This window comes from Gymnogyps californianus, chromosome 4 (assembly GCF_018139145.2).
Source record: "Gymnogyps californianus isolate 813 chromosome 4, ASM1813914v2, whole genome shotgun sequence".
In the NCBI taxonomy this organism is placed as follows: domain Eukaryota; kingdom Metazoa; phylum Chordata; class Aves; order Accipitriformes; family Cathartidae; genus Gymnogyps; species Gymnogyps californianus.
The window spans coordinates 3040760-3101707 of record NC_059474.1 but is presented as its reverse complement, the minus strand read 5'-3'; the positions used below and the strand labels follow the sequence as shown (position 1 = coordinate 3101707).

General features: G+C 52.2%; 3 protein-coding genes across 3 annotated transcripts; all 3 read right to left on the bottom strand.

Moving 5' to 3' along the window:
* Nucleotides 1-477: 477 nt before the first annotated feature.
* Nucleotides 478-20173, bottom strand: UBOX5 (U-box domain containing 5). Its single transcript, XM_050895974.1, is given in 6 exon segments — nt 478-849; nt 2341-2502; nt 5497-6429; nt 6432-6678; nt 8595-8691; nt 20144-20173. Coding segments are annotated over 5 exon segments (1608 nt in total). The 5' UTR covers nt 8649-8691; nt 20144-20173; the 3' UTR covers nt 478-637.
* FASTKD5 (FAST kinase domains 5) lies at nt 12953-19552 on the bottom strand. The gene is made up of 2 exons (XM_050895973.1): nt 19505-19552; nt 12953-15703 (listed from the first exon to the last, which is right to left on the bottom strand). The coding sequence occupies exon 2, from the start codon at nt 15663-15665 to the stop codon at nt 13191-13193; it is 2475 nt and encodes an 824-aa protein (XP_050751930.1). The 5' UTR covers nt 15666-15703; nt 19505-19552; the 3' UTR covers nt 12953-13190.
* An 11272-nt stretch (nt 20174-31445) lies between the features above and the next one.
* LZTS3 (leucine zipper tumor suppressor family member 3) lies at nt 31446-38074 on the bottom strand. Its single transcript, XM_050896497.1, has 3 exons — nt 37625-38074; nt 35111-35941; nt 31446-32156 (listed from the first exon to the last, which is right to left on the bottom strand). Exons 1-3 carry the CDS (start codon nt 38072-38074, stop codon nt 31446-31448), a joined length of 1992 nt encoding a protein of 663 aa, XP_050752454.1.
* Between the last annotated feature and the right edge of the window lie 22874 nt (nt 38075-60948).

The following is a 60948-nucleotide window of genomic DNA, read 5'->3' as shown; positions in this document are numbered from 1 at the left end:
AGTGACGTTTGGTGTAACGCGATGGCTTTTCTACAAGAGTTCGTACGAGCAGGATGAGATCGCTGCCGGTTACTCACGCGTTCACCACGGCCTCTCTTCATGACTTGCCGGACTCCAGGATGAACGACGTGCTCCCGCAGCACAGCGAGGGCACCGCGGGGAGGGGGGGAGTGAGGCGGGGAAGGGGAGAAGTCAGGTAGCTTGCACGTTGTCAATCACAAGGACTTCGCCTGGTCCACGACCGAATGGCTGCTCGTCAAATATGTAAATGGTTTTAACTCACAGGGAAGCTAAACTCACAGTCCAAAAGGCACCTATGCTAAACCACTGAGCCACTGGGATGGTGGTAAGAGGGCGGGTGCGACAGGCGGAAATCAGTTCTGTATAAATACATATTCCTTGTTAAAGAAGCTATGGCTTTTATTATCCTCAGATCGCTTTGCTCTGGCGCGATGCTCTAACCCCCCACCCCCCCACTACTCTGTAAGCACAAGAAGACCAAGTCCTCTCCGCCATTACGGGCGCCCATCTGGCAAGCTCTCCAAAGGCCTTCGTCCTCCTACGGATCAATACAGACACAGGGAACAGCAGCGGCTCCTTGTTCTCGTCCTCCCGGCAGGCTCCGGCAGCCGAGGGGTCAGAAGTGAACCCTCCTGACGTCGTGCGTGGCAGCCGACCTTTTGCAGCTCCCGCACAGTATCGACGACAGAGACTTCTGCTTCTCGGCCAAGCAGGGGCGACACATGAGGTGGCCGCAGGGAAGCTGGTAAACGGGCTCCGTTTTGAAATAAGAGGAGAAGGTTTTGCCGCAGGAAGCGCATCCTTGGGTCTGGCTGCTCCTGCCGTGCTCTGCAAAGGCGACAGGAGAAGCGGCTCGGTCAGGGCCGGGGGTGACAAGTGCCCCAGCCCTTACGTGCCCCATCCCGCCTACGAGCCGAGGGCCCCGCTTTCTGCGGACGTACGGCACCGCTGTAGGCGCTCGTGGCTCAGGACCGTGGCCCGTTTTCTCTGTCACTACCGTAAGGAAAGGGAACGGTCTAGCTTCTGGGGCAGGTTGTGCTCAGAAGGGGCTGGATCACGTCAGCATTTGCACCATCAGGCTTTTAATTGAGGACAGATGACCGTAAAGGGCTTTTCACTTTTAGCGAGACTAAATCGGCTTCCCTTCCGCTTTTCCAACGCTCGGATTAAAACCACTGATTCCCAAGTGAAACGCTTTAGGTATTGCTTTGCATTCCTGTCACACACTGCCTATCAAGGGCTACTCAGTCAACTCTTAAACAGCAGCAATTTTAAAGGGGACAGGAAAAAGCTTAATACCTTAATGTCGCTGCGAAACAGCGAAAGCTATTGAGAGAGAGCGAGCCAGCCACTGGGAGCTGCACAGCCCCGGCCCTTTCTCAGGGTCACTTGGTCCCTCTGAACCCTCTTCTCTGCCACGAGCAGGCAGATCCTCGCTCAGGGGAAGAAGAGGAGCAAGCCAGCAGTCAGGGCATCGGCCAGGGGAGGGACATAGGAAGGTTCAATGCTTCCCTGCACCCCGAAGAAATAATTTTGGGAATGCATACAGAGCTGGATTAGCATGTCTGGTTAGCAGGTGGGATGAAAACTGCGAGGACTCAACAGCCTGGCCTATACATATTCAAACCTGATGGGATTCTGGGCACACGCTTGGCTGGTCAGCGTGTGACGTTGCTGCCGTTACCTGTTCCTGTGAAGGGTCAGCATGCTACATGGTATTTGCTAGATTTACACTTCTCCGGCTGCATCTTTGCACCAGACTCATTCCCCATCCACCTGGCAACTCCCCAGCTTGCTCTGTGTTGCCGCTAACGGGCAACATTTAAGCCACTCGGCCCAAATCGCAGAGCTCTGGGAACAGCTAAAGCCTCGCCGCGGGGCGAGCTCTCAGTCTGAACTAAGCTGGTGCCGGCTGGGCTGAGCACCGCGTCTCAGCGCAACCCATCCAGGATCGTCCTTGGGCAGCGCAGACAAGCGACAGCCAACAACGCGGGCAAATCACAGGACTCACGCTGAAGCCTGCTCTGACTGTGGAGGTGGACAACATGCCTCACTTTCTGGGGGTCAACAAGGTCTAACTTGCCTCACTGGGAGAATAAACCATTAAAACTGCTGAGATAAACCAGCACTAGTTAGGGATTGTTAAGTAAAACTTGCTGGGAGACAAAGTAATATTTTTATATTGAATATATAATATTTTGGGGTCTGAAGAGGCATAGAGAGATGCTGAGCAGCAGCACAACCCTCCCTGTTAACCCAGTCCCAGTTCTCCTCTCCTCTCTTGCTCCCAAAGGCGAACCAGAGGCGCTTGTTCCTTACCGAGGACGGTGCCCACGCTCCACGAACTGCTGCAGCCTCCCTCGCCCTGCGCCTGCTGCTGGCTTTTCATCAGCTTGGCCGTGAAGGAGGGCATTGAGCTGAGCGCCGAGTTCAAGGCAGTGTCCAAACTCTCCGACAGTTTTTGTTCGTGAGAGACCAGATCTGCAAAAGAGAAGCACAAGCTCAAGAAGCGGATGCCGGGAAAAAGAATGCGCAACAGAAATGCTGCTTTGCCTCTGAACCCCTGGGACAACACTCGGGATTTTAGGAGCCCTGCCACTTGTTTTCTTGAGAGGTCTCTTTTCCCCACCGAGGTGCCAGGATGGGGATGTAGTGCCTCATCTCCTTTGGGTCCTAAAGATGAAAAGTCCTACGGATTACTGTCAGACATTCACATCGTGCCCCAGTGCCAACGAACGTTCAGGTGCCGGCTTCTATCTGCAGGTCTGAAAAAGGGCAAACCGCCAAATAATCCAGAAACCCGTTTCTCTCTGACACCCCAGGCAGCTCCCTCACCCTGCTCCACCGAGGGCCCCAGCCCAGTGCTCCCAGGCTTGCTTCGTGCAGCTAACTGGGAACATTTAAGCCACTAACAAAATCTGGGGGACTTATTTTTTTCTCTCTGTCTCAGTTCTGAGTCAAGGGATAAAGCCAAAGGCACAGGGTTGGACCGTTCCCTGCAGCGTTTTGTCCTGCGCCATACCGAAGGCGTTAATTAAGACTATGCATTAAGAGAATGTTGTCTGCATCACTAATTCTGTTAAATCGATCTCCCAAAGGAAGACCTTTGAATTAGTGCTGCACATTTGCTACAGCGATCAAGGCTGATGAAATACTGAAGCACGAGCTCCCCGGGCCGAGCACTGTGCTTTTATTTACGTATGGGCACGGCTCCCCCGGGAGCTCCAGGACCCCACAGGGCAGTCCCTGCTCCTGTGGGGCTGGGGCGCATCCCCAGCGGGAGCTATTACACGCCTCTGCAACAAAAATAACTAATGATTCCTCCTAAAACACGGAATGAGCTCTAGACTGAGAGATCAGAGCAGGAATGCGCAGTCTGACTTCTTTCTACTCTTTCCGGTACCACCAAACATCAATTATTTTCAACGAAGTCTTTAAAGAATTGGCTTAAAATCAAATGACCACCTAAGCTTTTTCCTCGAAACATTTTTGGGCAATTTTAGGAGAAAGGTGAAGGGAGTGACAGGTACCAGCAGGCATTAACAGCAGTCAGAAGCTGTGGGCCACCTTTTGACATGTTACAGACCACTAGATTAGAGAAGACAAGAAAACTCGACTTACCTGCCTAGAGAGACAGCCCTTACGTGACCAGAAGATACCCGTGCACCGCGTATTTGTACCGTCCTACTCAGACCAGACTGCTTGCAACAGACGGCTTCACAGACACGGCTGCTCTCTTCAAGCTCATCTAAATATGAGATTGCTAAAGACGCCTCTTTCCCACCTCCCACCTTAAGTTTACTTTCCTCCTCCAGTGGGATTATTACCTAAAGCAGTATCTCAGTTCACCGATACCAGAGAGAAGATGTAAGCGTTGCTGTATGCAGTACAGTTAGATTCACGTAACAGTTGCACTGCCAGCAACTCCAATAATGTTTCAGGAATCCTGTGGCAACAAGGGAGAAAGCAAACATGGCAAAATAGGTGCAGATTTGGGCGAAAGATCTAGCATGGAGTCAAGAGGAGCAATTGCCTGGGAGCCACGCTCTTCACCACCGACCGGAGGCTGAAGGTACTAGTCGTTAGAGAATAAACCACAAAGGGTGAACAGATCTGGGGGAGAGAGGTGTGAATCTCCTTGGTATTTAAACCACAGATCACCTTTGCTTTCTAAAGACTGTCGCCTCCTCACCGGTCCTGCCCGCCCCAGCACTTGAATGCTGCTGGACCTACAAAGAGTATCCCACGTTCCTGCTCCCAGTGCTCGGTGGATCCAAAGGTCTGTCTGCGCTGCCGCAGTGCTGCCTTGCCTGCCCGGTCAGAAACTGTGGCATGGCTGGGCACCAAGGTGGGTGAAAGCACTCAGCTTTTCAGGGAATTTATCTCAGGGCTGCAGGTCTGGACTGTTTTTCTGCCTCCTGGAGCTTACGCCCAGCGGCGCTGCTACCAGATCGCTGAGAAAAGCAAGGATAAAAGGAAACCAGTGCCCATTTCCTTCCCCTGTAGACACAAGTCACATCCCTTGTCTAACGTCTCTACCTGGTTTTCTGCTTTAACTAACTGCAAACCCTGTGCAAGTCTCTCCCAGCCTGCGCTGCCTTCTCCTCCCTGCTCTGAAGGCAGCACTGCCTGCAATTCCCTTGCTGCCGTTTGTTCCAAGCCCTGGCGCTGCTGCACTAAGATAAGCGTAGACCGGAGGCTGTGCGGCCACACGCTCCCCGAGCTCAGCCTCTGCCACAGCAAGAGCAGCCCCGTGAGAAGGTAAGGAGCCAGCGTGTCCCGGGGACACAATCTGTGCAACGATGCCGAGCGTGCAGGGAACCAGCTGCACCAAGAGCCTAGGCTGGCAGTGCCTGGCCAGGGAAATCTGGGAACAGGATTAGTGCCCCATTCCTGCTTTCCTCCCCACCTCACTCCTCGTGATAAGATCCACACCAGCCAGGACTCCCCATGCCACCACCACCGCACCACCAGACATTTCTTTTCCTGCTGTTGCGTATTTTCTTGCTGATGCAAGAACGTATTGGATGGCTGGGATAATAAATCACCCATGATAAAGAAACTTCAAACCAGCACACTGTGAGAAAAATGTTGTCTCCACATGGACAGTGGCTTGAAAGCAAGGAGGAGAAAGGAAATACAAACTAAAATGGAAACACAGCGACCTGAGCAAACAAGAGGGCTGTGAAACAGACTGCACAGGTAACACGACGAGAACGACGAGCCTAGAGATGAGAACAAGTGAAACAGAATGGGAGCAAGCACCACCCAGGGTGGCAGGTTGTGCTGAGGAGAGGGGAGGTGAATGAGACGATGACCTGTCTTCCACGACATCTAGCAACAGCAAAATACAACGGCCTTAAAAGCTTTCTAGAGGCGGGACGGGAATCTGTACTGGAGCCTCCTGACTTGAAAACCTGGCCCCGGGCTGTCAAGACACTCAAGAAACACAAGTGACTTAGGGAGCCACGATACCTGTCGAACAGTCCATTTGGATCAAATGCGAGTCATTGTCAGTTTTCATTTTTTTAGCACTGTTCTCTGAGGTAGACGCGACAAGTAAGTTTGTAGAAGAAAAATAGGGCGGCTGCACGGAGCTGTGATCCATACAGTCCATTTTCCTTTTCAGAGAAGACATTGTTATGGAAGAAGGTACGAGCATTTCCGAGGCGTGAGCCCTCCCGAGCAGGTTGGTGTCAGGGATGCTGTGCTGTAAGAGGAAGTGGTCTATCCTGGCCTTGAGGGTAGGGTGAGGTAGGGGCTGCGAGTGCTGGCTGAAGGCCACCCCAGTGAAAGGATCGCTGGGTACCCTGCCCCAAGACGCCTCACTCCGGTTGCATTTTTCCAAGGTGGTCTGGTCGATCACCTTCCCGGAGGGCAGGAGCATGGGGAAGGTCATGATCTCCAGAGTGATGGGATCCAGGAATTCTTCGGGGATGTCTTGGACGACGTCCACCAGCTTGCGGAGGGTCTGCTGCTCGCTGTCGTTGGCGCTGAAGGGCACGCAGTCGCTCTCCATCGGCGTCCAGAGCTCCGGCTTGAGGCTGCCAACATCCTGGGCGAAGAACTGGGAGGCCACCTGAAAGACACCCTCGATTACCTCCTGTGGGCACGATTTGGCAGGCTGTCCCCACACCTCCAGCCTCTTAATGCAAGGCAGGCCACCTCCGGCCACGTGGGTGATGCAGATTTTTAAGTGCGACACGTTGCTCAGCGAGGCAGGCCCTTTGTTCCAGAGGTCTTGAGATGCAGAGCCAGGGTAGGAGAAGACATTTTCCATCTGATGGAAGGGAGGCCTCGGCTTGAAGCCTCTGTGGCCGAACGTCACTTTGCTTTGATTTTTTAAGACAGCTTTGCCCACCAGTGTGAAAGTGTCTTTGTCCGACACAGGCTGACCGGCCAGACCTGAGAACTGACCCTCGGGCTCTGCCAAGAGGTTTTATTGCATGAGGTAGAGGTGTAAACTTCGAGCCCGGAGAAGGTTTGGTATCCCCCAGATGAGATGTCGATGTTAATCCTGCAGATCTCAATGTTGAAGGGAAAGGAGATCGTGACGTGGACTGGAGGTTTGATAAAGTATTCGCTGCGGAAACCACGATTTCTCCTGGCAAGGTCTTCGGAGATCAGATTCTCCACTTCATAACCATCAGCAGAAATCTGTGTTTCAGGAGAAAACTGGATTTAATTTGAAGCAAGAAAATAAAAGGAAACTAATTTCACGAGCACTTAGGCAGATTCGCAAGATGACATCAACTAGGAACCAAGGCTGTGGTTTCACGTGCAGCTGAGACAACACAGGAGATCCCTGCTGCTGAGGCAGACCAGACCCGCTCCCACCCTCCTCCAGCCACGCGGTCCCATCCACTCTTCTCTGCACCCTCTGTTACCTGGCCAGCCATTTGCGGAGCTGATTTAACTGCTAAAAGAGTGGAAAATTATGGACGGTTTGTGGTTTTGGCTGGGTCAGTGAACTAAAACAAGTGGGAGAGTGTGGCTGGGAGCAGAGCACGTGCGCGTAGGGGAGATGGGAGTCTCCTCTCTTTCAACAGTGGTGAAACGTTATGTCAGCTTATCCTGCCATGTGGAAATGTACGCCGAATCACGCAGCTACAGGATCCCAGAGAAACCTCTGGAGGTCAGCTAGCCAACTGCCTTCTCCCACTCTGGGATCAACCTTACCCATCCCTGAGGGAGATCCGTCTAACCAGGCTGGGTCCCACCCCATGTCTCCCAGAAGATGCAATCCCACCCTCTGGTCTGCTCCTGGGCAGACTGGCTCTACCCATTCCCTTTCCTGGAAGCCCTGGGGCCTAAAAAGTCTGCAGCGCTTGCTAAATGAACAAATAACAGCAAAGAATATCTATTTATTCCACCTGCTTAATATGGTCACTCTGCACCCTCCTGATCGCAACAACCACACCAAACCTCCGTAGCGTGGCTGGGTCTCTCAGCTCACCAGCCGGACCGATGGTCACACCTGTACTGCTCTTTTTACAGCACAATACTTACAAATCCAAGGCCGTCTTGGATTTTGAGGTGTGAGCTGGTGGGGAGACTTACAATTTAAAAATGGCTTTGAACGAAAAACTAGTTAGTACCTAAGAGATTCTGATGATGCTGGGTGAAAACTTAAGTACTTGTAGAGTACAGTAACTTCAGCAAACATTGTCAAGAGCTGCATATTCTACTGGACAAAGGGAAAGCTCTAATATTGCAGAGAAAAAGGTATCTCAAGTCAAAGCACGCACACCCACAAGCACATAACATTGTCTTGTTATGAGATCCTGCAAAATCAGGGCTTTTTCCTTCCAACCATTAGTGTGTGCCACATGAGAGCAGTCACAGGAGGTTATACAGTGTTCTAACACTGCCTGGCAGAGACTGATCACAGCATAGACAGGACAAACCAAATTTTGAAGAGTAACTTCTGGGAAATCTCTCAATACTGATTTTTCAAAGTACTGAGCCTTCAGCTCCACTTTATCTTCACGTGAGCTGTAGATCCCAAGCACCCAGACACAGGTTCTCTTAGTGCTCGCACATCAATGACTCTCTCAAGACCAAGGGGAAGGGGATCCAGGAGGACAGATTCCCAACATCAGTTCATAAAACCTCCTTGCTGGGAATGACAGGAGACTGGCAAGCTTGGAAGAGAAAACTGTGAGCAAATCCACCCAAATCACAACCCTCCCACATCACTGGAAAATGATTTTAATTGACAAAAATGCTCTCAGCTCTGCCGCCTAAAGAGCCTACGCCTTACCTAGGTTGGGACTGCATCTGTCCTCAATGCTTCTGTTGCCAGTGGACATACACAGCCTCCCATGTTAAAACTCCTCTCTGAACCAGGCAGACCACACAAAATGACGGGAGTCTGCTGTGAGTTGCCTTCGCTTTGTTTTCTCAGGGTAGCCTGGCATGGCCAGTCAAAAATCAGTCTTCCAGAAACACTGCTAATTATCACAGATGAGCAGCGAACAAGCCCTCCCCAGCCCCAACCAGCCCCGCATGCCACTTCCACCTCACCCCTCCATCCCTCCAGCTCCCTAAAACCCCACACATCATTATTTTACCTTGTTGCAGTGAATTCTTGGCTTGAACTGTGGGAGACAGACGTTTATTACCATCTTGGCAGTTGGAGAGAGCTCACTTTCTGAGCATCAGATTCAGCTTGTAAAAAAAAAAGAAGCAAAATAAAGAAAGTGAACATCAGTGAACAGTGAAGAGATCTTGTGTGTCAGAGCCTGTATGAATTACAAGCTCGGTAGTTCCCAAAATGCAGCTCAGATCTGAGTTCCGGGGGTGAGGCCAACATAAACCGAAATGCCTGTGGTGGAGAGATGGGATCGAGAGAAAAAATTGCGTTAATATTAATTAGTGAACCCCTGGAGAAAAATCAAAGAGAAAATGGCTATTTTAACTAAAAATGTCTTACCTATAGATACACTAGCAATTAGATATGAAAGTTTATCAAAGATGCAGGAGGTTTTGTAGATACGGTAAAGCATCAAATATCACATGATGTTGTCAAAGGAATTGGCGTGAGCTCTCAGCAGCCTCAGTGGGACCTGGAGGACACGGGCTGCCCTGTGATCTGAGCGCGGCATTCAGCACCGCAGCCCCTCACCGCTGCGAGGCGGAAAGAGCCGGTGTCCGTTCCCACCGTACGGACTTGAACTGCCTGTTTCGTCTCCGTGCCCGGTTCCCCCCGCATGCCACGTCTATCTGCTGCCTTCAGCAGTTTGAGGCAGGACCTGCCTGCGCTCTTGGACAACACCCAACACGACAAGCTCGGACGGGGCCTCTCGGGACGAGGGTAACACCACTCAGCACTAACACACCGCTGCCGCAGAGAGAAATGTTTCTTGAGGGCTTCAGGAGCTTCAGATGTAAGCTAAGATTAAACACAAATAATTGGTATTTAATAGCTCCAAGGGAGCAGAGGGCATTTAATAGCTCTGAGGGAGATTATCTGTGTTCTGAACACCGACCCAGGTGATTCTTCTGACAATGTTCATTAAAGAAACTCAAGTGAACGCACCTTCTTTTCCATTGAAAAAAATGTGACTCAAACTGGTTATATCAGATCCCTTTTAAGAATGAAATTATCTGCGAGGTAAGAGTTTTAACCTTACGTTAACCTTAGTTTTAATACATCATTGCCTTGGGCAACCTTGCAAATCGGGAACCCACTGCTTTCTTCAAGAACAAGCAGCCCTTTAACGATTTTCAACTGAAGCTGTTAGTTCAGCCAAAATGAAATTGGCCTTCTGGGGGCACGTCGGTCCGGCCACTGAAATGCAGAGCGTTAATGAGCTCGCTTTGCCTGCCTGCTAAGCGTGCGGGTGCAGTCTGCTCTGCGTGCGATTGAGTGCAACAGTCTGAAATCAGAAACGCGGTATCCAAGGTACAAATCACAGAATGGTTTGGGTTGGAAGGGACCTTAAAGATCATCTAGTTCCAACCCCCCTGCCATGGGCAGGGACACCTTCCACTAGACCAGGGTGCTCAAAGCCCCAGCCAACCTGGCCTTGAACACTTCCAGGGAGGGGGCATCCACAACCGCTCTGGGCAACCTGTTCCAGTGCCTCACCACCCTCACAGTGAGGAACTTCTTCCTTACATCTAATCTAAATCCACCCTCTTTCAGTTTAAAGCCATCACCCCTTGTCCTATCACTGCATGCCCTTGCAAAAAGTCCCTCTCCAGCTTTCTCGTAGGCCCCCTTTAGGTACTGGAAGGCTGCTAGAAGGTGTCCCCGGAGCCTTCTCTTCTCCAGGCTGAACAACCCCAACTCTCTCAGCCTGTCTTCATAGGAGAGGTGCTCCAGCCCTCTGATCATCTTTGTGGCCTCCTCTGGACTCGCTCCAACAGGTCCCCGACCTTCTTATGCTGGGGGCCCCAGAGCTGGACGCAGTACTGCAGGTGGGGTCTCACAAGAGGGGAGTAGAGGGGGAGAATCACCTCCCTCGACCTGCTGGCCACGCTTCTTTTGATGCAGCCCAGGATATGGTTGGCTTTCTGGGCTGCGAGCACACATTGCTGCCTCATATTCAGTTTTTCATCCACTAATACCCCAAGTCCTTCTCCTCAGGGCTGCTCTCAGTCCACTCTCTGCCCAGCCTGTATGTGCTTGGGATTGCCCCGACCCATGTGCAGGACCTTGCACTTGGCCTTGTTGAACTTCATGAGGTTCGCCCGGGCCCACCTCTCAAGCCTGTCCAGATCCCTCAGGATGGCATCCCTTCCCTCCAGCATGTCATCCGCACCACACAGCTTGGTGTCGTCGGCAAACTTGCTGAGGGTGCACTCAATCCCACTATCCATGTCGCTGACAAAGATGTTAAACAGCGCTGGTCCCAGTACCGACCCCTGAGGAACGCCACTCGTCACTCCCACATATAAAAAATCACTCCCACACAGAAAAATCAACACTATAGAAGCCAAGCCTGCAGAGAGCAGAGCTTGAAGCAATGCTTGAGCCAATGCCGATGCTTGACCGAAGGAGGGGTGAACCTACTAAGAGCTGCAGCGGGCCAGGCGAGCACCCCTTCTAGCCCAATATTTGGTCTGACAGCCATCAGAAGCAATTCCTGCTCCTCAACAGAGAACGCAGGAACGGGGCAAGCACAAACCAACGCTCCTCCAATACTACTTTCTTGGCTTTCTGACCCTGAGAGGCTTCCAGTACAGGGCTGCCAATGAGGAATTATTCAAATAGGCTTTTAAACTGGTCTGACTTTTGGCACTCACATCTTGTGGGAGTAAGATTGCCGGTTTAACTACAGGCTGTGTGACAAAACTACTCTTTTTGGTTCACTTTGAACCTGTTGCCTTGTAAATTAGCTTGGCCCTCAGCACTGGTATTACAAAAAATGGCAAATCAACTCTCTTTGCTCCCTTTCTTGGAATGACTCAAGATTCGCCCTCTGTTCTATTTCTCCTTGCACCTCTTTCTTGGGCTGAAGACTTCTCCATTCCAATCTGACCAGACTGGTGCATTCACATTCAGCAAGTCTCCGTGAGACCTTCCCTGAATGACGGTAAGCGGGGAGAGGCACCTTCACCTCTGCATCCCTGCAAACTCATCGCTTTAAGAACTCACTTCTCATGAGCCACTGTCTACTGAGATCCTGCCTATGGCAGATGCCAAACTCTCCCGCGGACCTTGCGGTCGTGCAACCTCCTCTTTCATCGTGCTGCCTCATGCTAGGCAAATCACGGATGGGTGCAAGCCGTTCCTCAGGACAGACTCACGTCTTTTTCTAAGCCTAAGGCTGTTACTGAGGTTGCATCCTAAATCTTCATCCTTTTCTACCACGCTTTTAATAATCTGTGGCAATCAGCTCTGGTTAATTACAATTTATTCTCTCACTAAACTTGCTACTTTCAATTAGGTTGCTCCTTGTTCTGCAGCATGAGGAGCTATGTATGTATATATAGGTATATTTTATACGATTTTCTCCTACCTGTGACCCTGGCAGACTTAAACAACTCAGGCTAATTCTTCCAGGTTCAACATCACTAAGAAAATGCATTATTCTGCATGCCCAAGTCACTGCTCTCCCTTCTTCTGAAAAGCTCTGCTACACTCTTGCTTCACAGCAAAAGTTGGTCACTGAGTTGCTTTTACCCATGGCTGTGGTTTTTTTTACTCTTCCCATGAAAATGCAACTCAGAAGACAGACAGTGGGGATGAAGGGACAGATTAAATGAGAAACTGGAATGAGATTAAGACTAAGTTTCCATGTAAAGAAGGAAAGTGAGAACTGGCTGGACACACTGTGATAGGAAAGTAAAGGGGCTGGCTGAGGCCAGAGAAGCAGGCTGGGAACAAGAATCAGCAGGGATAGGCAAAAGCAGGTGAGAGGAACAGATCAGAGGAGCGGCCAGGATCAGATGGGGACAGTGAGCCCAGGAGCCCTCTAGCAAAGAGCCTCGGCTGAAGCAAGAGCTGGGGAAATGACACTGTCGCGCACAACATCCTTGTCTCTAAATTGGAGGCACATGGATTTGATGGATGGACCGCTCGGCGGGTAAGTAATTGGCTGGATGGTCGCACTCAAAGAGTTGTGGTCAACGGCTCAATGTCTAAGCGGAGACCAGTGACGAGAGGCGTTCCTCAGGGGTCGGTACTGGGACCGGCGCTGTTTAACATCTCTGTCAGCGACACGGACAGTGGGATTGAGTGCACCCTCAGCAAGTTTGCACAGCTCCTAAAGGAGAAACTCAGACTGCGTGCCCACCAGCCCCAGCTCAATGGTGATGGAAACAGTAAGGAAATACGTATGCGTGTTCCTGGCACCCAGGTCAGCTTCATGACTAAAAATCATCCCAATTCTCTCCCCAATATCACTGTTCTGCTCTCACAGAGTCACCAAATCCATCCACTTTCATTTAGGGCGGAGAAAAAAGTAATCACAGAGAAAAATGAATAGGACAATAGTTTTTATTTGCCATGGAAGCATTTGAGGATCTACGTACAAAAGGAGAGCGTGGGACATATGACTGTCAGTAGAGCAGAACTGGCTAACACAGCAAGGCAGCCTGAGTACACAGAGCACCTGCCAAAAACTTAACCAATACTGAGAGACCATTTTAATCAGTAACCACAAAGAGAAATGCCATCTGGGAGCCTGTGTCAGCCTTTGAGCAAGCGCTACACCAGACTAGCCAGCCCTGCTAAGCAGCGCTGGGTCAAACACTTTGTAATGGAGGTAGCTCAGTTTCTCCAAACGCGTGCGTTTGAGCAGAGGAACCCATTCCCAGAAGGGAAGCTCAACCACCACGTACCCCAGCTGCTGCAGCTGCCGCCGTTTCAAGCAGTGCAGCCCCAAGAGCCGCTTGGAGCAGTAGCAGTAGTGGTTTCGGTTGGACACCTGAATAGCCAGTTTCACCTGCCGAGGCTGCTGATTCAGTGTAAGAGATGGGAGGGCTTCAAGACAGCGCCCCGATTTAGGCTCAACTTGCCATCTGGCATCTGCAATAAGAGCTCCACCTGAAAGCGCAGCACTATCCCCCGTGCGCGGTGTTCGTGCTTCTTCCCTCCTCTCCTGACCTGGAGTCCTGGCTTCATTTTCCACTTCCATGGGAGACTGGCTATTAGATCTCCCTTTTATAAGCTGAGTCATTAAGTCATCCGTTAGACTAACTCCGATGTCTTTTAGTTTCTTATCTGCAATAGGGTCTTTTAAGTTGAAAGGGATGGGATGTCCATCCATGGCCAAATGAACCTCCAGATCACTCGATCTCGTGTGAGGCAGGATCATGTGGTTTTTCACATATGCGGGGCCACCTAACATGCTCTCGAGAAGAGACACGGCTTCCACAATTTCAGGCCTGACATAGATTTCTTGCTCTGCAAAATTCAAAACCATCTCAGTAATCTCTTGATAAAGCTGAGGTGGAAGGCGGCTGCCTTGGTAGCTTGGGCACTCAATTTCAACACTCTTACTAAGGGTGAACAGGTCCTTTTTGAGCTCATATTTACTACCTCTCGTTTTCCGGACAAACTCATCCCTCAAAGCATAGTCTATCAGCTCCTCTGGGAAGCGTTTGACAAACGCCAGGCCAAGCAAACCAGTAAGGAGATGCTCTGGAAACTTCCCAAATTCATGGAGTTTTCTATGCATCTGCTCTATCAGGCTGGAGTAAAACTCTTCCTCGTTCGGAGGTTCATAGTGCAGGCATCCAAATGACCACAAGAACTTGGCAGCATCTTTGCTTCGGCAGTAAGTCACCTTAGAAGGCACAGACATGGCTACAGCAGCCATAACGCCTTCGTCAAAGTAGTGTAGGGACGAACAGGTAAGACTGATATGCATGATGCCCTGGATGTTTATTGTAGGAATCCGAGCGGGAATAACCTTCCCAAGTTCCTTCAAGAGGGGTAAGTGGTCTATGCGAGTGTAGCGGAGTATTTTAAGCACGTTCACCAAAGCGTAAGTGCTCATGTCTTCCATCTGCAGGGAGACTCTGTCTGCAATTTTTCTCATGACGTGGTCAGAGATACCACTTAGGGACTTGAAGAGCCCTAAGCAGATAGCACCCACCTCCTCCAAGGTGAAGGAGTCCAAGTACTTCAAAATCATGCTCTCTATCTTCTGCGTCAAGTCCGCAGGTGACCTCCGGCCTTCACCTATGATATAAACGAGCTGAATAAACTGGGGCAAAGTGAGGTCTTTCCAGTGCATGTTGGCATAGCTGAACAAAATGCTCAGGTAGGAAGGCACGCTACGCTCCAGACAGCGCCAGCAATCAGCCACCAGCAGCAGCTGGTCCAGGTTCATGTCCCACACCCGTCGGCAGAATTCGTTCTCGCACGCGTTCAGCAGAGGGTGGGTAGGTGGAACAACCAAACGAACGCAAGCCTTTAAAATATCGATGAGATCTGAAGTACTGAACAACTCGATGTTTTTGACAGCACAGCGACACAGTGTATTAAACCTGGGTTTGGACAGCAACGCTGCATGTTGTTCCACTGGCAAACGACTCAGCTTGCAAAAATAATCTGTGATAGTTCCTGGGCTCTGACTGCCCTTGTATACAGCCACACTGTGTAAAATCGAGTCACCTTCTTCTAAAGGAAGGGTCTCTACTGGCTCAAACTTGTCATAGCTGAGAGATCTGTATTCAGGCCTCCCCTTCTGAAACACGCGAGGGTCCTCCTTGGAGTCATGTATCTCTGTTTTTTCCTTTTCTGCTTCCTCCTCGGTTTGTGCCGCAGAGAGACGTGCCGAGATGGTCTGCTTGAGGAGCAGTTTGGACTTGGGCTTTGGCAGGGCATTTCTGATGGGTGGCAAAGCTTGAGAAGAGGTGGTACCAAATGTATGCTGAACCTGTGCTGTGCCAGGGCTGGTGGAAGTGTCACCGAGAGCCTGGCCACTGTTCCTAGCAGCCTGCTGCTGGGAGGCAGCTCTGCTTTTGGCATAGGCAGATGGATTATACAATACTCTGTAGTCCAGTGGATTCAGCAACTGGATTGTAGCCACAGATTCGGTTCCGGTGTTGGCTGTTTCTGGGTTCTCTTCCTTTTTCTGCTTGCTTTTGCTGCTTCCACTCTCGGCCTTGCACTTGGCTGTAGTCGAAAATGTAGTCACCCTGCTCAGTCTTGGAAATCTTCGGCATATTAGCACTGTAGCCATGGATCACAATTTACTGGGGTCAGAATTGCTTCCAGGTACTGAAAAAAGGGCAGACGAAGAATGAGTGGCTTCCACCTAACACGAAGCACTTTTTAATCTATCCTTTACGCTACCGAAAGTAAGGTGATGTCAGCGTTTCCCCTAGCCAGGGCGGCTGTTTCCCTGCAAAGCCATAAGGCAGCTGCTATCGAACATCACCTCATGCAAAGGCAGTTCAAGACAAGCACCCAAGTGACCTGACATACCTGAAGTCGGGGTACATGGCAGTCAGGTATTACCTGTTACTCAGCAGCTACAAGTAACCTGGCAGAGACTGTGGGAGTTAAGAAAAAAGTCATTGCTTTTTCATTTTTAAGAGACCCAAACTGCTTTGCTTTCATTCTAAACAATGAAAACATATTTTTGCAGTAGAGCTGCAGCTTCAAGAGGCTTTATGTATTCAAACAGAGCATTCTGCTACTTCGGTCACCACAGTCTGAAACACCAACCACCACCCAAGAAGTTGTGGAAATATCCAGGGTGCCGCACTGCTCTTCGCACATGGAGACAGTATGTGGAGGCTGTGAGCAAAGTCTCCGCAAAACCAGTCCACAGAGTGAAAGCTGGCCCATAATCTGAAGATAAAGACTAGTTGAAAGGACAAATGTGGCCCCAGAACAAAGTCGAGGAAGAGCACGGGAGAAGTAACACAAATCTATGAGATACTACATCCCAAGTTGAGAACCAGAGGGAACAGAGCTTTACGCTTCAGACTTGGGAGAGTTTCCCATAGTTTTAGGGTACAGAAGGCTTAAAAATGCCTGATGCCTTCCTAACTCCTGCCTAAACCAGCTACAGCACAGAGGGTGAGGATGAGAAATTTGTCAGGAGTTAAGCTGTGTGCTGCCAGCCTGCACAAGCTGCCAAACGAGCCTGTTTATGATGATTCAGATGCGAATTAAAAAAAAGCCCCAGGTCAGCGCTCTGTGTAACACACCCTTATCCCACCACGTGTGGCCAACCCCAAAGATGCATTAGACCAGGCATTTTCAACTTCTTTACAATCCCCTGTGCTCTCACTGCCACAGGGCACCAAGCAATCAGGAAAGCCGAAGCCTGGCAGAGACGCTGCAACTGCAATATGCATTAGCTTCTGTGCTCCCCACGTGGGGGAAATAAATCCTTTACGGGCATCCCCCTCTGTTCTGCTTATACACGCGGCTTCCTGATCAGGGCTAGATCAAGATGTCCTGGCGGTGCAAGCAAACTCAGTTTTGCAGCAGCAAAATGGATACCTTGGGGGAAGAAGAGGTGGGGTGAACGCTGTGGCTTTGGGGTATCTTAGGAGAAGGCTGCAGTGGGATGGGGGATCACATGCAGCTCTGGCTGAACATAAGCTGGATTTTTTTTGAGTACAAGAATCCCCCGGTCTCCCATGACCCATTAGATGATCTATTCCTGCATTGCAACGGCGAAGCGTCAGCTCCTTTCAAGGAAGGGTGAGATGGGAAGGGAGGGAGGATGGGGAGAGTCGAAGTGACGGTCTTTGCTCCCTCTTGGTGCCAGATGTGGGTTGCTGCCTGCTGGGGAGATGGTTCCCTGCAGCAGCCTCGGCTGTCTCTTGTGCGCCCTGAACTCTCCCACAGCAGCAAAAGCAGTAACAGGGACAGACAGGCAGGCAAGACATCTCTGATCTTGCACAGGCACAAGCAGCCTGCTGCTCTCTGCAGGCTGTTTTCTCACCAGGTAGCTTTACCTCTGTCTTGCTGGGGCTCGGCTTCTGTCTGAGGAGAGGATCTCAGCACAGAGTTGGCATGGGAGCGCTCCCATCTGCTCCAGTGCAAAGTCAAGTGGCTCAATTCAGTCCTTTGGGCTCAACCACGTCGACTCGCACTGAGGCAGCTGAGGAGATCTCGCATCCTCTGCTCCACAGGCAGAGCTTGGGGCAGCAACCAGCTGCAGTGAGGAGAAGGTGCCGGAGCAGTAACCCTCTCAGCCGCCCCAGCAGGAGAGGTGAAAAAAGCAACCTGGGCGGAGAACAGGGGGCTCTGGGGGAAAAAAGAGGGAGAGCAAGCTGAAATGAAGATTTCTGGGGACACCCATACAAGGAGTAGGGTACAAGAAAGAGGCCAATGCCTTTTTAAGATGACTAGTAAATGGCTGATAATACTGTGAGACACTCATTAGGCGCTAAGCTTGCTGGGCACCTTATTTGCATCTCAAAGCACACCAGGAGGCAGCCCCCTGCTGCAGATCAGGCTCTGCTCCACAGACCCCACGCAGAGCCCAGGGCACTGCTGACCCTTACGGCTGTGCTACTCCCCGCCAGCCAGGCAGCTGCAAGTCCCCTTCCAGCGTGAGACATCAAATCGTGACAGGCAAGAGACTCTACCCCTTCCCTACCACTGACCGTCTTGTGAGTGGGGGAAAGGAAAAGTCCCCTCAGAACCTGGACAGTAAAACCCGAGCCAAGAGCTGTGACACTGCAGCACAGCCTAGGCCTCACAAAGCTGTCAGCAGCAGCAAGCAGGAGCTGGATTTCAAAGCTCTCCCATTTAGCACAAAGAAATGTTGGATGAAAATATCATTTCTGGCTCTACTGGTTATGATGTCCAGCCTGAACTGGCCGCAAGTGACACGATGCCATCTTCGTGTGGCTGAAGACAGGCAGCCATGAAGTCGGCAAGGCTCAGATCTGCACCGTGGCTGGGGGAAGGAGACCCCATCCCCTCTGGCATCGTCTCCTAGCACCTTACAGAGCTTGTCCTGGAGGACACTCGGAGGGGCTGGTTCAAGCTGCAAAAATGATCTCGGACAAGAGGAGGCTTATCTGATCTAGGCTTTCCGAGAGACTTTCTTGTCTGACTCTATTTTGCCTGTCTTCTATCTATTTTTCTATTACTGAGAGACAGGCAAGCACTGCTGAGAGACAGGCCATTTATTTAAAACTATTTGCTGTTGAAAGGTGATACTACCTATGAAATTCAGCACTCTGCTGTTACCAGAAACACCCCTCTCGGCGACGACAGCCCCACTTCAATGACAGAGAATCAACGTCACAGCATTCATACAACCAAAGGCTCCGAAGGCAAACACCGCATGCTGCTAAGAATACCATCCACGTAGTTTACCGTTAAGCTGTGACGCATTTGGGAAGCTATTCAGTAAAGAGAATATTTCTCTCCTCCTTGCTCCAAATCCAGCAAAAAAAGAGAAGACCACGTGCAGGGTCGAGATACTTCAAGCACCTTCGAAAGAAACAGGCTGGGTCCAAATCGCCTTCTGCGCATGACTTTCACCCACCCCCAGCCTACATCTTTGTGATCTTTGAAGTTTCTACAGCATTTCTCTTCCAACTCAACCTACACCTCTCCTCGATTTTCCTCTCTTCCTGTTACCCTGAGTAATCAGCCTTCCTTCCTCCTCCCACTGCGCTTCTCTTCTCGTTCGTACACAGCCAAGCTCCTTCCCACCTCTGGGCAAGTCTCTCCAAAAATTTCACTTCCAGTGACTCCAAAAAGCCAGTCAGAAAGCGAGTTTTGGAGCTGGGCCCTGCAGGCTGCGAATGCGCTTGGTGGAGGTCCTCTGGGATGGAAACATCTTTGTGTACGTGTCTGTGTGTCACACTTACAGCTGAGCTCTCGGCCAAGAGTGCAACTGCACAGCTGACTGTTAGCTGAACACCAGGGAAAACAACATTCCTGGAGGAATGCCACCCGCCTCGGAGTATCAGCTCTGTGAAAAGGCATATAGGTGCACCCTGAAATGCTGTCTGTGCTTTCGGTCCCTCTGAAACACTCAAAGGGACCGTCAGTAGCACTGGAAAACCCTCACAGGATCCACACTAGGAGACCACCCACCATTGCAGCGCACCGCCTCGTCTCATGCTTCCCCCTACCCAGCACCGCTGACAGTAAAAGGGCAGACGGCATCTCCTTGGTACGTGTGAGGAACTTCAGGTCCGAGCAGTGAAATGTTGGGGGTAAAACAGCTCGTTTTGGCCAAGAGCCTACGGTTCACACCTGTGCCTGGCCTGAGGAGAAAAATAACATAACAGGAATTTTTTTCCCAAACAGATTACGACGTCAGAGTGCAAAATCGTCACTTTTTCGTTTGTTTCTGCTTTTTCCCCTCCCTTTTAAGTCCCCGCCGGCACCAGAAGGCAGCAGGCACGATAAAGGGCTCGGCCATTACCTGGGGCAGAGCGGCCGCCAGGCCCGGCCCCCGGCGGGCACCGCTGGAAACCCGAGCTCCGCTACTTACCCACATGGCTGTGCCTACACATATATAACATATATACGTACACGCATACGGAGCAGTGCAGCCCCCGCTGCTGCTGCCCCCGGGCAGGGCGGGGGGGGGGGGGGGCTCCGCGCATGCGCGTGTGCCGCCCCCCTCCCCGCCCGCTGAGGGGGCGGCGCTGCTGAGGGGGCGGCAAGGGGAAGGGGCAGAGGAGGGGGAAGGGGACGTGGCGGCCCGCGCTGCCCGCTCGCACTCACCGGGGCCCGGCGCCCGCCGCCGGCTCTGGCCCTGCCGCCCGCCAGCCCCTCCGCCCGGCCGCCCCCGTCGCCTCCCGCCGCTTCCGGCCACCTGACGGTGACGCACTTCCGGCTGTACGGGAGCCGAGCGGGGCCCCGCACGGCGGCGACGGCAGGAGCGGCGCTCGGCCGGCAGGTGGCGCCAGCGGCGCGCGGCCCGGCCCTGCCCCACGTGATGCGGGGGGGTGTCATGTGACAGTGAGTCACATGGCTGCCCACAGGGGGCCGCCATGTCGATTCGCTGTGGTGGCCCCCGGTGGGGCCGGGGGTCCTTCGGCTGCTCGATGCCGCCCCAGGCTGCGCTCACCTGGGAGCCGACCCGAGGCAGGGTGGCTGCAGGCCCGGAGGGTGACCCGGGGAGCGGCCGTGAGGCTCATGGCTGCCCCGGGGAGCTGGGCCGCAGCCTGCAGGAGCCCCCCCAGGTGCCGATCCCTGGGCCCTGCCTGCTGCGGCCTGGCTGGGCACGCCAGCCCCGTCTCCCCGGTGGCCTGCTGGGGGTGCTGGGGTGGCCATCCCTCACAGGTTGTGGGCAGTGGGGCAGAGTCCGGCCCCCGGGGTGTGGTGGGCGATGAGAGGATCCCAGCCTCTGGGAGGCTGCTCCACGCCTGCGTTGATTGGGGTCGTGAATGGAGTGCGGTGGAGGCGCACGTCTCGCCTGATGCCCTTCATCGCAGCCTTACCGACAGATCTGCAGTGATTGAGGTGGGAAGGGACCTCTGGAGGTCATCTGGTCCAACCCCCTGCTCAAGAAGGGCTACCAAGAGCCAGTTGGCCAGGGCCGTGTCCAGACAGCTTTTGAGTATTTCAAATATTCACGGCTCCGCTGTGCCCAGACGTCTCTTTCCTGTCCACTGCGGGCTTTAAGCATTGGCAAGCAGTAATTAAGTAAGACCTTGAGCATGGAAGTGCATTAGGCAGGGCTTGGCACATAAACTTACTTAGCGCTTGCATCCGTTCCTAATCTTTCTACCAGGTGAATTTCCTTTTCACCTCTTCCTTTGCATCAGCCTTTTATGCTCTGGCAACTGAGGAAATCACATCTTTAGGAGATCAAATGGAGTTGGAGGAGAGCCTTGCTGGTTGCGGTGAACTGTAATAAAAGCCTTGCGTTGCTGATGGCACCTTGGACCTTAAACCTGGTCTGAGGGAAATCATTGAATCCCCGACATGCTTGCTTTGCCCTGGGAGGCATCAGCTTTGTCATGAGAGGACAGGAGACGTCTCTAGCAAAGCTGGTGTTGGGAGAAGTGCTGGATTTGGGGTTTTTTTAGAAAAATAATGATCTGAATGTTGCTTTAATGTGACACTGACAAAGCAGCTGGGGTGGGATTCATTTGAGTAAAAACCTGCAAACTGGTAGGAGATTTTGGACATCGTGTTAACTCCCTGGTTGTCATGGAAGGCGAAAGGGACCTCAGCCTGGGGTCAGCCTCCAAAACCGCCTCCCTGGCAACATCCTCCTGCTCACCTCAGCCATCCGGGGATCCAACGCGAATTGGATGCATTTCGACTCCTTGTGTTTTCCACTCCTTCAGCCGCGTGAAGGGCTCGTGCCGGGGAAGCAGCTCTGTTCTCCAGCCCAGCGCTGGGATGCCCATCGGTGCACATCCCATACCTCCTTGCCCCGTTCCCTGCAGCCCAGACAGCAGCTCCCTCAAACCATCTCCCTTCCCAGCCTTGCAGCCCCAGCACAGCGGAGGTTTCTCTGGGGGGTGACAGCCTCTAAGCCCCAGAGCTGGGGAGACCCCAGGGAGATGCTGCAGTGGGAGATGCGGCTGCTCCGAGCGAGGTCTTGGTATGGGAGGGAAGGGGAATTAGCTCATGCCGGGTTGCCACCATTTCAGCTGGTTCCAGCGTCGTGCCTGGCATCTCCACTTGGGTCTTGTCTTCCTCAGTGTGTCCTCACCTGGAAATCTCTCAGGTCTGAGCCTGGCTTAGGAGCCAGTGGTGGTAGGCTTGGGACCAATTCAGTCACCTACATGAACGTTGGGAGGTCTTGGACATCAGCTGTGGGACTGATGGAAAGCCTGTGTCTTTCTCAGTCAGCCCTGGGACATCCCCAACGATTCCAGACACATCCATGGGGATCTGAGCTATGGACTGGGGTGAGACCTCAAACACAGACATCTTGTCCAACCCTGCACCCACCACCATGGTCTTGTGCTGCTTGTTGTCAAGCGTTTGAAGAGCCGGAGCAGCCCTTGTGCTGCGGGAAAGCAGGACTGGGGAACGTCCCATCCGGACACGGACACGTGCAACGTCCCGCTCTGCTCCCGGCAACCTCCACCTCTCCCCTCCTGCTCCACCACACCAGGCTGCTCTCCATCCTCTGGGATGGGAGCTACGAGGAAGCTCTTGACTGGAGGGTGCTGGTATGTCCAAGGTGAGGTCTTCCCTGCAGTTCCCCACAGCCCGTCTGTGGGTCCCTCCCGAAATCCCTTGCGGGTCTTGCTGCTTCTCCCACCCGCAACACAATCAGACAAGCCACACAGTCAGGTTTTTAAAACGGGGCCTTTCTCCGTTTTATTTTGCCCAATAAAAATCCTTCACAGTCAGGTGGAGATAAGAGAGTGAGAGATACGTATACATATAGATCTTCATATATATTTATATATATACACATACCTCTGTACAGATATATATATATTCACCGTAGAAAATCGCAAAGGCAGTAGCTCTTCACATCTTGATAACCCAATGGAAACATACAACAGACTAGCAGTAGATGGGGAAGTGTGGTATAGTTTTAACGAGAATTTCCGAAACGGATACACCTTTGCCGTACAAAAATCCCAGAATGCTGCGTTTTATCTCTTTCTTTTTCAACATCCTGTCTTTAAATGCACTGACCAGAGGCAAAGTCAAGACAACGGTGTTTGGAAGTGACTGGTGGACAGGAGAGACACCCAACTTTATGGAGTTCTTTTTTAAATATTTTATTTTTTAAGTATATATATATATATATATAATTTTTTTTTTATTTTTTAAAGTTTTTATTTTGCAAAGTCTCATTAAACGCAGTTTGGAGAACCAGCAACAGTCAACGCAGAAACAAAACAGTAACGGAGTCGAGTTCAGAACACTTCTGGTTTGAGTTCACAGTAAGAGCAGAGAGAGACTGAGGCATCAAGAAACGAACAAGAGGAAAGAAAGCACAAGGCTGGGATTGAATTTACAGTCGGGTAGGTCCAAAACGTTGGACGAAGGGTCTAATGCAGAGGTCCTACACACAGACACGGCCTGCAGCTCACCCGGTGGTGGAGCGGCAGCGGAGAGCTCTGGCCGCTCCTCCGCGGGGCTTTTATTGCTGGTGAAATCAGACAGCAGGCTTGCTCGGGGGCACCGGCTGGCCCAACCTGACGTTCTCCCATCGGGGAGCTGGGTTTTGGGGGGACACCTATTGATCTGCTGGAGAACAGACGCAGAAGACAGGCGACTAAGCAACGTGCATCGATTTAGGATGAGGAAACCCTCACAAGCGTACTGCCCGGTGCAGGGCAAAGACCAAGAGGGATTCCCCTTGGCTCACAGCGTTTACTAGGTCCGAGTGAGTGCAAACGAAGACACCTTGGAGGAGCTCCAGCCCTGGGCCGCGCTCTGCGGGGACACCGCTGCGTGGAAAGGGACTGCATAGACACATTGGCCAGTTGTGCAGCATTTTTTTTCACCGGTGGTGGAACACTTTTGCACCGGTGGTGGAGCTCTGCCTGCGCACGTTTTGCTCCCTTCAGCCACTGGAAGGGAACCCACGTGCCACCGGTGGGGGAAAGGGGACCTTCTCCTCCGAGAGGGCTCCTAGGACAGCCTGGCTCTCAGGAATGGCAGAGCCAGTGCCATGGTCTCCCACTGGTGTCTGGCTGTCACCAAATGTGACTCTGTGAGCTCAGACATCCCAGGGGACCCAGCGGCTCCCATATGGGTAAGCTAATGGAGAAGACCTGCTGCAGGGACCCAGTGACAGTCATGGGATGGGCACCAGAGGGGGATGGACCACACCTCCTGGGGACTCAGACTGTTGGCCTGATGGATGTGGGCAGCTTTGGGCTCTCCGGATGAATGGGGACCGCCAAGCTCAAACCATTGGTGATTATTTGGAGCCAGACTCTTGGAGCCATCCCTTCCGAAGGAGGAGAGCCCAGGGCTGGAGCTATGAAGGTATTCAAGGGAACACCGGCTTGCCTGCAGGTATCAGAGTTGGGAATAGTCCCTTTTAAATCTCTCTAGAAAAACCTATTGCTTTGTGACAGAAAGCAGAGACTTTCTGCCTGAGAAAACAGATCTGTAAAAGAGCCGTGAAAACACAACCCTGTGTGTCAGAGCTTCTCCCAGGCTCCAGACCTGACACGATCCCCTTCATTGGGAGAACCAGGGAGGAGGCTTATCCTGAAAATGCAGGAGCTCATTTCTGGTGTTGCCGGCAGTTGCACTGCCAGCATGGAACATCCTATTGGGAAGGCAACATCTGCAAACAGCTGAATGTGATCCCAACCCCTCGATACACTGGGGACCAGGTGGCATGGGTGCTGCATGCCCCTGCAGACGAGGGATACTCATACACCCCTCACACCCCTGTCTTTCCAGAGGGTGGAAGGACCAGGGAAGCCCCAGAGCTGGCTGGGTGTGATGTTGCGATGGTGTGAAGCTCCATGCAATGATCTCAAGTGATTGCAAGCCATGGGGATGTCCTTCAGCAAGAAGCAAGACTGCTCTTGGAGGTAAAGCAGGGCCGATCTAGCTGACATGGGAATGACAGAGAGAAGAGGTGAGGATCAGTAGTCTAGAAAGCTCCTCTGAGGGCAAGGTCGGGACACGCCACTCTCAGTGGGGACTTTGGGCTTCAGCTCTGGCTTGTTCAGACGTATCTGAGAGCGCACTGGGAGAGGCACTGACTGCTCCTGGGACAATGGGGATGGTGATGATCTAAAAGGAGGCAGGAGGGTCTGGAGAGCTGGGGCAGAGGAGCAGCAGGGCACAGGCAACATGATGAACAGATCTTTAGCAAGGGGTCTTGATGAAAAGTAACTCTATAAAGTGGCTTTCAAGGCTTAGGCTGAAGGGTTGGGTTAAAATAATGGCAAGTTGGACCTGCTCCCATCCAGGACAGAAGTGAGGGCTGTCACTGCATGTCAGCAGGCTTTCATGGTCTTGGCAGTAATGGAGTGGAGAAGGCTTAGCACAGCTGGGGAGCAGAGGCACGGTGAAGACGCATGTGCCCGAGGCCCAGACCCACCTGAGCACCCATCCACAGGAGCACTGTGGGCAGAGGAGCATAGATCTCCCACTGGCCCATGCTCTACTTGCCAAGGCTGGGACCAGGTTCAGGAGCCTTCATGGAACTAAGGTGAACAGAGATGCCTTCAGCACCCCAGGCAGGAGAAGCAAAGACCACGGTGCCTTCACCTCGGAAGATGGTTCCCTGGTAAGGAGAGTGCTGAGAACGCCCTGGGGTGAGCTGGGGAGAGGACACCAAGGGGGCAGCCAGGAGGACCACCAGCTCTCAGGATACACATTTTCCTGGCCAACTCACACTGAGCCAGAACAAGCCCTTGACTGGACCCTGTAGCAACATCTGCTGCTAAACTAGAGGAGACCTGTCTCCCTGAAGACAAGTGTAATGGCTTGGCATGCGTTCTCTCTTCTCCCCAAGAAAAAAGAGGAATTGCATCCATCCTGCCTGCTGGGAACAGCCCCTGGTTCACGCTCTCCCTGGGCAATGCATGGAGCTAGTTGGCACAGCCGTGGAAGATAGTGGTGTAACCAACTGGGGACAATCGGCTCACCCAGGAACTCCTTTCTATCCTGTCCTATCTAGCACAGGAAAGGCCCCTCATGGACCTGCAAACATTCCCAGGTGGGACACAGGGAAATCAAAGCCCTCTTCTGTCCCCTGCCGGCTCTTGTTCCCCTTTTCCAGCCCACACCAGCCTCATCCCTCCCCAGGAGAGCCGGGAGGCAGCTCCAAGCATGCACTCCAACGGCTTCCGGAGATCTTTGGTCATGTTGCTCATGAGCTCTTGAGCAAGCTATAAAGTGCCACTGCAAGGGGCAGGAGTGGGGTGGGTTGGTCCTTTCCATGGGCAGAGCTCATGGGCAGCAGGGCTCAAGGGGGACACTGTTGGGAGCCACTGTCTGCAAGGGGTTGTGGTGTGACACGAGGATGAGCAGAGGGGACTTCAGCCTTAACCAGGGGACAATTGCAAATCCTGGCTCAGGATGACAGCAAGCATCAAAGCAGGACAGAGTGACAGCAGGCTGCTCTGTCGGAGCCAATCCCAAGTGGATTGCCTTCCTGGGAGGTGCTGAGTCCCCCCCCCCCATTTCCAACGCAGCCAGCAAAAGCTCAAGGGGTGCTGAGCAACCTCCGTGTAGTGCTCAGCGCTCGAACGCAGCATTGGCTGCTACTGTCGATCCCGCTCACCAATATAGAAGCCACAGAGCTTTCTTGTCTCTTCATTTAATCATTGTATATACAGAGCGGGGCTGTTATTTACATCCAAGTACACTTGTCTCCGTATAACGTAGCAGCATAAGAGCAACAATTCGATTCCTATCTTGAGTGTGGAAACCCGGAGGTGATCTCCCTCCGGCATGATGCCAGCAACAGCAGGAATGGTGCAGCTGGCTGCCACAAGACGGTGGCAGAAGCTAAGTGGGACTGTGTGAAGCACAACAACATGCAATGGTTGTGACGTTCACCCTCGGGGTGAGACAGGAGTGCTGGCTGTGTGAGGGGAACTAGCTTAGCTGAGTCGGCATCTTACAGCGACAGCCACCAACCTCGAAATGATGGTGGAGCAAAGCAACCCTACTCACAGCAAGTGGTAAGAAGGGCTGCTTAGACCTTCCCTGGCACCAGGATAGCCTGCTTAGTCCAAATCCTCATGGATGGAAATTGCTAGAGCTGATCAGTGTCCTCTATTTGCTCATATAATGGCTGTGTGGATATGTCTGGAGCATGACTCAGTTGCCCACACGTGAGTGGTGTGCCACTAGAGGTGCTCCAGGTCTTCCTACCACTGGCCTGGCTCTCCCATAGGTCTTGGATCGTATTGGCCAGCCCCATGTTATCAGGTATCCCAGAGCATCTCTAATGTCTCTGGACCCCATGTGTGGGCAACTGACCTGAGACCCTCGTGACCACAGCTTTTGCTGTTGGCCAGTGGCAAGTTAGAGATGACTTCTTGTTGCAGGAGAGACACTAACCATGTGCAAGATTTTGAAGGCAGTACTTGGAGAATTACACGTGAGCCAGTACGTCACACTGAATCCCATCAGCTCCAGAGCTGGCTGAGCAAAGGTGGAGGAGACAGCTGGGTTATGGCCTAGCCCAAACTCTGTGTTGAGTTTCATGGGACAGAAGCATTTTATCAGCCTTGCCTGAGCCTCCAAGAGACAAGATGTCAGCCTCCTTGGCCATTCCCAGGATATGTCATCAAAATGCCAGTCTGGCACCCCTTGGCTATCTTACTCCAAGGCTAAGACCCCAAGGCCTCAATGCAGACCTGGCTTGTGACGGGCAACTTCATCCACTCAGCGGGTAAAAGTGTTAAGATCTGGAAAGAGCTAGGTGAGCTCCCATCTGGGCCAGATCTGAGCACAAACAACAGGAACCCAGGTGTCCCACTGTCATTTTGCTCCATCTCTGCTGACCAAAGGGCAGTCACCTCCAAGAGAGACTGGTTACCACCATGTGGCGACACAGCACTCGCACATGGGAGGGGATGTGATGGGGAGCAGTGCATCCACTTGTGGGGAGGATTCCTGAAGAACAGGAATCCTTCATGGCAGTTTGGCTGGGGCACTTGTCAAAAACATTTGTATTTTATGTCACCGTAGTGTAGTGGGGTGGTTTCTGCAGGACAGCTGAGTGCTTGGAGGATGCTGGGGGAATCCCAAGAGAGGGAGAACCACCATCAGCAGCACAGTGTCTTAATGGGTGTCTGCAAGGCTCTCTGTCATCCAGAGAATGGCCACAATCGAGGTTGCTCAGATCTGGATCGAAACTCTAGATCAAAGTGATGCAGTGAAGAAGGTGGTGAAGGGAGTGTACCTTTCCTCCTCCAAGGTGAAAAATCTGTCCTTGCCACTCCTGCTCCATCCCAAGGAGCTCTGCAATCCCTGATGGATGCACTGTGAGGCCATTGAGTCCCTGGGCAGTCCGGTACCCACCAGCAGTCAGGCAAACCTGCATGCCTCCAGATTTCACTGGGTCCATCAAGACACACTCATTCCTGGCACCACTGCAAATAAGATTTAGGAAAAAGATGATGGAGCAAACCTGGCACGCTGGAGGGCTTGGCTGACTGCTGCTGACTGGATCCAGGTATGTGGGGAGGCCAGACAAGCCCCTGCATCTCCTGCCCATGGATTAGCAAGGAGCTCTGGTGAGAAGGTGACCCACAGGGTGATGCCGGTGTCCATGCCTCTTGAGTGTTAACGCAGTGGGGAATTGCGGTGTACACCTCCTCAACAGCAGATCCTTGAAACTCAATCACTCTGGGTGTTCTTAAGCCACCGGCTGACATGCTGGTTTCTGCGATGGTTAGTGGGAAACCAACCTCAGCGTCAATGGGGCCAGGAGGAGCAAAGGTGAAAATGACCCTCCAGGTTATTGGACCCGTCTTGTGGTGAGGGCACTTGCTGTTGGGTTTGCTTTTCGTGTGGTGGCCTCAAAAAGACCATATGACCATCTGAGTCTAAGCCTCTTGCAATTTCTCCGTGCTTTGCCCTTTTGCCCAAGGGCTGCAAAGCCCTTCACAAGCACAGATGCCTCACAACTGCTTTGGGAAGGAAGACAACGTGGGTTTATCTGATGTAGAAAGAGAAGCACTGAAAGCCAAGATGACGCAAGACACCAGATCTCCAACCCCGACATTGTGGGATGTTTGACTCCATCTTGAAGGCCCGGTCTATGAAATGGAGGAAGCTCTAGGATTTGCCAGGCCAAGTGTAAGTTTGCGCAGCGTATGTGGGTGTCTCCCTTGGCATGGCAAAGTCTGCTGCTGGGTGGCACCGGCAGGTAGCTGCACTCCTTCCTCAGTGGGGTGTGCAGGCCGACGTCCAAGAGTGCTGGAGCATCTGCAGGATTCGTAGTGGGACTCTTCTCCACACCCTTCAGGGGTCAGACCTGACCTAGTCCCCCTTTCTATGACTGGTCCTGGGAGAGGGGCTTAGCCCAAGGTGCCCTGGTGTTTTCCAGACTGATAGCTTGTGTTTTCCTCCAGCTCCAAAGGCACAGGCAGAAGCGGTGGGAAAATACAGGTACCGTCAACTGCGATCTTGAAATGCCCTGGTCTCATCGCACATCTCCATTTTCTACGGCTCCAGGAATCAGCCAGCCACCAACAGTTTCTGCCCAGTAATGCTGTCTGTTGACCCTGGCTGGAGGTTGGTGGGACTAACTGAAGTCTCCTCACTCCTGCTCAGCCTCTTTGCTCAGTCTGGAGCTCACCACAACAACATTTGTTCCCAACTTGAAGGTCAGACCTGGTGATGGAGAGGGGGAGCTTTTGGGGAAGGGAACATGGAAAATGTATAGCTTCAGGGCTTTTGTTTGGAAGGTCTTCAGCCCCCCAACGCCCTGAGGTTCTTCCTTGGTATGCATATGAAATGCGATCTGGCCAGACTCTCCCTGGAGTCACCTCACAGACGTTCCAAGATGTCCCAGTGCTAATTCTAGCTTTGTTATTCTAGCTGCTCCCTAGGACAAAGAGCCGAAATTCCCACTTGTGTTGATCCTTCAGCCACTGCCCAGTCAGTGCTAACTCCACTTTGCAACATTTTTTTTCTCTTTACTGTGAGTCACAGTAAAAAAGTGTCCATGAAAGGGAGAACCAAGCCCACTTTGCCCACCTTTTCAAGCTGAATGCTGGTTTTTGATGCCTGCACCATTCTCAGTGACTATGCATATAGGATTTGGTTATTATTCTGCCAGGGCATAAGCACTTGCGTGATCTTAAGCATTTTCGCTTCTTATGACTGCTTTCATGCTCAGAGTTAGTAGCTGAATATTTTCTTAAGCTAGGCCTGCGTTATCTCCATCCCTGGAATATGTGATGCCACGTGGGATTGCTATGGGTGCTGTTTGAAGTGGCTGTACTGAAGGCTAACGCTCGCCCCGTTGCAATCTAGCGGTAATGCTGATGTGTGCTCACTGCAACTCCTGAGTGAGGCTTGGATGCCATTTTTTAAGTAGACCCTGGACCGAGAGAGCGCACCAAAGCATCACTCGTTTGGGAATGGGGTAGCACAGTTGCCCACATTTGGGGCAAATTGCTAAAGCTTCAGTTTGCATAAACATCCTGCAGGTTTGGAGGCTTCCCCAAACCTTGATTCCACTGACTTTGGGAAGTAAGAGGGCTCTTGGGAAGGGAAACTAGCTTGAATTTCCAAGTTTTTTTCTTGCTGTAGCCAGCTTGAGTATATGGGAAGAATAGGGGGACCAAGGCAGAAGTGGGAGGGTATTTCTGCTCCCAGGGTTGATCACAACCCAGGAGAGGAGTGGAACTGCAGAAGGAAACCACAACGAAATGAAAACGCAGCATATGTTAAGCTCTGCTGAGCTTCCGAAGAGGCTCCTGCTGGGCGATCATTCCTTGTTGGCTTATGTTACCAGGACAGGCTCATCCTGCTCCTCAAGGATGTCCTAACCTCTTGCAACCATGGTAGCCATGGGCTGGCAAGAGGGAGTCATCTGGTAGAGATATGTCTGGTTTCACTGAAATCAGTGGCCAACCTCCCACTGACTTCACTAAGACCACCGTCTAGACAGGATACTTGATGCAGAACAGTGAGTTTGCTCGTGATCCCGAGAGCTTTGCTCCATTAGCCAATGTGGCTAAAAATACCCTGAAAAAAACCTGCCACTTTGAACTGTTTGCTGCACGTAAATGCTTCAAAAACCAAAGAAACCAAATACAACCCTCCAAAACAACCAACCAAAGAGGGGTGAATTGTAGGAGAGGGGATGGCAGCCTCTAGCGAAGTAACAGTCACGGCAGATTACAAAAGAGCCAATTGACCCTCACCAGCTGTACTAGGAAAAAAACCAAAAGAGATGTCGCATTATTGATAGAAAAACAACGCACATCCACAGTTATTTTACCTACAGAGCACAGAAGTATAGAGTAAGGGTGATGGAGCTTGGTGCGAGGAGACTCACACCGCCCTACGGTAGCGTATTATCCTTCGGAAGATCACTGGCTTGAGTAGGTAGTACATGCACAGCAATAAAAAAATTACGTTGTATTGTCTTGGTCCCACCTCAGATCTCAGTGGACTCTATTCGCTCGAGTCTGGAGGGAGTCCATGGTTTTTTCTCCTCGGTGTGTGGGGGGCTGGTGGCCTTCGTGTTCATCTCGTTCACCTTGTGCTCCAGGAGCTGGTTCTTCTGGTACATCTCCACGTAGTTCAGTTGCAGCTGCTTCTGGTACTTGATGACTTTCTCCTTCTCTTCTTGCCATGTGCGCCGCTCCTCCTCGAAGTCCATCACCTGCTGCTCCCGCTGCTGCCGCTCCAGCTTCAGCTCCGTCTGGAGCCGCTCCACCTCCTTCCGCAGCGTGTTGACGCTGTCCTCGCTCTGCCGCTGCATCTTGGCTTCGTCGCTCTCGCAGGCCAGCGGGTCCCGCAGCTTCTCACCAAGGTCCCCACCAAAAGGTCCTGGAGGTCCCATGCTGGCAAGTGTCCGCTTCAGGCCGGAGACCTCCAGCTCACAGTGGTTCAGTTTTTCCCTCAGCACCTGGACCTCGCTCATCTTCCGCTGCAGCTCACTCTCGCAAATCTCCAGGTTGACACTCTTGGAGCTGTAGGAGTCCTTCAGGGTGAGGATCTGCTCCTCCTTCTCCCGTAGGAAGTTCTTACCTTCCTTGAGCTGCGTCCGCAGTCCCACGATCTCGTTCAGCTTCTGGGAGACATCCGCTTGGGAGTCCTTCAGCTGCTGCTTGAGCAGGGAGATCTCACCTGCCTTCTGGCACACCTACGGGGAGAGCATCCGTGAGGCAGGAGGAAGGCAGTGAGGAGCCACCACCGCTGCTTGTCCCCAGCACTGCCCGTGGAACACCCGCGTGGCCTCGCGTTGACAGGAGGCTCAGGTAACAGAGGGGACAGCCAGTGACGCTGCTCAGGGACTGAGTTCCAGCCTTCACCAGGACCCAGACCATGCCAAAGACCTAGAGGTTGTCCCCACATTTGTGAGGGAGATTTGGTGTTTCTTCCTGGCTCTCAGGGACCTGGTGCTGTTCCTAGCTGGAGTTGGCCAAACAGCTAAGCTAAGTGCTGCGGTCCTCACCAGTGGTGAGCGGACACTGATGCTTCCCTCCCTGCATTCATCTTACTCACCTAACCACAAGCCTATGGTACCTGACCCCAAACCCTCTGCTCTCAGCAGGAGTTTTCCCACTGACCTCAATGGGATCTGGACCTTGAACAAGCCTGAGACAGAAACATCTGAGACCCGGAGACCGCCTGGGCTCTCCTCGAGCACTGGGAGTGTAGGACAGGATGCAGAGACAGTAGATATTACTTACTTGTCCTATGACGCTTTCCTTCCCCAAGACTCCTAAAGAACCCAGCTGACTAGATTTTAGGGTTCACTTCACTGGGGACACTCCAGGGACTGGTAGCTATTTAATTCTTTTGGGGCAGGGTATGAAGAGTGACAGCCCCTCTGCCAAAGATCAAGGAGAGAGCTACAACCCGCCCTTGCTGAAATGGGAGTACCATGCACTGTCCTTGGGCACCGGTGTTTCAGGTTCCATCCTGACTGGCTCAAGTCTCACCCCTGTGGTAGGGTACACAAGCCCAGTGGAAATACCCTTGCTGCAGCGTGTATCTGCATTGCGTAGGTGTCACCATTCACTATGACACTCCTCTGCACCTGCGGAGTCCACCAAAGGTGACAGTTGCATGACTAGTTGTGGGTATTGGAAGTGAACCCTAAAAATGACCAAACCCTCATTTTCCCATGAACTCCATGGTTTTCAGGGCTCTGCACTGGCAGATCTGATCTGTCTGCTGTGGACGATTGCAGAGACAAACAGTCCCTACCCATGCTGGCAGGAGTCTGGGCTGGGGAGCGGCACCAAGGAACCATCAGTGATCAAAGAGGGTAGGCATAATTAAAAATAGACTTGGTAGCCACCTCCAGACCGGGGCGTCCCATCCTCCTGAAGCTCCTGTCTCTTGTCACACATGAAATGCTTGGCCTTTCCTCCCTCCTGCAGTGCCTGCAAGGTCCCTTGCTGCTCCGGTCCAGTTGGGTCAATGCTTCTCAGACACACTCTCCTCCATTGCCTTCATTGCAATTTCCACCTTTCTCTGCTATAGAGGACTTGCCTGGTGCATAATGTTGAGCAAGACCTTGGAGCTCAACTATTGGAACAGTTTAGTGCTTACTACAAATGGCTAAAGAGCTAGGAGACATACCCACAATCTCCTACTTCTACCTACTGGTAGCAGCTTTGCCTGGCGCTGACAGCCGTGGTGGTTCCCCACGCAGACCTAACTCTGTGACTACCCACATCCACATCAGCACTTGCCTGCAGCAGATACAGAACTGTGTCACGCTGGTTTAGCTGTAGTTAAAGTGGAGTAGTTACTGCCTAGCTAAAAAACTGCACCATTTACTGAAAGTGCTCTCCGTGGGCTAGCTCTTCCCAAAAGGCAGAGAAATACGTGATGAAGAACAGCTTGGATAGGAAGCAACTTACAGATGAAAACACTTAAATTTTTGCCTCTACTTGGGTGCTGTGGAGATCTAGGCAATACAGTCCGTGGAGCCTGGAGAGCAAGTCAGCAAGTCAGCAAGTGTAGGTGTCTACAAATTTTAGGTGTCTTGATCCACAAGCTGAATCGCTATCTTTACATCGATATCACTGGGTTAACTGTTGCAGACAGAACTATAGCAGTGAAGCAAATAATCAAAACCCCATCTGCAGTTTTCCTGGTGCAAAATCAGGGAACTTTCCAGACCTAACGTGTTGGAAGAAACAAAAGACCTGGCAGAGCAGCTGGCCAAAGGAGGCATCATGTGGGACCATGCAGCCTGCTTGTTCTGGGATGAAACTTGCAGAGATTTTACAGCAAGCTTCTAATAAACTCTGCTGAACATCTGCAAATAGCACATTTCAGAGCCTAATTAATCCCAGCTTCATTGACTTTCCATCAGGATTAGCAGAATAGGGTCTTCTTGATTCTAGAGCTACGTGTTGCCTCTGCATTCTTAATAAATTTAAAGTTTCTAGCCAGTCCATGGAAGGATTAAAATTCTTCACACGATCAAGCTGAAAAAAAAAATGTTAGTACTGGCTATACAAACAGACTTTGATAAAACGTTCTAAAAATAGAAACAGTAGAAAAAATGTAAACTCAAAGGAGAACTAGAAAGAGGAATTTGCCTTTCAGCCTTTTAAGAGATAAACTTATTAGCAACTGAAAACTGTGTTACAATGGAAAGCATGAGGTAGACTTGGCTATCGGTATCATTCTTAGCTCACTTGCTTTATATCTTAAATAAAAAAGAAAATCAAATATTTGAAAAGCGGTTTCAAGGTTTGCCCAAACACAGATGTTGGAAGAATTTAATTAAAATAGACTTAACCCCAATTTTGGTAGGCACAAATACCTGTATGGAAAGACCTGTATTCACTGAAACTGAATTCAAATGTCACACATCGGAGTGACCTGACTGGGAAGCCAAATTATTAAGCAGCACAGGAGGAGTACACAAAAAGTTGCACTCAGTTTAATTGAAAACTACAGGCTTGGGTTTCAGACAAATGAAGAGGTGACTGAAGTGTCATCTGTTATCTGGAGGCCACCAACCCATAGCCATTGTCTGTGGGGTCCACTTAGGGCAAAGGGGAGGTACTTTGGGTTATCAGAGACCTCAGTGAAAACCTCACTCAAGGTCTGCTACAACAAGGCTCTTACCTCCCACTTGGTCTCTTCAATCTTTGGGAGAAACTCAGCCTGCTCCTTCTTGAAAGCCACAAATTTCTTCTCCAGCTCCTCTCGTTGTTGGAGGAGTTGTCCCATATCATCTTGGAGTTTTTTTTTCTCTTGCTGGAGCTTGAAGATCTGGAGCTGCAAGGCCTGCTGAGCCCGCTGCGCCTTTTTCGAGACCTGTTGCAATTTGTTGGCATAGTTTTGCCTCAGGTCCTCCATTTCCCTCTCCCAGATCTTCTGCTTCTCCTCAAACACTTGGAAGATGGCTGCCTCGCTTTTGTCCAAGTTTCTTCGCATCTGGAGGACCTCCTGCTCCTTCTCCCACAGCCGGTCTTCCAGGTCTTGGATGATGTCGTCTGTTGAAGGCGAGTGGAAAGGCATCGTTTCGTTGAGATGGTTCAGTCTGTTGAACGAAGAGGTGCTCTTGCTCGAAGACCGTCCGCTGTCTGAGGTAGATATCCCGTTGTATCCCACGATGTTCTTGTCCACGTAGGTTGTACCGATGCGGTTGATGTGGCTCGTGGAGGCGCTCATTGGACCCACGTGCTGGCTGTAGCCTGTCCCGTATGTGGGCAGGCTCGTTAACGAGTTACGGCCTGAATCCGAAAGGCCCCCCACTTGGTTTGTAGTCCTGTTAAGGCTGCTCTTGTCGAGTCCACTTTTGGGTGCGGACGGGCTATTGCTGTTGGCATGGTTCAAGCTCTTTCTATTCTCTGTCACTCCGTTGCTCTGCGGCGGGCAGAGGTTCTGCATGGAATGGAAGTTTTTAGGAACTACTGGTTTAAAGGCTGAGGGTCTAACTAAGGGCTCATTGCTCTGCAAAAGGAAAAAGGACCACACATCAAACATAGCAGGAAGCTTGGTAACAGCACACAAAAGAGACACATCAGCACAGGATGGGGCTGATGGAGCTAAGACGCCTTGAGCTCGCTCCGTATTTCTCAGCTTTATTACACCCTGGACCATTTGGGATTTAACACGAGGGACCTGTGGTCACTCGTAGAGCAATACCTTCTCTTCCCTTGCCCCAGCTGAAAAAAAATAAATCTTGACTCACCCCAAATCTGCGTGATTTTTCCCTAGAATAGTCCTTGGGTCCTCTTAGTGCTCTTTGCAAGAAGGAGGGCTGCCACCTGCCTACCAGACCTGCTCAAGACAACTCTCTGATTTTGGCAGATTATATTTTGAAGGACTTCTAGCGTTGAGGGTGCGTTGCCCATTTGCTGAAAACTGAACTGAACCCTTGGATTAGCAGTCGATTTGCCCCAGGAGCATCACATTTCCCTCCTGCTGGCAGTCATCTCTCCCCTGTCTGGACATCATGTCCTGCTTATGCTCGGACAGGAGTAGGTAGGAGCTGTGACCCCAGCCATTGCTGGCCGAAGTGCAGCGACACCAGGCAAGGAACATGCTGAAGCTGCTCTTCATTTGAATGCTTGTGTTTTCTGCGGGCATAAGCAATAGTGGGGGGAGAATGGACCACAGCTGTAAAGGATTTAGAAAGGATTTTAAAACCTTGCACATTCCTCGCCCCGTGAATGCACCTACAGAAACAAAATTTTCCTCAAAATGGGATTGAGTCTCCCCTAGTGCAGGTTGGGCTTCAGGTGAAAATTAACCCAGAGGAAGCTGCTTTGTATTAGCAAAGATGTTTCGAAAACGCCTTCCAGGAGAAACAGAACAAGCCCTGGTGAGCATGCAAGGTTGGAGACCAAAAACCTCGCGCCTGGCATGTGGGACTGAGATGGACTACAGGGGCCGGTGGATTAACAACCCAGGAGACAAGGCCACCAAACGCTGCAGAAATAATACTGCACAAGGCAGCGTCCCCAGGACACAAATTATGGAAGTCGCTGGAGCAGAGCAGCAGGCTATATAAAACACCGCTGGCTCTGGGGCTCTGCTCCTCCAGGCCTGGGAGATGTTTGCTCCCCAAAGCCAATATGAGCCACGAGGGCTGGGCTTGGATGGGCGATAACGCTTCCAGGGTAGTTTTCAAGCCTTGTCAACTTGTCCCTCATAAGGGGCACTGGGATTTTGAACAGATGCTCATAGCTGCTTTCAGGCAACAACTTTTGGTGGCAGTGGGCTGTTGGAGATTGCCTATAAATAGCACAAAACATAAGAGTGGGACTCAGATGCTGGACCGACTGAAATGAGAGCCGACTCCAGCTCCCTCCCCATCAATCAGGGAGGTAGGCACAGCATCTCGGCTAGGTTGGAATAGCCAGTGACTTAAATACAGGCTTAAATGAGCTGAAAACTTAGCTGTGGAAGACTTGTGATCATGCTCTTGGTTCCTCAAGAACTAACATTCCCCTTTGCTCAACCCCCTGAAAGTAATAAGAATGATATTATCTGTACATAAAAATGATGCCATCTACGTAGTAAGAATTAAGACTATCTGTCAGGATTGCACCGTTGCCCAAGGCTTCCTGGTCTGTGTTTTTAGAGATGTGCCACGGTCATCAAGCTGCTCCAGGAGGTGGGGATTCTCACCTGGTCTAGTTTGCCGGAGATTGGCAATATCTTTGGTGGGTTACTGGGCTCTCTGTATTGGGGAGGAGGCGGCATGTTCTTCTCGTTGTTGGTGGTCACGTTCCCGCAGATGTCCATCTTCACCTTCTCGCTCTTGCGCAGGTCGCCGTTGATGTAGAGGGAATTGGAGACCTTCTCCGACTTGTATGTCTTCTCCTCGCCGGAGTAGCGGTTGGAGATCTCCCGCGTGGAGTACCCGTTGCGAGACCCCTCCGTCTGCCGGCCGCTGCTCTGCGTCCGGGTCCCCACGCTCTTCATGGCGAACTCTTGGTCATTGGCGACTCCGCTGCCCACGCTTCCCATGGTGCTCTGGGAGATGGGTTGGGATGGCCGGGGAGCAAAACCGTGGAAGTTCTCCGGGCTGGGGTAGGTTGGGTCACTAAGAACGGGCAACGTCTCTAACGTGGCCATGGCAGCGCCGAGGTGAGGTGGAGACGCAGGTCAGTGGCACTGGGAGAAGGAGGAAAAGGAAAGGACTGTTAAAGAGATGCCTTTTATTTACCGTACCCTTTGCAGATCGGCGTCATGCAGAGATGAGCAAATCTCTGGGCTGGGTGATGCAAGGACAGAAGCTGTCATGTCTCAGTGTGTGGTATGGAGCAGACGGTGGAGTTGTCCTCCTCTCTGTGACCCCCCAGCCCCCCTCGGAGGAGCAGCGTGCACTGGTCCCCCAAATCCCACTCGCTGCTATGCAGAAGAGCTGCTGTTAAGCCTCTCAGTCCAAGGGTTGGGTGCTCCCAGGGGCGGGGGTTGCGTGGGTTTTAGTGGTCACAGCTCTACAGCATCGGTTGGACACGACCATTTGCAGTTCCCAAGCTTGAATTATTTCTGTCACTGTTCCCAGGTTTGAACAAGTTTGTGTGGCCATGGGGTGGAAGGTTTCCAGCCCTGGTCCATCTGTAGGCTCATTCATAGACTATTGCTCCCTCCAGCGTATCCCTTAGGGATGATTCAACAGGGCTTAAGCAACACACTTTCTACCTCTTCCTTGGGAGTGTTGTCCCATGGACTTGAGCTTTTAAAAAGATACTTTTGTCCAGGTGTCATCCTAAATTTTCTTTTGAACCTTTATTGCCCTACTGCATTTTATTCTTACCTAGGCTGTGCCTTGGATTGGCCAAAACTAGGCCATGGGAAGTGGATAACATGCAGATAATGGTTTTAAAAGTTGTCTTTGACCTGGTCAAAGACATTGGGACCAATCCTCACATGTCTGGATGCTATTCCTCAGCTCCATCACCATCACAAACCCCAGTCCTGCGATTCAGCTCTGGCTTCATAGGCGCCCAGGCCTATTGACATCTGTGTTTTGGGGAAATTCTCCAAATACTGGTGTTGCATTGATGCTGAATTTATTATCAGCTGAGGCAGTCGAGGTCCAGAGCTACTGGTGCTAAGACAGGTTTCACACGGGGACAATTTAGAACTTCCTAAAAGGCCTTTTGAAAGTCCCTTCTGAAAGTCCCAGCTGAAAATCAAGCTGTTTCTGCACTCTTGGACCCAGCAGTAATGGATCTGGTTCTGCACTGCCCCGCTACCCCCCCGAGGGTAACAAAGCCTCTGCAGTCATGCCCCAGCATGGACTGGGACCAGGGAAAAAAAACCAACATGGATTTTTTTCTCTCAACAGAATTTCTTTCGTTACTGAAACCCTTGGGTTTTCCCTGATGGATGTACCCATAAAATACGAGCGTTGGGGAAGTTGCTCCGTGTTGAACTGGGCTGGAGCAGAAGATGGAGATCTTGCAGAGAGTGACTGCTTTCCCCACGATTCCCATTCCCTCTGCTGAGGTGTTAACTCGATCCTCTGTAATGCAATCAGCCCCACAAAGGTGTAAAATCTTATTTAAGGAAATAAAAAGACCCACAACAAATTTTTTTGGGGTTGCCTCAATGAATAATGGAGAATTTGAACCCGTACAGCTGAGGATCTCATTACCTGAGGGAAGGGAGAAGATGCATTGCAAAGTTTGGATGATTGCAGTGAATCCTGGGTCTCTGTATTTGAGGAAAGACTCTCACAGCTCAATTCAGTCACTGGTGCATGAGTGTCCAGGTCCCTGGGGGGTCTATATGTCCTCCCAGTGCCGCTCCAGAAAGGCTCGGGTCTCCCTGGAGTCCTGCCTCATATCTGCCAGTCTGTGCGATGTCTCTGAAGATACCTTCAGACTGGACACAGCTGAAGCAAGCCTGGAGGAGCAGGGTCAGTGGCACGTGGACAGCTGTGGACACTTAGCTGACCAGTGTCCACCCAATCCTACTGAGTTCATCGGCTTGGTCCCCATGGGTCAGAAAGGAAGGATGCTTTTTTTTTTTGTCCCAGGAGCCCTCAGTTCCAGGTTTCCCAGGATAAACCATCCTGGCAGCGTGGGGACTAAAGCAGGATTTAGGGGCAGTGGGAGGTGCAGGTTTCCCCCTGGATAAAAGAGGGATAACAAAAGTGATGCCGTTTGGAGAGAGGTTCAGTGATGGGAGGGCTCAGGCAGGGCCAGCAGGTAGGGGAGACAGAAAAAATCCCCATTTCAGTGGGGTTTTCCCTCTTCTTGGGGTAGGGATGTTAAATCAGCCCTCCCCAAGTAAAGCAGGAGAGCTGGGTTTGTTTCCCTGGAGAGCTAGCTTAGGTCTAGAGCTCAGCTCCAATGTTTTGTCTCACGGGGTCTTGCTATTTGCACTGATAATGGAATGGAAAAAAATTAAAAAGGTTAAAGCAGGGTCTGTGCTGCTCTTCTTTGCTTTTATTAAATTGCATTTCTGGAGGCTTCTGCCAGGCGTGCTGCCTGTAGCCTCCTCCCTTATTCCAGCATCCTGATCTTCTCATAGAAAGCTGCCCCGTCCAAAATATGGCCTGAGTGTCGTGGGGCTGGTGGAGAGATGTGGCAAACTGCTGTGCCGGAGGGAGAGGACACAGAGCTGATACCTACAGCGAGCTGGCAGAGCTCCTCTGGGGGCAGAGCAGGGTATGGAGGTGGTCACAGAGGGAGACAGTGGTTTAAGGAGGTGCTCTGGTGAAAGCCACCATCCCAGCTGAACTCCTGTTGAGGCGTGAAGGAGGCTCTGTGATCTGAGACACACCAGATGTGCCCCATCATGGACAGGGGACAAGGCAGAGAAGGACGTGCCTGGTGGTGTAACCTTCTCCATCCCCTTGCACATCACCCCACCCAAGGAGGGTCCCCAGGGCACTTGCTCCACCGAACCACCAGCAATATGAAGCGACGAGAGTTGGGTGAACATTTTGTAGCCACTGCTAATGACCTTCCTGCAGCTTGCACCTTTGTCCCCCGACAGAGACATCTCTGTGTCGCTCACTGGTTGAGGTCTAAAGACCGAGCAGCAAACGTATATCACACGAGCATCGCATGGTGCGGCGTGGGGACCCACTACAATCAAAACATGCAAATGTTTATCAGTTGTAAGTAACAAAGCCTCCACCAGCAGAGAGGGGTGTCTGGGTCTGGTCGTGCATCCAGCGTGCGACACTTGGACACGTCTCTCCCTAACGCACTGAGCAGGACTCAAAGGATCACGACTCCATTGCACCCTACAGGCACTTTCCAAAGAACAACACCATAGACAGTTCATGAGTGCACGATGCCCAGGGATTAATCTAGGTGCCTGCTGGGCACCTGGAGACTTGGTTGGCTACAGAGCGATGAGGAGGGATGGAGAACACCCATCTGAAGCCACACTCAACCCACGGTGCCTTTGGATTTTATTAGTCAAGGGAAGACTTTTTGTTCTGCTAATTTAGGAATAACCTGCCTTTCAGTGACTTTGGGATCTTTATAAGCTCTGTCTGTTTTTTTATGGGACACCAGCCACCACGGGAGGGATATGCTGGAAGGTCTCAGATCCAGACAAGGGAAAGGCAGTGGCTGCATCGCCTCCATGCAGTGCTCCCCAGCGTCGCTCAGCCGGTGGAGGAGAAATTCAGGTTACCTTTTCCTTGCTGGGTAAATTCCACAGTGACATTTGCACATTTACATTGACTTTCTGAGGGCAGGATGAGGTCACCGGAAAGTTTGATCCTTCCCCCCCCCCAAAAAAAAAGCCAACACAACAACAAGCAGTATGAGCTAGGGAAGACAAATGTCCTTAGTTGGGCGAGAGCCACAGCCTGGGCAGGGTCGTGGCAATGTCCTCCAAGACACCTCAGAGGAAGGTGCCTTCTCGCCCCATGACGTCTCCATCGGTGGTCTTCACCGGCAGAGTATCACAGCCTTTCTCTGCCCTTGGGGACCCTCTGGCTCCCAGGCGGTGGTTTCCATATCAAGGAGGCTTCTGTTTAGGGCCATGTCCCAAGCCCACCGGGATGTTGAGCTGGCGTTCCCATTCAGTGCCAGCACCCCAAAACGGGGAGAGGCTTCAGCTGCCTTCTCGGGATGTGGGATCAAAGCTGCACCGCAGGGGCAGACTCTGAAAATGGATCTTTTTCCTTGTTTTTTTTTTTTTTCCTTTTAACTGGGAATCATCCAAGAAACTATTCTGAAAAAAACGGTTATTAGCTTATGTTTACTGTAAACCCGGGATCTGATAAACAGACCATACGGACAAGCATTACAAATATGTTATTAGGGAGATTCCAGAAGTGCCAACAGATCCCTGACAGTACAGCTTTGTTTGCCAAAAAGGGCCATTTTTTTCGAGAACAACAGCTCTCACTTTTGTATCTTCCGGCCAGCTCCAGTTCTCAGTCAGGTTTTACCTTGGTCATTCCTCAGGTGAACTGTGAAGTCAAGTTTTGAGCACAGCAAATTAAGGAATAACGCTACCACGCTCCGGCGCAGAGCTGGAGGGTCATTTTTTCTCCTTCTAGGTTTGGAGGAATGCATGATTAAAAACTTCCCCAGGACATTTCTCCTCCTTAAATCTCATAACCGCCTCCCTCCCATGGGAACACGAACTAAAATTGGGTTTACAGGTGATTCCCAAGGAGAGAAACAAGGATGCTGAGCCTGGCAGTCCAGGAACACAGAGGGGCTGAGGGAAGCCGAACGGCTTGCCTTTACCAGCATTTCACTCCCAAGTCCGTCCTTTAGAAGGAAAGAGGAATCACCTCCAAGCATGGCTGGGCTTGGAAGAGACCCCCGAGCCACAGCAGAGGGGTGAAAGTGGCTTCCTCTGCCCCATGGTGGGGTAGAGAGGCTCCAGACAGGCAGAAAACCAAAGCAGGAGTTTTAAGCAACCTGCCAGCCACAGCCCTTTCCAGATGTTTTATCTTTCCAGATGTTGCGTCCCATCTGCAGTGGTGAGGAGGCACCAGGACCACCTCGCTCTTTGTCCTCACCACGCTCTCAAGAAGACACCGGGTCCATCCCACCTCCCGAGGAGGACTAGCTCTATCCAAATCACTCCCAAGTGACGTCTGTCCGTCCATCCATCACAGCAGCCACCACCTCCGAGAGCCGACACTCGGCCCTTGCTGAGCCCTGCCCTCACCCCCGTTCCCCAGAGCGCCGTGGTTACAGCAGGAACCCAAGTGAAGGGACTTTCTGCAGACACAAAGGAGGAGAAGGGAACCCTTCCAGAACAAACACTGAGCTAATTTCGCATTTCCCAGCATTACTGTGTTAATAAAAGCCGAAAAGGGTTTCTTTGTCTGCCTGGATCGATTCAAAGCACCCTTCCTGGTAGGCATCTCCACACCAGGAAAGATGCCGTGTCTCATTGGTACAGCCAGCCTCCTCTTTGGCCAGGGATACCGGCACTTCACGCAACGGCGCAGCTCCCCACCACCTCCACGTTGCACGACCTCCCCGTCCCATCCATCCGCGGTGGCCCCTTGGCCTTTCCCCCAGCAGCCCTGCCTTGGAGACAGCAGCATTTTTATGCCTGATGCAGAAAATCTGGGGTGAAATTTCCTTTTCCCCAGCTGTGGTGGGTAAACTCTTCATGGCCCCTCTTACCAAGGTTTCCTACCACGTCTGCAGCTCCGGGGGACCCCTAGATGCTATTGTAAATAGAATAATCTGTAAAACAACTCCTGCGGCTTCACACTTGCTTTCCCCAAATGAGTTAGTGAATGCCTTCCAGTTAGACAGAAGAAAAATCGCTTTCAGATAAGCAGCTGAATGGTTAACTAAGCCTAGATTATGAAGGCCTGGCTCTGTTTCTGCCTGAGTAGGTTAATTGTTAACACTCTAGTAACAAAGGCCTTTGGGAGACATACCTAGGCACCGTGCCATGCGAGAAAGAAATCAATCACTGGTCTCGGGCAGCGAGAGCTCCAGCAAACAGCCCGAAAGCAAGGCAGTGCCTTGGCACACGCGCCGTCCCAGGCATGTGGTCCCGGCAGGACGGGCAGCAAAGGCATCTGAAGGTCAAAAATTCCACCCCCGTCGATTGCGGTAAGAGGTGTGCCCGTGACCTTCAACAGGCAGGTTTGTTTGTGTCTGTTTTAATGAGCAAGCAATTACCGACACAATGAAAACATGCTTTTTTTTTTCTTTTTTTCCTGGGCAGGACCTACACCTGCGCTGTCTTTAGGGCTCTGGTGGCTCTCCGGTTTGTTGGCGGCGGTGCCAGCGAGCTGCTTCGGCTGGAGGAAAAAACGTAATCACGTCCTGGGGTGGTGGAGCAGGTTAGAAACGGTGTAAAAGGGGCAAAAAAAAAATTCGCTGTGATCGTTTCAGCTTCTTCCAGAAAGATGTATGGAGAAGGAAGGGAAGGCCAGTCATGGGTTAGCAGCGAGAAGGCAGCAGAGTCTGCAGAGAGCAAAACCACCTGTGTCCAGCAAAGCATTAACAAGCCCTGGAGAAAAACCGCCGCTGAAACCCAAGACCTGCAATCCCACTTGGCCAATATACGCATGGGAGGTATGTGAGTCTGGGTCTCAGCAAAGCTACCAGCACCCCAAAGGTTGTTGCTCAGGTTGGCGTGGGCATCCTGTGTTCCCACGAGGCGGCTCCAGCAGTGACGGTGAGATGGGAGCCCACCTCCTGCTCCCTGCCCGGGCTGGGGAGGGTGGACATGGGCACAGGGGAGGACCGCTGCAGTGCTGGAGAAGGTCAGATGGACCTGCCTCGCTTCTCAGTGCTCCCATCTTGCCCTGCAAAATGCGCTCCTTGCCTTAATTGTAACACCATGCACCTCCGAGAAGGTTTTTGTCTTCCCACCGATTAGTTTCAGATGCAACTTGCAGTCATGTCCCTCTTCTGCTCCAGGCTGAGCAAACAGCCCTCAGCCTCTCCTTGCATATCACATCCTCCAAAAAGACCATTCGGCTACCGCCCTGCCTCCTGAGCACCGTGGGCCATCACGAGTTACCTCCTTACGACCCAAATCTGGCTGAGAGCACCTCCACAAGGTTCGATTCGAGAGGCAGGGACACCACCGCTCCCCTGCCACCCGGCTCCAGTGCGTCGGCACCTCCTTTTCTTCTACACCCTTCTCAAGTTGCCTCGGTCTGAAGAGGGGAACAGAATGAGCTTTTCCCGTCTGTCGCAGGCATTTTTTCCAGCCCTCAAATCATTCTTGTGGCTCTTTTCTGCACCTCCTCCAACTTCTTTTCCCCTCCTCTGACATCCTGGCTTGGTGGCTGCCAGGTTTTCCTCCACCGCTGAAATATGGCACGAAAGCACTTGAACCTGTCTGCGAAAACATGCTAATCTTGGGCTTTTCAACCACAAGCTTTTTCCACAACCAAAAGCCAGACGATGTCAGACAAACAACTCCTGCTGCTTCCCTAGGACACAGACCTCTCTTTTCCCATTTATCCCTGCCGAAGGAAGTGGGAGCTTTGCGATGGGGACCTCTTCCCCCTGTTTGGGGCCAAAAAGCAAACTCAGGAAGGCTTTGGAGGGTCAAGGAGTGCCAAGTTCTTGTAGCCACCTTCAGATACCTCTTTGGCCGTGGGGTTGCTGCATGTCTGCACATCTCGCATCCATCTGTGCAAAGGCTTTATGATGGCTGCAGGCCTACAAAGAGATGGACAAGCCCTCGGTGCAAGGGCAGACTCTACACTCCAGCAGGACATTGCCCAGCATCTCCTAGGGCACAGCTGAGCTGCGCTTTGAGCCTCGGCCCCTTTTGCACCATGAGGTGTCTGGGGCTGTTGGACCAAGTCACTGCAAATCTGTGCTGTAAGACACATCCAGGCTGGAGAAGTCCCACCGTTAACGTTTTAAGGAGGTTTTGAAAGAGGCTCCTGGCTGTGACGAGCAGGGCGATGGTGTGTAGCGAATGCACCAGTCCTGCTCGGGGCATTACATATTTGCTTTTGTTAATGCTAACGTTAATGTTAAGAAGGGCTGACTGTGAGATGTTCTCCAGGGGGGTACATCAGTGCCACTCGGCTGTCCTGCGTCTCTGCCCAGGGCTTGCAGGGAGGTGTTGATGAGCAGCTACATGATACTTAAGCTCTGGGGCTGGCTTTGCATGCAAAAACAAGCGGAAAGTTGTTTTCTCTCCCCAAGACCCTGTGGTCTGAGAGACCCCTGCAGTTTTTCCCTCAGAGCCAGGCAAATCCCCTGGAGAACTGCAGGAATCGTCGCCTGTAACCAGCTTTGCATTGAGTCCCTGCTGTAGGAGAGATCCCATCCGGATCTGCTGCTCGCCGGCTCTCTCCGTGGCCTGATCCAGCTCACAAACCTGGCAGAAAGTCAACCCAAACCAGTAAGCTGCTGCGTTGTCAGCTTCCAGCCAGTTCACTGAGGACTCAGCCAGGAGCAAAGGGCCATGATCAGGGTAGAGGAACGGAGAGCCTGGGCAGGAGCAAACCACCAGAAAGGGGTTTTGGAGACCTCAGCAAGGACCAGCTCCTGACTGCAGCCCGGGGTGCTTTGCAGGGACCTTGGTAGCTCTGCCCCCGAGCGTTGGGCATTTAGCTAGTAGCAAGGAAGGCATGAATTCAGAAAGCAAAGCAACACCAAAGCCGTCCTAGATGCCTTCTCCTGGGAGCAACCTCCATGTGTCCTAAGGCTGTTTCCTATCCCATCCTGTTGCAGGCATGCAATGGCGGAAATCCATCCTGAAGCTCTGTGCTACGATCCCAGCTCAGGAGTCCTGCCAAGGAACATCCAATTCGGGAAGATGGGGACCATCCCGTCCCTCTATGACCCCCCGCTTTCCAATGACACCTCCTGTTCTAGCAGCAGCTGAGAGCACTGGGGGGTCCGCACAGGGACCCACAGCATCCTCAGAATAACTGGGCCCAGTTAAAAGCCATCAACCCCCCCAGTACGTGGCTGTTTCTGAGACATGAGGACCACGCTTTGCTTTTCTCTCCTACAAATGTGGCAGCATTGGGTGGGGGTGGCAGGATTCAGGGCAGGCAGGTCCCCGTTTCGGGGGGCTGCGCTTTCTTGGGCTGCTGTGGGAAATAAAAGCAAGCGGCTTAGAAACATTTCCTTTTCCTTTCCGCTCGCTAATGAGATAATTACAGCCTTTTGTATTCTGGGAAACTACTTTCTCATTACGGGGGCGCATCAGCTATTTACATAATAAGCCTGAAACAAAAGAGATGAGATGAAAAGACCCAGGCGGCTCTTCGGGAGAGCCCGCATTGCGCTGCGGAGGGAGAGCCCGTGGGATGATGGCTTTCTCCATCCCCAAGGTCCCTCTGCCGAGGTCTGGAGTGGGTGGCACCACTTGGTCCAGGATGTCCTCAGCATGGGGTGCTCCTCACTCTCAGCTGCGAGGGCCGCTGGGGTGCCCAGAACCAGCCCGACGTGCTCTCATAAACCACCCATCGTGATTCCCGTTGCTGAAGGATTTGGGAGGGGTGGCCATGGATGAAGACCCTGTGTGCAGGCGGCTGGGAGAGCCGTGTCAGCTCTGCCCTGACATAGTCAGCATACGTGGGGCTCGCAGTGACACCTTGGGACGGGTCCCACCACCCGAGGATGTGTTGGGTACCAAACTGGCCCATGCCCTGTCCCATCTCCCATGTCCCAGTTTCCCCATGCCCCCAGCTGTGGCTAAGGGACATGCTGAGTACCAACCTGTCCCATGCCATGTCCCATGTCCCTGTTCCTTGTCCCATCTGCTGGCCAAGGGACATGCTGAGTACCAACCTCTCCCATCCCATGTCCCAAGTCCCCATTCCTTGTCTCTCTTTCTGGCCAAGGGACATTCTGGGTACTAAACTGTCCTATCCCAGTTTCCTGTCCCCTCAGCTGGCCAAGGGACACACTAGGTACCAACCTGTCCCATCCCACATCCCATGTCCCATTTCCCTGTGCTCCCAGCTGGCCAAGGGACAGGCTAGGTACCAACCTGTCCCATCCCACATCCCATGTCCCATTTCCCAATCCCCCCAGCTGGCCAAGGGACACGCTGGGTCCCAACCTGTCCCATCCCACGGCCCAGTTCCCTGCCCCCACAGCTGGCTAGGACACACTGGGTACCAACCTGTCCCATCCGAGGTCCCAGTGCCCTGTCCCCCCAGCTGGCCAAGGGACACTCTGTGTACCAAATTGTCCCCACCAGCCTGCCAGCCCGCCACCTCCCTTCCTCAATAAAGGCCCCATTGTTCTCCCCTGACAAAGCCTGCATAGTGCCGCCTGCTCCACCTTCCCTGGCTAATCCTCCCGGTTTGCTATCGGTTTTCCTCCTTGGTTGGTCGCTGTGTTTCAGGGACACGCTCCACCGCCACCCCTCCCCATCCCTGTCCCCCAGGAAGTGGCAGGAGGGGGAATCATGGCAAAGCATGGCCGAAACCTCCGCCGCGGAGCACATGGCCTTGGCTCTGTGCCCTCCTGCTTGTCCTCCTTCCCTCTCTGCTCCCTGGGGTGGCTCCTGGAATGGACACCCCCCCCTGCTGTGTATGTGCTACACCTGGGCTGTGCCTCTGTCACACACAGTGACACAAGAGTTCCCATCTGCGTTCACTGTGCTTTGCTGCAGCAGCTGAGCTCCTCCCCAGGAGGAGCGATGATGGTGAGGATGATGAAGAGCACCAGAGGCTTGGGCTGGGTCCACGCTTGTGGACCACACCGCTGCCCCAGAGCATCCCTCTGCAAGCACGAGGCTTGGAGAGCCCGGCGGCTACCTGGAAACCCCTTATTGACAGCAAAAAAATCAATAAATCAGTCAGGGCATTACTATTGCTCATCCAGAACAAGCTGCTCTGCCTGTCCCAATCCCAGTCCCACCACAGCTCCTCATCTCAAGGTGTTCCCAGTTTTAATCCACAGGATTTTCTGGATCCAAAAGAGCAGAGAAAGGTGTGGAATAAAAGGCCAAGCACCTGGCAGGCTGCACTAGTCTTGAGCTGTTCCGGTAAGGAAAGAAATCAAAATTACTCTGAAGGCTGCAGCGAGGTGGGCAAAGCCCCAGAGAAACCTCGGCGGGTGACGTGGAGATGTAACATGGTGCTCTGCGATTTGTATGGGGTCCCAGGGAGGTTTTGCAGTCTCCATCCTTGGAGGTTTTCAAGCCCTGAATGGACCAAGCAGGGTCTGGCCTCGTAGCTGAGCCTGCCTTGAGTGGCAAGGTGGCCTGGAGACCTCCCGAGGTCCCTTCCACCGTCAATCACCCTGCCATGGAGGATGGAGGCTTTGGCAAGCCACCCCAGGGCTGTCTGCCAGCATTGCCCTGGCCGGGGCAATGGGGCCATGTCGCTGGCAGAGTCCCTCATCCTCAGGGGCATTTTTCCCCCTTTCTCCAGGCTGCTATCAGAGCCCCGGGTTTGGATCCAGGCTGGCATCCTCCAGGATGCACCTGAGGGCAGATAGGAGGGATTTTCCATTACATGGCATGTCTGTCCCCATCGTCCCAAGGAGCAGAGAGTGCCAGCGGGACAGGATGGTTTCAAGCTCAGCCCAAACTGCCAACCCAAATCCTACGTGTCCATCAGGAAGGGCTCGGACATGGTCTCATCCGTGCCCGCCTACCCTTGTGGCTGCGCCCAGAAGATGCTGAGCGCCGGCTGTGGGCTGGTCATCGTCCCCAGTGAAGTCCCGATGACAACCACTGCCCAGAAAACACGAGCTTTGGTGGCACAAGGAAAACTCCCTGAATTCAGTCAGTACAGGGAAGGGGCAGTTTGATGGAGCAGCCTCGGCGCTGGCTGCAGGGCTGAGGGTCTGGGATGCTCCGTGCCGCAGGCTGGACCGCTTGAAGTTATGCTAGCCCTGCGTGCCTCAGTTTCCCCATATTAAGGGACTGCCTCCTTGGCAAGGTGGCTGGAGATGAGCTGCTGCTGGTTGAACCCGCGGTGCTGTGTGATGTGGATTATTGCAGTGGGGGGTATGGGGGAGCTCCTCGCCCATTGCAGCGTGTGGGCAGTGCTGCTGTCCCCCGAAAGTCCCCCAGGAGGGAGCTACATCCCTTGCCTGGCACCCCAGCATCTGCCTGAGCATCCTCATCTGGCCTCACATCCCACGTCTCGGGGATCCCAATGTGATCCCCTGCTACAGACCCACTCCGTGGCCCCGAACACCTTGTGGTGGGAGCAGGAGGACCCCCTGTTGTCACCAGATCCCCCCCCGGCACGATTTAGACCTCTGCCCTGGCCTGTGTGTTGCCAGGGGGAGGCCTGATCCTGCCCTTTGGGGTGAGCCGTCACCCCCAGAGAGGGTGCCAAGCAGCCGTCCCCACGACCCCTGCCTGGCTCTGCTGTCCCCAGACCTTGCCCAAACCTCCATCCCAGCAGGAAGGACGGCGAGGTGACCCGCCACTGGCTCCCACCCGACGCCCACGCCGCCAACCCGGCCACGATTTATCATTAACTCGCCCTGAGGAATTTCAAGGGCGCGGAGCCAGCCCGGGAAGCGCTCGCTCCTCCCCAGACACCGGGCTCGGAGCAAGCTCCCATGGTGGCTCATCCCCACGGTGGCTTGTCCCCACCACTGGCGTTAGAGCCGCTAACCAGAGTGGTACCCCAAAAACCCATTGGGGTGCAAAGTCCCGGTGCTGGTGGATGCCAGCTGGATCCAGGGTGAGTTTATGGGGTGGTGGTGGTGGGGGAACAGGAATAGCAGCTCTCCCCACCCTGAGCAACCCACCTCTGTGCACCTCATCTCTGCTCCGACCCTGTGGTACGAACGCAGCCCAGCGGGTGCATCCCACCCCAAAAAAGCACCTGCAGCGGGTCCCCCCACATTAAGCCACCGAAAACCCTTCGTTCCCCTGCCTGGCCCCTTTGTGGGCTCAAACAAAGACACTCAGCGAGAGGAGGAAGGAAAGGAAAGGAACCCCCCCCCCCCAAAAAAAACCTGGGGGATTTACCTGGGCAGTCCAGGGGTGCATCCTCCAGCTCCCCGTCCTCCGCGGGTCTCGAGGTTCATCGTCTCCCTGCTTGGTACCCTGGGAAAAACCCCAAAATAATACCTGCGGAGAGCAACCTGCTGCTGGGCTGGGGCCAAGGGCCGCACTTTGCTCGGTGTGATTGGCCACTGCCGGCCCGCGCCCGCGGGATCTTAACTCTTTCTGCCCGTCGGGGCGGAGATGAGCCCCGCGTCCCCAAACGGGGGCTTGGGGGGCCAACGGCTCGGGATTTTGGGGTCTGACTGCTTGGTTTTCTTCAAACGGGGATTTTGGGGTCTGACGGCTGGGTTTTGCACAAATAGGGATTTTGGGGTCTGGTGGCTTGTTTTTGCTTCAATGAGGATTTGGGGGTCTGACGGCTTGGTTTGGCTCAAATAAAGGATTTTGGAGTCTGATGACTCAGTTTTGCTCAAATGGGGATTTTGGGGTCCGACAGCTGGGTTTTGCTCAAATAGGAATTTGGGGGTCTGACTGCCTGGGTTTTTTTTTTTCAAATATGGATTTTGGAGTCTGATGGCTTGTTTTTGCACAAATAGGGATTTTGGGGGTCTGACAGCTTGTTTTTGCTCCAAAGGGGATTTGGGGGGGGGTCTGACAGCTGTTTTTTTTTTTTTAAATAGGGAATTTTGAGGTCTGATGGCTTTTTTTTTTGCTCAAATGGGAATTTTGGGGTCCGATAGCTTGTTTTTGCTCAAATGGGGATTTTGAGGTCTGAAAGCTTGGTTTTGCTCAAATGAGGAATTTGGGGTCCAATGGCTTGTTTTCGCCCAGATAGGGATTTGGGGGTTCAATGGCTTGTTTTTGCTCAAACAGGGATTTTGGGGTCTGATGGCTTGGTTTCGCACAAATGGGGATTTGGGTGTCCAACAGCTGGGATTTTTTCAAATGGGAATTTTGGGGTGTGACAGCTTGGTTTTGGTCTAATCGGGAGTTTGGGGTCTGGCAGCTTGGCTTTTTTCGAATGGGGATTTTGGGATCCAACAGCTGGTTTTCACTCCAATAGTTATTTTGGGGTTTTCCCAGCATGGGACCCCTCTCCTCAACTTTCCCATCCCGATGGGGATGCTTCCCGGCTGCGTGGCTGAACCGAGAGCCCATTCACCATGGAGAGAGGGGCAGAGAGCACAAGTCCAGCCTGGTAACTTTGAAACAGCCTCAGCTTTTCTTTTTGAGGTGGCTTGGGTTCATTGATATCCTAAATCTCACCGAAGCACGCAAGAGAGGCAGTCTGACACCCGGAAAGGCTGCGTTTTCTTTATGTGCCAAAACTGTCCCATCTCAACCCCAAACTCCCTGACAAAGCCGTGCACATATGAAACAACAACAAGTTACAAAGGGGTTTGATCCTGCTGTAGCCCATCAACACGTTTCCGCACAGACAAAATGGAAAGGGGCAGTCATTTTCTCCCCTGGTTATTGTAGATGAGGAAGCGAGCGTTAAATGGTCCATCTGTCCATCTGTCCTCCCCTAACTTTGCTATTTTCTGGCTGATTTTACCCCGTTTGGACAAATGGGATGATGCCCATCACCCCAGAAGGTGGACCTGGATCCTGCCGTCACTTCTTTGCCATCTGAACCCCCTCCGTCTTTCAGAGCAGAGCCCTGGTGATACAGGATGGTCCAGAGCTCCTTCTCCTCCCTCCCTGGCTGCCAGCGCTGTGGCAGGAGAGCAATCAGGCTTCCCATCGGGGGCCAGCCGGCCTCAGCACTTATATGGAATTATTTGCAGTCGTGAAGGGAGTGCAACGAGGGAAATCAAGTCACATAAAGCTGCCGCTAATTCAGACTTATTTGCTCAAGTGAATTTTCTGTTGGCAGGATGTCTGCATATCAAAGGAGTCACCGGTTGCAGCCTCGCAAACATAGCGTCGTCATCGGCGGGCTAATAGCAGCTAGAACAGTAAAACAGCAATAATGCTAACAATAATCAAATATGGGTTCCGCATGCATTTAAACTATGGCAAAAGGCGCTGCTGGGGTGCTTGGGGAAGGTGTAAATTATACCAAAATGGATTCCTGCGGAGTCTCAAGCTCTTAATTTTGCCCTTTGACTTCAGAAGCAAAGACTTCCAAGAAACAGGCTGGTTTATACTTTGCTAGAAGAGATTCCCAGCGGCAGGATGCACGGCACGCACCTTGGAAATAGCCACACATATAGAAAGCCCTTTCCATCCCCATTGCAATAAACAGAGCTGACCCAGGAGCTTCATCAGGACATGGACCCTTCCCACCAGTGGGATTTGGTGAAGCTGCCCAAGCAAAGGAGCCCTTGGCTGCATGACGTGGAGCTGCAGCATACCCAGGCTCAGCAGATCTTGCAGGAGACAGGCAGTTGCCTGACGTTGCAGCTGGTTAAGGCTGTGCTCGTTCTCCCTTTGGGAGTTGTGTGATGTCTTAGCGCTTCCCACAGATGAATAAATCATGATGGAAGACGCTTTGGAGAATGCTGGGAACTCCAGGATAACCCGTGCTCCTGGCGCTCTCAGGCAAGTCATAAACTCTTGAACCCTGAACTCCCATTTCTAACCCAGGTCTCCGGTCGCTGAGACATAAACCTCTCTACCCACCAAGCTCACCTCCACCAAAGCCCCTCCACCACCTCTGAGAGCCAACAGAGACCCCCCCCCCAGTTTGCAGGCAGCACCCCATTGTGCAGGGGCTCCTGCGCAGCCAGCTCCATCCGGGCCATCGTGTTTCCCTGTCCCCATGGGAGAGAACCACCAAGACTTGGTCTCATCTCTTTGGGGGTTTTATCCATCTCTGCGCTGCCCTTTTTGGGCAGCCATGGTCGGACTGTGCACCCAGACTCAATCATTTGTGGTGCCGGTGGTGGTGGTCCCCGTTCCCCACCATGGCAGACTCTGGCAGGAGAACCACGGGTCTAACAATGGGTTCTTAATTGCCATTTAAATTAGACAAGATCATCATTATCAACACAACGTGCAAGAGATTTTCTTTCCAAGATATGTTTGGCTGCATGGCACATCTCACAGGGACCCTGGGTAGCTAATGGGGAGCGGGCTATCCATCAGAGCATCTCTGACAGCAGGTCTTTGATGCCCTTTTGGTGGGACAGGTAGCTCCTATCTCAACCCCTGCTCGGACCGCTCTCTCCCACATAGCACCCCGAGATGGGTCAAAAGTTGCCGTAATCCTCAGCTTGGCTGCTGTTAAGCTGCTCCTGTGCTGGGGCCAGCCAGGAGCAGAGGTGACGAAACTCCAGGAGATATTTTCTCCTCCCTCATCAGCCAGCCAGAATCAACAGGAGCCTCACGAAAGGGCTGTCCGGGCAAAGGGAACCCGGAAAGTTTGGATGAGAGCATGAGGTTGAGCTCGCCTATTTGGGGGAAGTCTGGAGCCTCGAGCTGTGCGGAGCAACAGGTAGGAAGCAGAAACCAGTTGGGAGCTGGAGACTGAACTCAGTCTCAAATACAACGAGTGCTCTACAGAGCCTGTCAAACAAGGTGACCTCCAGCCTGGTATTACAGGGTTAGGGGTTACCCACCTAAAAAGCCTTCCCTACCCAGCCACGATGGACTGGCCTCCTTCTGCCTAGGGGAAGAGGCTTTGAACATCCACCCAGACCCAAAACTACATCCCTCAAAGGGCTCTTGAAGCCGGTTACATCCTTGCCCCTTTCTCCCTCAGTTCAAGAGCGGGGAAGGATGTCGTTGCACATGGCTCATATTGAGGGCATGCACAGCATCCATCGCTCCCAGCTCCCAGTTTAATCCTTTTGGGTGAGAAATTACGGTTTTCCCTGTTGAGCCATGATCGATGGCTTGGGATCAGCCCTCTGTCTGGCAAAATGCAGCGTGTCCCACTCCGGTTTCACCCACAAGGCCATGGCAGTAATGCCAGTCTTTGTCCCCAAATAGCCAAGAGAAACACAGCAGCCCCCAGGCAGCACCCCCAGACATCGGAGGCTCCCCCATCTCGGGGAGGGCACCACCGGCTCTCCCATTTCATACACATCCCTTCCCTCGGTGGGAGGAAGGTCGGCCCTGACTTTCCCAGCTCCAGCAGCTCACACCGGTGCAGCAGCACCTCTCCAAACCTCCCCTTCCCCACCAAGCTGAAGCTGTTCGTGACCACGATGCCTATGCCAAGAAGGTGGTGGATCTCCAGCACAAGTCCTGAGGCTGCAAAGTGTTTAGCAGCGCAGAGCAGGTTAAAGGTGTGGGGGTTTGCAGCTTCGGGTGGGAGCGAGAACAAAAGAAGCACCTGTAGCTTCAAAAAAAAAAAAGAAAAAAGGAAAAAAGGAAAGAAGCAGATCCTCTTTCTGTGCTCAATGGATCCCTTGGACTGGCTGCTGTCAAACGGGACCCTGGAGACTCCTGTTGAGTTTTCCTCTTCTGCAGAAAAATTCTCCTGTTTTTGAGAATTATTTCTGTGGAAATGTTCTGGGGTTTGGGGTTTTTTTTTGGAGGTTGGGTTTTTTTTTTGTGAAATTGTTTTCTTTCAATGCCCTCTCCTTTCCTTGAATAAAATAAAATTCAGTTTTCGGAAATAAAAATACTGGGGTTTTTCCTGTTTTTTTCCCCAAAGCCTTCTTCCTCTTGAGGAAAGGAAAAATAAACTCTACCAAAACCCAAACTCTTTTTGTTCCCCAGATCCTTTTGTTTTCTTTTTCCTTTTTCTTGCAGAAGTGGCATGCTCTGAGCAGCTCCCCTGGCAGGGGGATTTCACTTCTCTCGGAGCCATTTCATTTCAAGATCCCAAAGCTCTTTGAGGTCCCTGGACTGCAGAACTGCAGAACTGCAGAACTGGTTAAGTGTTTTCTGCACTGATCAGGGAAGGAGCAAAATGTCAGCTGCAGCGAGGTCTGAAGGAGCGTCGTTGGCCCGGGACTTTCCCTGGGGAACGGTGGGCAGAAAGCATCAATGTGCTCAGGCATGCGGCGAGGCGGAGGTAGAGATGGAAATGGGAGCAGAGACACCGGCTCCCTGCATCAGGATTTCTTTGTTAAAAGCTCTGGGGAGCAACTTCTCAGCGCAAGACATCCCGATGTGAGCAAGAGCCTTCCTCCTCTCTCCACCCAGATGCCTTTATTTACAGGGAAGATCATTTTCAAAGCCTTGAGGAGCAGAGAAAACTCCTAAATGAGAGTCCCCTGGCTATTGCACATACTTTCAGGTCATGAGTGAGGTGGAGGCGTCTCCATCCCGGGATGTCTTCATGCCTTGGCTGGGCAATGCCAAGGCCAACCTGGTCTACTGGTGATGATAGTCCTGCTTGGACTGTGAAGTTGGGCTGGAGACCTCCAGAGCTTTCCAACCAGCATCGCAACAACTTAAACCCAGCTTCAGACCTGAGCTGTGAACTGACTGTATGTGTAAGTGCTTGACATCCAACGGGTTGTAGGCTGAAATCAGATCTCCTGCAGTATCTCCAAATCAGGCTTTGTTTGAAGCTCTTCCCCAGTATCTGTTACTAGAGCAGAGATTTCCAGCCCGGCCTTTGGAGGAAGGACCTGAGCCTGCTTTCTGTGACAGTCAATGAGTGTTGAACATCCAAGGATGTTCTGGAGAGATGCTGCTTTGTCTGATTTTTTGTGAATGTCTTACAGGGATCATAGGGACCATAGCCAAATGGGCAGTGTGCTACCGGTAAGAGAGTATGACTATGCCATGCCAGAAAATTCAGCCTTACTGGTAGGAAAGCTGATAAAATCACCACCAGTCTGCACAACCTGAGCAAGCTCTGTGGCTGAGCTCCCGGGAAAAATGTCACGTGAACACCCAGTATTTATTTACGCAAGAAGAAACTGTTGACTGCTTACGTGATGCAAAAGCCGCCTCTGTACCTGGAGGTTCACCTGCACTGGTACTCGCACAGTGAGATCCCACCCTTGCACTGGTCTGGAAGTTAAAATGCTGAGAGATGTTGTTCCTGCTCGTTAAGTGGAATAATTTGTGCCCGTGTGAGGCCCCTTCATACCCACACAGAGCTGTGGATGGGAGAGGACCTTCTCCAAGCTGCCGCAGGGGACTGGCGGGGGGTCCCAAGGCTGGGTTGGCACTGCAAAGCTGGGTTGATGCCAGCTGCTGCAATGGGGGACACTTCCTATCTCCAATCCACAACAACATCTGCCCGCTCAGCTTGAGGCAACACAAACAAGCCGTAAGACTCTGGTTTATGTCATCCAGAGAGATGGTTTCCTATTCTGGCAAAAACATCCCTGCTGGTATAAGCTGTTCCTCCGGTATCGACACAAGGCAGACAAAGCCTCTGCAGTGCCGGCAAGCCACAACCTGGTGCATCGGCCAGGTCTTCCCGTAAATCAGGGGAGGCTCCGGCATCTCCAGCTGCGGGTGCTAAAAGCCTGGCGTCTGTGCTGGGATGCTCCGGCGTGGTGGCTTGGCCATGCTATGTATGTCAGGTCTGAGCTACATGGGGGGAAGATGTGATGCTCTGTAGAAGCTAGTCCTAACCATATGGCACTCCTGTCCTGTGCCTGCTCATCCTAACTGAAGAAATGCACATTAAATGACCACCTCCCTTCCTGCAGCTAATGAGAGGAACGAATGGAGCGGGGTCTTGTTCACCAGCCCCTCAAACCACGCAGCCTCCATGGGGGAGGAGGGAGCCTGTTTCTCTCACAGGAGCTCGAACGACATTAATGCTGGCCAAGACCTTCATCTAAGACTTAGGAACTAAAAAACCAAAGTGCATGGGCAAGCAGTGTTGTCCTTTTTCCCTGCTCTCCCTTCATGCCTTGGCTGAACAACTCCAGGAGAGGCAGCAACGGTGCCAATGCTGACGAGGTCTGCAACAGGCAGTGGCCAATACTTGTTGAGAAAGCCAGGCGTTACCAGGTTCCCCAACTAATTTCTAGACCGGAGAAGCTTGCTTAAACATCCTTGGGTGGTTATCCGGAACGAAGGAAGCAAACCTCACATTCACAAAGCAGCAAGCCAGGTCTGGTAAAAACAAATTGGAGCAAAATAAATTGCAGCCAGGAGGGCTAGATTTCCACTGAAATCACCAGGTCTGCATGTATCCTGTTTGAAAGTGCCATTTCTGTCCATATCGGGAATCAGGGGTTCGGCACAGCCCCCTTGGCTCAGGGTGGAAGGTTTTTTTCAGCATTACAAAGGAGGAACATTAGGCTAGGTCCTCAGCAGGTGTAAGTTGTGTGTATGCATGATGCCCCATCCTATTCCATCTCCATCCTTGCCAACCTCTCTTCTGGGCAAGACTAGGTGGCCGAATGGCTTCAGCAAAAGCAGAAGCAAGAGAGTCCTCAAGCCCTGGGAAGAAGGAGCTTCTGGAGGGGCAGTGGAAGACCAAGCAGGAAGCCTGGAGCACCTGTGGGATGGCTACCAAGCCTCTCTGTGGAGGACCCAAGGTCTACACTCCCTTTCCAGTCCACAAGGACCCAGCAGACACAGTCCACGGACCACAGGGAGGGATTTGGCCGACTGCAGGTGGGTGTGGGCTGAAATGCCATCTAAATCCATGACCAGCTGATGGCCCTGGGCTCCAGCGGGAGCTTACAGTTTGCAGTTAATAAATGACCTGAGTACAACAAACACATCCCCCGGCTATTGCCTTCCCCATGGCTTCTTGGTCCTCAGAGAAATGTGGGTATTCCCTGCCCTGAAGACAAATTCCTCTGCAGTCTGGCACTGGACCATGTCTGGAAATGAGTTTCCCCAGTGGGAAACTGTCATTTTGGTTTTGTCTCTGGTCCCTGCTGTAGCTACCAGCTCTCTCAGTTCCTTTTCTTTAGACTATGAATGGCCAATTCACCTTTCTCAGCTCTCTGAACTCCGCCTGGGGTCTGCTTCCCAGCCACTGAAGGATTCAGGCTTCCTTCATCTCCAGCCTCGTCCTCCTCAAGCCATGCACTGGCTCGGATGCCGTGCAGAGAAAATGAGAAGGAAAGGTCTTCATGACCCAGCTTTGCAACCTCAACTGGTGGCAGGATGGCCCAGAGCTGGGAGTCAGCCCTCCCTATCACGTATTAATCCTAAAACACAGCAAGAAAAGAGCCAGGTTTGGCCAGGCAAGAGGGATGGAAGAGGGTAGGAGCAGAAGGGTGCACAGCCATAATACGTGCTGCAGGTACGGGGTGATGCCTCCAGGATGTTTATCAATGTTTTCTCCTGAATATTTGCAGTCAAGACAGGGTTTACTGGTCATGTCAAGGGACTGTGTCCCCTTTGACCAGCATTGGTGGTGGAGGAAGCCTATGTCCTGGAGGCACCCATGTCTCTGACCTCTGTTGCCTGTCCAGCCACAGGAGAAAGGCAGTGGGACAGAGAGAGTTTGAAGCAACAAAACTGAAAACCTCAGAAAGGATCCACAGGCAAAAATCACTCTGGTTTGGAAGCATTTTTGGCTGGAGACCTGCGATCACACTGTGATTTCGCCCTGGCAGAAGTGACTTTGTGGGTCACCTGGGAGATCTTCGTGCACCCTGGAGCAACTGTTGGAGCAACTGAAGCGTTTGTGTCCCACCAAGCCTTCATCCCTGCAACGACAAACCGTCTTTCTTCTGTGGTTCACTCGCAGCCTCGGCATCCCCCAGCCCCTTCTTGGGGAGGTGGCAGCAGGCTTTCCATGCAGATGCTCCTCCACAGCATGCTGGATGGAGCAGATGGCTGCCCAGTGTCTGCTGACGTCCAAGCCACAGTAGATGCCAGGGCTGGGGGGAGACCTGGCTCCAACGTGGCCCCCTTCCAGTCCATCAGGCAGAAAAGGTGGACAGGGGCCTTTTCCCAGCCCCGCTGAAGCCAACACAGCAGATGCAAAGCCATTAACTCCTTTTGCTCCTTCATTGACGAGGCGGACAGGGAAACCCGGGAACGGGCCTTCTACAAAAGTGCCCTTCTGCTTACTGTCTGGTTGGCCTACTGACCTCACCCCATCGCCTTCTGAATAAGCCATAGAGATTTTACGGTGAAAAACAAAAAGAAGGAGTTGAGGGGAAAGTAGGTGATGGGCCAGAGAGGCAAAATTTCCATAACTGCATAATAAAAGCTGATTACATAAGAGCATCTTGCGTCATTTGCGGCTGGCATCTCCGGAGAAGTAATTACATCTGCACCACACATCTAAAGAAAATATTATCACGTTAGCTTCCAAATCCTATAATTAGCTCTTGCAAGATATGTGCCAGGGACTTTATCATTTCGTATACATTGGCTATAGAGCTAGACACAGATATACAGATTTTTTTTTATTTGCCAGCTAGGAAAATATTTGGAGTTTAGTGTGGCAGCTGACCTGAGTCCCCGTGGAAAGGGTGGCTCTGAGGTTTTGAAGTGATGTGTAAAGAGTGAAAGATTTTCGCAGTCTCCCTCGGTGCCTGCTGGCCTGGTGGGGATCCAGCGGGAGGGCAGGAATGGCAAAGCCAGCGCTTGGCTTTCCCTCCTCCTTCAAACGCTCTTTGATTTCTACCCTAGTGCTCTGAACCTTGGGAAGCCATTTTTCACTTGCTAAATAAATGACCTGATTTGCAGGGAGGTGTTGCTCTCACAGGTTTCTGGGCTCTCTGCTCCGTCATATTAAACAAACCCTTTTGTTCACCCAGCTTTGGACTTCAGAACCGGCTTTGGGCTTTGAATGCTTCTCCCATCCCTCCAGATCCTCTGCAAAAGGAGAATAATGCTTTGAAATGGTTGCAGAGGTTGCAAACGACTTGGTTTGATGGAGGGCTTTTAATGTGCTTTGTCTTGCTCGTGGAGCTGGAGACGGCCACGGGACACAGCTCCGCTCTCCGAGGGCCGTTGCCCTTTCACAGGGTCTGGCAGCATGAAGGACATGGCAACAAGCCTTGGGGCAGGGACGGAGGACAAATGAGGCAGAGTTTTGGTTTCCTCCTCATTTTCCATTTGCTCATAAACAGCTTGAGAGCACTGGAAAGTACCAGCAGGTCTGCTGCAAGTGCAACGGTGAGGAGATATATCCAAATCTCCCTCAGAGAAGCTCCTCCAGCAACATGGCATGTATCTCTAATCCGACATCATCTTTCAGGGCTTTGATGGACCAGCATCACTCAGCCAAGCATGGACACCATGCCGTGCACTGCTAATACCACGTTTACCACGTGTCTGTTTTGCCTGGG

Coding starts and splice junctions, on each gene's coding strand:
- FASTKD5 (XM_050895973.1), bottom strand. CDS start 15,665: ATGGCTACAGTGCTAATATGCCGAAGATTTCCAAGACTGAGCAGGGTG.
- LZTS3 (XM_050896497.1), bottom strand. CDS start 38,074: ATGGCCACGTTAGAGACGTTGCCCGTTCTTAGTGACCCAACCTACCCC. Junction 35,942..37,624: donor TCTCCGGCAAACTAGACCAG/GTGAGAATCCCC, acceptor TTCCTTTTGCAG/AGCAATGAGCCCTTAGTTAG. Junction 32,157..35,110: donor TTGAAGAGACCAAGTGGGAG/GTAAGAGCCTTG, acceptor CTCTCCCCGTAG/GTGTGCCAGAAGGCAGGTGA.